General features: G+C 46.3%; 1 protein-coding gene and 1 long non-coding RNA gene across 8 annotated transcripts; one reads left to right on the top strand and one right to left on the bottom strand.

Annotated features, from left to right (window-relative positions):
- Positions 1-2,970: 2,970 nt before the first annotated feature.
- LOC138847187 (uncharacterized) lies at positions 2,971-3,788 on the bottom strand. Its single transcript, XR_011384837.2, has 2 exons — positions 3,652-3,788; positions 2,971-3,554 (listed from the first exon to the last, which is right to left on the bottom strand). It is a non-coding gene; the product is annotated as an uncharacterized LOC138847187 (long non-coding RNA).
- Positions 3,551-54,610, top strand: WDR89 (WD repeat domain 89). Of its 7 annotated transcripts, XM_070065062.2 has the most exons (4): positions 4,308-4,425; positions 14,258-14,322; positions 20,004-20,083; positions 52,626-54,610. In XM_070065062.2, the coding sequence occupies exon 4, from the start codon at positions 52,657-52,659 to the stop codon at positions 53,818-53,820; it is 1,164 nt and encodes a 387-aa protein (XP_069921163.2). In that variant the 5' UTR covers positions 4,308-4,425; positions 14,258-14,322; positions 20,004-20,083; positions 52,626-52,656; the 3' UTR covers positions 53,821-54,610. The 7 variants fall into 7 exon arrangements, 6 of the variants coding, with proteins under 6 accessions (XP_051682374.3, XP_069921163.2, XP_051682375.3 ...); XM_051826415.3 differs by lacking the exon at positions 20,004-20,083; XM_051826417.3 differs by lacking the exon at positions 14,258-14,322 and having other exon boundaries at positions 4,336-4,425.
- Positions 54,611-70,867: the final 16,257 nt, after the last annotated feature.

Here is a 70,867-nt window from a genome sequence, read left to right on the forward strand (position 1 = left end):
AGCTGGATCAAAAGTGGAGCAGCTGGGACTCGAACCGGCACCTAGGGTCACAGGTGGCTGCTTAACCCACTACGCCACAACGCCAGCCATTATGTCACTTTTTTTTTTTTTTTTTGACAGGCAGAGTGGACAGTGAGAGAGAGAGACAGAGAGAAAGGTCTTCCTTTGCCGTTGGTTCACCCTCCAATGGCCACCGCGGCTGGCGCGCTGCGGCCGGCGCACCGCGCTGATCCGATGGCAGGAGCCAGGAGCCAGGAGCCAGGTGCTTTTCCTGGTCTCCCATGGGGTGCAGGGCCCAAGCACTTGGGCCATCCTCCACTGCACTCCCTGGCCACAGCAGAGAGCTGGCCTGGAAGAGGGGCAACCGGGACAGAATCCGGCGCCCCAACCGGGACTAGAACCTGGTGTGCCGGCGCCGCAAGGCGGAGGATTAGCCTAGTGAGCCGTGTGCCGGCCTATGTCACTTTTTAAAAAGACTAAGGCAAGCACAGTAAACCATTCGAGGCATTTAGCAAAGAATTATTTAAGAATTGGAATATTCAAATTTTGCATTTTTTAAATTAAGGCTATCATTTTTAAAGTTTTGGGGTAGACATGTAACTGTTATTTCTCCTGAAATATATGGAGTCTTCCACTGAGAACCAATTTACCTATTATAAAAAATTACTGGGGGAAAAAAAAAGCCGTGGCTCACTTCTCTACTTGCGGTGCCGGCACCCTGGGTCGGGGCGCCGGATTCTGTCCTGGTTGCTCCTCTTCCAGTCCAGCTCTCTGCTGTGGCCCGGGAGTGCAGTGGAGGATGGCCCAAGTGCTTGGGCCCTGCACCGCATGGGAGACCAGGAGAAGCATCTGGCTCCTGGCTTTGGATCTGCGCAGCGCCGGCCGCAGCGTGCTGGCCGTAGCAGCCATGTTAGGGGGTGAACCAACGGCAAAGGAAGACCTTTCTCTCTGTCTCTCTCTCTCACTGTCCACTCTGCCTGTCAAAAAAAAAAAAAAAAAAATTACTGGGGCTGGCACTGTGGTGCAGGAGGTTAATCCACTGCCCGTGGCGCCGGCATCCCATATGGGTGCCGGTTCTAGTCCCGGCTGCTCCTTCCAATCCAGCTCTCTCCCGTAGCCCAGGAAAGCAGTGGAGGTTGGCCCAAGTGCTTGGGCCCCTGCACCCACATGGAAGACCAGCAGAAGCACCTGGCTCCTGGCTTTGGATCAGCACAGCTCCAGCCGTTGCAGCCATCTGGGGAGTGAACCAGCGGACAGAAGACATTTCTCTCTGTCTCTCCCTCTCACTATCTGTAACTCTACCTCTCAAATAAATAAATAACATATTTTAAAAATTACCTTTACATTTATATAAAAATTTATAGTTGCATATGCATTTTTTTTAATTTTAAAAATTGTAATGCAGTTCAAAGTGGTTTCTCTGGTCCACTTCAGCTCCTTCACTGCCAGGCCTTGGGGATGGGACTACTTCGGCTCCTCCGCCTTCTCCATCTTCGTGCATGATGACCAGTGTAGTGCTGGCGTAGAGGGTAAAGCTACGGCCTGCAGTGCCAGTATTCCATATGGGTGCCAGTTCGAGTCCTGGCTGCTCCCCTTCATATCCAGCTTTCTGCTGTGGCCTGTGAAAGCAGTGGAAGATGGCCCAAGTGCTTGGGCTCCTGTACCCATGTAGGAGACCGGAAGAAGCTCCTGGCTCCTGGCTTCGGATTGGCACAGCTCTGGCTCAAAGACTTGGGCCATCTTCCTCTGCTGCTTTCCCAGGCACATTAGTAGGGCGTGGGATCAGAAGTGGAACAGCCAGGGCTTGAAGTGGAGCCCATTTGGGATGATGGTATTGCAGCTCCAAGTAGATGGGTTTTTTCCAAAGTTTTCTTTTTTTTAGAGAGTGTGTGAGAGAGAGAGAGAAATACCTTCCCGAGGAAGAGACAGAGAGAAGGAGATCTGTTTCATCACTGGTTCAGTTCCCAAATGGCCACCACAGGAAGGTCTGGGCGGAGGAAAGCCAGAGCCAGGGACCGCACCGTGGTCTCTACATGGTGTCAGGGTGACCAAGTACCTGCACACGAGCAGGGAGCTCGCTCAGACCGGAGCAGCAGCCGCCACCTGCAGGGGAGGGGGACCTGCTGCACCACCACCCCGGTCCCCAGAGGGACCCTGATACTCACTCCTCTTCCTGCATCTCAGGGGTCCCCCCCAGCCGCTGCCCAGCGATGGGGACAGAGTGATTCAAGGGCTCACACTGCCAAAGGCAGCAACAGGGCCTGTTTCAATTCCTGTTTTTAAATTTTCACAAACAAAATACTTTTAAAATGGGACGCTTTGGGGGACTTTTCAGTCTGCTGAGTGAGTACTGGAAACAGCCAGAGGTGCCCACAGTTCTGTCACTCAGCAGGACGCGGTAATCACCGCAGGGGTTCTCAACGGCTTTTACTCTTAGCCATGTGACATCTGTAGGCCCGATGGGCTCCTGAATTGCAACGGGAGGGGAAAACACGGTGGCGAGAGGAAAATATTAAAATACTATCTAACAAGTGGCCGGCGCTGTGGCACAGCAGGTAAAGCCACCGCCTGCAGTGCCAGCATCCCATATGGGCGCCAGTCGAATCCCGGCTGCTCCAATTCCAATCCAGCTCTCTGCTATGGCCTGGGAAAGCAGTAGAAGATGGCCCAAGTGCTTGGGTCCCTGCACCCACATGGGAGACCCAGAGGAAGCTCCTGACTCCTGGTTTCAGATCAGAGCAGCTCCAGCTGTTGTGGCCATCTGGGGAGTGAACCAACGGATGGAAGCCTCTCTCTCTCTCTTTCTCTCTCTCTGCCTCTCCTCTTTCTGTGTAACTCTGACTTTCAAATAAAAAAAAAGCTATCTAGCAAAGCATTGAAACCTGCATCTTTGGCTCGGGGCGGTCTTTGCCGTATCCACTCATTTCACTTAGTACAAGATAAATAATATTAAAAGTCAAGATACAGTGGTGAGTACACTAATTGCAGTTTTCATTTACTGGAAGCAAATCCGCCACGTGCCACTCACAAACAACAAGAAGCCTTTCATCACCGAGAAACAAGACACTCAAATCACCGAAAAAAATGAATTTTTAAAACAAAAACTGCAATAATTTCAAACATCAGTCACAAAAGCAGTTTTTGCTGAGCTTCAATCCTGCAAGGTGTGGTTTTCGGTATGCAAATGGAGAACTATTCTATATCCCAAATCAGGCTTTTTCCCTACACTTTGTAACTACCTGTTGAGCAGGAAAATAATTAAAATTTGTCAAAAGAGAAAAGTCTACTCAGAAAGTCTCGGGTATCTGTAAGTTGAGTTTTAGTTCCCGTAGACACAAAAACCGATGAAATGTTCCTGCGTGGGCTCATGGAAGTCACAGGAGCTCGCGATTCAACACAAGGCGCGGGCGCTCTGCACACCGTCCACGCCGCGTTGTACACGGCGCGCTCCCCGTGCACCTGCTGGGACGGGAGCCAGTTCTTCAGGCACTGCCCCAGGCGGTTCCACCCGCCCACGGGCGCGGCCCAGGCCGTCGCGTGGAGCCAGCCAGCTCCTTAGAAACAGAATGTTAGGAAAAAAAAAAAAAAAACTTTAGTTCACGGCCGCAGTGAGAACACCCGGCGAAGCCAGCGGCGAACACCAACACTAACCCTGCGTGAACAGAAGCGAAATCCTCCCATTTTCCCTGCTTCTGTCTTTAACGGCGCCGATGAGCGAAAGCACAAGCAGAACGGAACACATCAAGCGCAGAACGAACCGTCAGTGTGGGTTACAGTGAGGAGGAAGGCCGCCGCCGCTCCACCGACAGCCAGAGCAGTACAGCGTCCGGACTACAACTCCCAGAGTGCCCTGGGGCTGAGGCGGCGATACCTTCCAATTGATTACTTTTCATCCAATGACAGTCACAGAACTGACAAGCCACTTCCGGTCACCGCAGGGAGGGGTGGAGGACGAGTCCCATCGTGTTTCCAACCCAGCATTCGTAGTTGTTGTATGCCTGGTTCTTTGGCATTACCGTCACCCTCACAATCCTCTACTCCGCGCCAGCGCTGGCTTCTATAACCGCCTTAGGTAGTCAAGCGGCGCAGGCGCGGGACCAGGTTTCTTCCTGCTCTCTTATTGGCCGCGCTCCAGATGGCTTAAGTCTTCGCAACAAATAGGATGGTTGAAACTCGTTACGTCACGTAGGAGGCGGTGCGGTGTGGCGTAGGCGTAGGCGCAGGCCAGCGGCGGGCAATTTCCTAGCGGCCCGCCTCTATCGCTTCTTCCGGGTATGGCCCGCCTCTCTGCTGCCGACCAATCCTCTGTAGCTTCCTTTGCGCGTCTACCCAATCAGAGCGACAGGGGGCGGAGTTCCGGTCGTCGGCTGTAACCCCGAGCGGATCTCGCGTTTCTCCAGCTCCGAGTGGGAGCTTGCTGCTGAGGTACATTCTGCTGGGCCGGGCCGGGCTGGGCGACGTTTCCGGGGTGGGCAGCTCCGTCTCCGGCGTCCGTGTGGGTCGAGTCCGGAAGGCGGGAACCGGAGGCGCCGGGAGGAGCGGGCGCGCGGTGCGGCGGGGTCGGAGCTCCCGCGGTTCCCGCGTGGCGGGCGGGTTGGTGCGGGGTTCCCGCGCGGCCCGCAGACGCGGCGGGAGGCGGGCTTTCCCGTGGGTTACGGGCGGGACGCCCAGCGGGAGAGGGTGTGGAGGGCAGCCGCCCCTGTGGCGACAGCGTTTCGTGCAGCGGCGGTCGCGGCCACCGTGGACTCGCGGCGGGTTCGGGCGCTGCCCCTTCAGTTCGCCGCGCACTGCTTCGACCGAGGTGAAATTAAAAGTTGGCAACTTGTAAAACGCTGCTCGCGGCTTCTTTCCTGACCCGACGTTGTTTAGAGCACCCATGCGCGCCGTCTGGAAGTGAATTAATTCACTTAGCGAGGTAGGCTGACCTCCTAGACACATCCGAGTTAAGAAGCGAGTTGTTCAGCCTCCACTGAAGTGGAGACCACACCAAAGTTGATTACTTGGCGGATCCAGGGAGGTAATAGCTATAAAATGTGGCTACGCGTGAACCCCATACGGCCGTTTCTGCTTCTTAAATATTTTTTTTTCTTATTTACTTGAAAGGCAGACGGGCAGGTCTTCAGTCTGCAGGTTCACGGCCCCGATGGCCAGGGCTGGGCCAGACGGAAGCCAGGATCTGCATCCGGGTCTCCCACGTGGGTGCAGAGGCCCAAGCACTTGGGCCATCTTCTGCTGCTTTCCCAGGCCACAGCAGAGAGCTGGATCGGAAGTGGAGCAGCCGGGACTCGAACCGGCGCCCGGCTGTGATGCCAGCACTGCAGGCCAGGGCGTTAACCTGCTGCGCCACAGCGCCGGCCTCTGCTCTTCAAATTCTTTTCCTAAACTATCATTTGAACTCACTCCACAGAATAAAACTCAAAAGGAGCCTAGTACCGCTTAGATGAAATACAGTCGGGCCTCTGCATTGTTTGGTTCTGTGTCCATGGCGTCCAACAATTATTTAAGAAGGAAAACCCTTGTCTGTACTAAGCGTGTGCGGATTTGTTTTCTTGTCTTTGTTCCTTGAGCAGTATCGGGTAAGATAACATTTCCGTGGTATTGGATATGGGAAGAGTGAGGTATGCGGGGGGATGTGCTTAGGCTCCGTGCAGATACACAGTTAGTGTAAGGGATTTGAGCATCTGTGCAGTTTGGTAGGGGAGGTGTGGTTTTTTTTTTTTTTTTTTTTTTTTTTTAAGATTTATTATTCAAGAGTTAAGAGAGGGAGAGATCGTCCATCTTCTCGTTTACTCCCCAGAAGGCCATGAGGCCCAGGACTGGGCAGACAGGAGCCAGGAGCTTCATGTGGGAGGTCTCCTGTGTGAGTGGCAGGGGCCTAAGCACTCAGGGTGTCTTCCACTCCTTCTCCCAGGCCATTAGCAGGGAGCTGGATCAAAGTGGAGCAGCCGGGACACGGACAGGTGCCCACATGGGGTGCTGGCATTGCAGGCGGTGACTTTACCTGCTACGCCACAGTGCCAGTCCTGTGGTGAGATTTTTTTTAAAGCAGTCCCCATGAGTTTGTAGGACTGGACAACTGAGGCCTCTGGTGCCTGTGTCTGCTTGCCCGAGATTCAGGACAGCATTCCCTGTGAGTGCAGAAGTGTTTGATTACTAAATCTGTAGCAGACTAATTTTTCAGATGTTAATTTTGTGTGGCCCGGGAATGATGTTATAAATATCCACACAGCCCTTGGCAGTAAGAAGGTTCCGCACGCTGCCTGGGGAGAGAGACCACTGTTTATTCGGGGGCTTCCTGTAATTCCCCTTCATGTGGTCATGGGTGCTGTTTAAGCATGACCTCGGGTGATGGGAGCTGATTGTAAGGAAACCATTCAGACATTCACAGACCAGGTCCCTTTGCTCCTGAGGACACAGTGCAGGCGTCACAGGGAGCTGTGCTGATGGTCCCGCCTCACTGGGAATGTGAGTGCTAGTCCCCTCCAGGCCCCTGCGACTGCAGTTTCTCGTCATGTCTTCTGAAGCAGACCACCATCCCTGTCTCACCCTGGCTGGCTGGCGTCATTTCCGGGAGACGGGACCTGGCTGAGCTGGGTTTGTCGCCAGCTGCAACAGTACAGATATGTTGGATAAGATAATGTATGAAAAAGATCCCAGTGCCAGCTCGGCATCCGACTCTGATCTAATCGGTACTGCTCTGTGTGGTTTTAGCTGTAGGAAGGGCCAGCATGGAGGACATCTCAGTGGCCGGGTGTGGCAGTGACTGTCCTTACCTACCTCACATTCCACGTCTCACGTCCCCACGCAGTCAGCCTCACGCCCAGTGGGTGATCTGGTGTGCTCGCAGTCTGCTGTCACTGACGGATCTAGCCCGCTGCTTAACAATGTGCCCTCAGCGCTTCGTTTGCAGCCACTCTCCACCATCATCCAGATGTCTCTCAGCACAGCCCTAGTAAACAAACTTATTTTCACGCTGGCTGCAGACCTGAGCCGTTACCAGGTTCGCAGGAAAAGCCTCACATCCCTTACCCTGATGGAGCCTGGGTGCACTGGCTGTAAATAGTGCAGTGACTCCAGTCTTACTATATTTGAGCAGGTAGCCAGCCATGACTTTAGACTTTGACCATGGGTCCTGCATGAACAGAGTTACAGGGGACCAAGTTATTCTCATGCATGGCAAAGTGGAGACAGCAAAAACAATGAAACAAAAAATCCATGATATTTCCAGAAACAAACTTTTTCCTTATAACTAAAAATTTACGGAGGGACAAAGAGAGCGTCCATCTATTGATTCACTCCCCAAATGCCTGCAGAGCCAGGGCTGGGGCAGCTAAAGCTGGGAGCCAGGATCTGCATCCGAGTCTCCCATGTGGGTGGCAGCAGCTCTGTTTCTTGAGCCAAAACCTACTGCCTTCCAGGGTCTGCATTAGCAGGAAGGTGGAGTCAGGAGTCAGATTTAGGCTTCAGATTCCCAGGTGCTTCTACGTGGGACATTAGGGAATCCTTCATAAACACCTCGAAAAGGAAAAATAAAAAATTTAAACCTCTTTACTCTGGTGCTTTTATTCCCACAGAATGGGTGTCCAGTTAACTACAAAACTAGTTTGGGTTTGTCTCGTTGGCAAGCCCAGTGTGAGCAGTCTGCCACCTAACTGGGATGAGGATGTGGTATGGAATTTATCGGCCACAACAATTTTATTTTTTGTGTGTATAGCGGGGCTTATTAGGAGTTTTCTTTTTTCTTTCTTTCTTTCTGTCTGTCTGTCTTTCTTTTTTTTTGACAGGCAGAGTTAGACAGTGAGAGAGAGAGACAGAGAGAAAGGTCTTCCTTCCGTTGGTTCACCCCCCAAATGGCCACTATGGCTGGCGTGCCGATTCGAAGCCAGGAGCCAGGTGCTTCCTCCTGGTCTCCCATGCGGGTGCAGGGCCCAAGGACCTGGGCCATCCTCCACTGCCCTTCCAGGCTACAGCAGAGAGCTGGACTGGAAGAGGAGCAACCGGGACAGAATCTGGGGTGCCGGTGCCACAGGCGGAGGATTAGCCTAGTGAGCCGCAGTGCCGACCAGGAGTTTTCTTGATCTTTTAATTTTTCCTTTTTAATCATCTCCAGTAACCCAGATGTAAGTTAGTTTACTTAAATGTTCACATTGAATTCACTAGTCAAGTTGCCTAGTTTAGTTTTAAAATAAACTTTAGTGATTGACAGGCATGATATAGAAGTGATTTTTAAAAAATACTTATTTATTTGAAAGGCAGAATGGGACAGAGATCTCCTATCTGCTGGTTCACTCCCCAGATGCTGGCAACAGTCAGAGCTAGGCCAGGCCAAATCCAGGAGACCGTACCTTACTCTGGCATTCCCATGTGGATAGCAGGGACCCAAGTACTTGAGCCTCCAGGGTTCACACTAGCAGGGAGCTGGACCAGAAACAGGAGCCAGGACTCAAGTCAGGCATTGGGGTATGGGGGATGTGGGCATCCCAAGCAGTGTCTTAACCACTGTGCCAAACATCCACCCCAGAAATGATCTTATTTAACTCTCTTAAATTTTTATTATGTTTTAAAGATTTTATTTTATTTATTTGAAAGGTAGAGCCACAGAGAATGGGAGAGACAGAGATCTTCCTTCTGGTTCACTGCTCAGATGGCTGTAACAGCTGGAACTGGGCCAACTGGAGCCAGGAGCCAGGAGCTTCATCCAGTCCAAGCACTTGGGCCATCCTCTGGTGCCCTTCCGAGGCCATTAGCAGGGAGCTGGGTCAGAAATGGAGCAGCCAGGACCTGAATCAGTACCCATAGGGGATGCCGGGGTTGCAGGCTTCGGCTTTACCCACTGCACCACAGCGCCAGACCTGATTTTTTTTTTTAAGATTTATTTATTTATTTATTTGAAAGGTAGAGTTACAGAGAGGCAGAGAGAGAGAGGTAGAGAGAGGTCTTCCATCTGCTGGTTCACTCCCCAGATAACTGCAGTGGCTGGAGCTGCGTCGATCTGAAGCCAGGAGCCAGGAGCTTCTTCCGGGTCTCCCACATGGCTGCAGGGGCCCAAGGACTTGGACCATCTTCTACTGCTTTCCCAGGCCGTAGCTGAGGGTTGGATTGGAAGTGGAGCAGCTGGATCAAACCATTGCTCATATTGGATACTGGAATCTAAGACTGAGGCTTAACCTGCTATACTATAATGCTGGCCCCATGCTTACACATTAAAATTGGATTCACTTAACCTTCAATATAGGTTTTCCTGAGCTGCAGGCTCATTTTGGCAAGCTTACTGGTTCATCATTCTAGCTAGATAAATTGTATAGTGCATGATAATTAGTGATACTCAGTGTTTTAAAGATCATGATACCCCATTATATGTTCCACTGTATTATTTTCAGATTTTATTGACTAGGCATTAGTCATCAAGAAGCAATTTGAAAAGAAAGCATAAAACTGTTCAGCATGATGTGATACAGTGCGTGGAGGAGTCGGGGCGGGGGTTGTTGGGGCCAGCTATATTTTTTTTTTTTTAAGATTTTAGAAAAATATTTGAAAGGCAGAGTTAGAATGAGGTTGAGAGATCTTCCATCTGCTGGTTAACTCCCAAAATGGCTACAACAGCTGGGGCTGGACCAAGCTGAAACCAGGGGTCTGGAACACCATCTGGATTTCACGTGTGGGTAGCAGGAACCCAAGTACTTGGGGCATCTTCTGCTGCTTTCCCAGGTGGATTCACAGGGAGTTGGATCGGAAGTGGGACAGCTGGGACTCAAACTGGGTCCCATGGGATGCTGGGCGTTGAAGGCGATGCCACAACTGGTCCCATTAGGCCAGCTTGTAAAGCACTGCTTGCAATGCGCTCAACAGGCATCAGTATCTGGTTCAAGTCCTGGCTTGACGTTCAAGGTCAAGCTTTCCATCCGGCTTCCTGCTAATGTGCCTGGGAGGCAGAGGATGATGGTACTTGGGTTCCTGCCACCCATGTTGGAAATCTGGATAGAGCTACTGGCTCCTGGCTTTGGCCTGCCTCGTCCAGGCACCTGGGGAGTAAACCAGTGGGTGGAAGATCTCTCCCTGGAGTCAGATTTATACAGACCATACAAAATATTTAACTTCTAACCTTTAGGGTCTTTATTTGTGAAATAATAGTAAGTATTTGTCCTACTTAAATCAGAGTTAGATGGCCTATTGAGCCGCGGCACCGGCACACCGGGTTCTAGTCCCGGTTGGGGTGCCAGATTCTGTCCCGGTTGCCCCTCTTCCAGGCCAGCTCTCTGCTGTGGCCAGGGAGTGCAGTGGAGGATGGCCCAAGTGCTTGGGCCCTGCACCCCATGGGAGACCAGGAGAAGCACCTGGCTCTTGGCTTCAGATCAGCGCGGTGGGCCGGCTGCAGTGCGCCGGCCGCGGCGGCCATTGGAGGATGAACGAACGGCAAAAGGAAGACCTTTCTCTCTGTCTCTCTCTCTCTCTCTCACTGTCCACTCTGCCTGTAAAAAAAAAATCAGAGTTAGAGTCAGGAAAAAATGAAAAATACTCTAGTCTTTGGCAAAATGTGAAATTGCTTTATAAACAAAATATAAGGTTCTTTATTGACTTTAAAATGGTTCAGAATTAGCATCCATTCTGCTGTGGACGCACGAGTACATGTGGTTTTTGTTTTTAAGCTCTGGTAGTTTTGCCTCTTGACACGTTGACTGGATGTTTGCATCAAGGTGCTGCCTGGGACGCTTGCATCGCATAGCTGAGTGTCTGGGTTTGAGACCTGGCTCTGTTCCCTATCTCAGCTTCCTGCTAAATCCCAGCCTCAGGCTCTCGCCTCTCAGGTGAGACCTGGGTTAAGTTTGCGGCTCCTAGTCTGGGCTTTGGGAGTGAAGGGGGGGGGGGGGGGATGGGAGATTCCCCCCACCCACCGTGTGTCTGTGTGCGCACCCATATGTGTCTACCCTTGAGATAAATGAAATTCTAAAAGGTCCTGTCAAAGCTTTTGAGCCAATAGTAGCATTCCTTCAAATTTCACTTTGCTTTTCCGTCACCAGCAGAGCATAGACAATTAAAAGAAACGTTTCCCAGAGTGGTCCGCTTAGTGTGCTGTCATGACTAAAGATACTTGCCTGCTCATTTAGATGTATTATGTTAGTTAGGACACTACTTTTCACATATTTCTTAGTGTTAGTATGAATATATTAAAGTCTTTGTGGAATATATTAAAGTCTTTGTGGAATTTTTCCTGGTCAGTATTCCTTTTCATTTTTTTAAAAGATTTATTTATTAGAGGCAGAGTTACACAGAGGCAGAGAGAGAGAGAGAGAGAGAGAGAGAGAGAGAGAGAGAGGTCTTCCATCCACTGGTTTACTCCTCAAATGGCTGCAACAGCCAGAGCTGCGCTGATCAGAAGCCAGGAGCCAGGAGTTTCCTTTGGGTGCAGGGGCCTGAGGACTTGGGCCATCTTCCACTGCTTTCCCAGGCCGTAGCAGGGAGATGGATCGGAAGTGGAGCAGCTGGGTCTTGAACCGGTGCCCATATGGGATGCTGGCACTGCAAGTGGCAGCTTTACTTACTACGCCACAGCACTGGCCCCATTCGTTGGCTTTTTTCAAAAGAATTTCACCATTCCTTGAATTGCAGCAGAGCTAATAAGAGTGCCAATTCTTAAAAAACCAAACCAAAACGAACCAAAAAGATTTATTTATTTAAAAGGCAGAAAGAGAGAGAGAAAGAGAGAGACCAATCATCCATCTGCTTGTTCACTCTCCAAAATGGCCACAATAGCCAGGTCTGGACCAAGCTAAAAAAAGACTTATATGTTTGAAAGGCAGAGTTAGAGAGAGAGAGAGGGAGATCTTCTATCTGCTGGTTCACTCCCCAGACAGCCGAAATGGCCAGGGCTTGGCCAGGCCAAAGCCAGGAGCCAGGAGCTTCATCCAGGTCTCCCACATGGGTGGCGGGGGCCCAGGTGCTTGGGCCATCTTCCACTGCTTTTTCCAGGCCATCAGCAGAGAGCTGGATAGGAAGTAGAGCAATCAAGACATGATCCAGTGTCCATATGGGATGCCAGCATCGCAGGCAGCACTAGGTCACAACGTCTGTCCCAGGAATCTGTTTTCAAAAAAAAGGGCTGGATAGTTATTGAGGCTAAAATTTTCACAATGATTGATTAATATTTTCTCTTTGATTCCATTAACCTATCAATAATTTATATGGGAGGTAGCACTGAATTATTCTTGAAGGTATTCTTTCTATATTTTGTCCCTGTTTTTTCCCTGAGATTATAAAATCAAATTAAGGTTTTCCTTAGGAATGACGCAATCCCCTGTGCCATTTCATTTTTCTTATTTTTGATTTTTTAAAGATGTATTTATTTATTTGAAAGAGTTAAAGAGAGAGAGGGAAAGAGATCTACCATCTGCTGGTTCAGACCCCAGATGGCTGCAACAGCCAGGGCTGGGTCTAGCCAAAGCCAGGAGCCAGCAGCTTTATTTGGGTCTCCCAAGGGTGGCAGGGGCTCAGACACTTGGGCCATCTTCCACTGCTTTTCCCAAGCCATTAGCAGAGTTGGATCGGACATGGAGCAGCTGAGACACGAACTGGTGCCCATATGGGATGCTGATGTTGCAGGTGGTGGGTTAGCCTGTTACACCACAACGCTGGACCCCCTGAGCCACTTAAAAAAATAGGAATAAGCAATTCATGAATCATTAGGTCAATTTTTAAAATTTTGAGTGATTTAGATGTAGATGATGCTGGGTTTGTGGCGTAGTGGGTTAAAGCCCTGCCTGCAGGACTGGCGTCCCATCTGGGCACCAGTTTTAGTCCTGACTACTCCACTTCCTATCCAGCGTTTTACTAAAGTGCTTTGGAAAGCAGCGGAGGATGGCTCAAGTGCTTGGGCCCCTGTACCCACGTGGGAGACCTGGAAGAAGCTCCTGGCTCCTGGCGTCTGATCGGCTCACCTCTGGCTGTTGCAGCCATTTGGGTAGTGAACCAGTGGATGGAAGATCTCTCTCTCTCTGTAATTCTTTAAAAAAAAATGTTGGTGTATTTTTGACATCAAAACCTATTTGCGCCGGCGCCGCGGCTCACTAGGCTAATCCTCCGCCTTGCGGCGCCGGCACACCGGGTTCTAGTCCCAGTCGGGGCGCCGGATTCTGTCCCGGTGGCCCCTCTTCCAGGCCAGCTCTCTGCTGTGGCCTGGGAGTGCAGTGGAGGATGGCCCAGGTGCTTGGGCCCTGCACCCCATGGGAGACCAGGATAAGTAACTGGCTCCTGCCATCGGATCAGCGCGGAACGCCGGCCGCAGTGCACCGGCTGCGGCGGCCATTGGAGGGTGAACCAATGGCAAAGGAAGACCTTTCTCTCTGTCTCTCTCTCTCACTGTCAACTCTGCTTGTCCAAAAAAAAAAAAAAAAAAAAAAAAAAACAAAACTATTTGCATCATATCAACAGTACAAAGTACTTAATACAATTGAATGCTATAAAGTGTCTTGTGTAGTAAGAGTAGCATGTCAAACCAGTTGTTTAGTTCAGGTTTCTGGGGCTGTCTGTTAAGTGACATCCAAGCCATCAGATGCCTATGGAAAGCTTTATGGTTGCAGGCTACTCTGTAAGACTAAGGGGGTGTTTCCAAATCCTCACTGTTTCCTTTCTTCCATTAGGCCTTCATGGGCTTTCTGAGGCTTTGAGAGGTTGGGGCGAACTGACCTCAAAGCTGTGGATGTTTTATCAATATTGTATTACTCGGTGGGTTTCTTAATGTAGGAACCGTGACTATCATCCACCCCCCTTGCAAAAAAAGATAGCTGCCTCTGAGACTTGAGGATTGTTTTCATGTCCTTTCCTACTCAGACTGTCATTGTTTTACGTACATTTGTAGTTCTTTATCTTTGCTTCCTCGTGTTCCTTGACTGTCCCAAGTGTGTTTTGTCTTTGTATTTCCATGTGCCTCCCGCAGGAGCAGTGGGGTAGGCTATTCCGTAAGCATCAGGCTGGTTGAAGACAGATGTTCAGAGTTTGCCAACGTGCTCCCTGTCCTGAAGAAGCAAACACTGTCAGTGGGGAAAAGAACCAGATACAGATAATCCAACACATAGATCCCTTCAACACGTTCAAAACTTGCTCTTTGCCATGTGAGTGACAAGAGTGTTTTGGCATTCAGAGAAAGTACACACTCGTTTAGGCTGGGTTAGGGAAGCTTGAGGTGGGTGTGCATTACTGAGGTACTAATGAGTTTGTGAAATATGGTGAGTAATTTGCCTGTTCGAAATTATATCATCTGCAGCTCATGCCGCAAGAACACTCGGATGTACAGCAACTTCAAAAAGTTCATGTAGCATGAAATTAAAAGTAAGTTTATTTCGGTGCGGAAACTTTTTCAAGTTCATGCATTTTTTTATTACTATGCATTTTCCACAAACTTTTTGGGGTATTACAGTATTATGATATTTTATGAAAAAATTATTTAGTTCTGTTTACTTAAGATATGTTTGTGAAATCATTTGTTTGCTTTGACTTCCCAGATAGTGTTATACTGAATTTCAATATTTTTTTAGTAGTTTTTATTTATTTATTAGAGAGAACACGCTTCCGTCTGCTGACTCACTCGCAATGGTCAGGTCTTGGCTGTGCCCGAAGCCGGAAGCTGAGATCTTAATCCAGGTCTCCCACGGGGGTGACCTCTTCCTTGCGTGTTTGTGCAGTTAGATGGTGAATGAAGTGTTTCCTGTGCTAGTCTGTGTCAGGAGTGTGGGTGGTGTTGCAGCTGTAGATGAGAGGTAATGAGAAACTGAGAGGCTGGTAGCAGAGCTGACAGGCAGGAGATGGATATGAAGGGTTATTTTCATTTTTTTAAAGATTTATTTTATTTATTTGAAAGGCAGAGTGACAGGGAGAGACAGAGAGATCTTCCATCTTCTAGTTCACTCTCCAAATGGCTACATCAGCCAGGACTGGGGCTGGGGCTGAGGCTGGGCCAGATGGAAGCCAGGAGCCTGGAACTCCATCCTGGTCTCCCACATGGGTGGCAGGGGCTCAGGTACTTGGACCATCATCCACTGCTTTCCTGGGCTCATTAGCAGGGAGCTGGATCGGAAATGGAGCAGTTGGAACTCAAACTGGTTAACCTGCTGCACCACAACACCAGCCCCTGAAGGGTGATTTTCTTTCTTTTTTAAATTTATTGTGAAAGTCACAGAGTTACAGAGAGCAAGGGAGGGACAGAGCGGGTTGGGGGAAAGAGAGATTGGTATTCCATCCTCTGGTTCACTCCCCAGATGGCTGCAATGGTCAGCGCTAGGCCAGGCTGAAGCAAGGAATTCAGAACTCCTTCTGGGTCTCCCATGTGGATGCCAGGGGCCTAAGTACTTAGACTGTTTTCCGCTGCTTTTCCAGGGCGTCAGTGGGAAACTGGATTAGAAGTGGAGCAGCTATACACAAACTGGCACCATATAAGGGTACCAGCATTGCAGGTGGAGGTGTTACTTGCTACACCACAGTGCTAGCCCTTGAAGGGTGATTTTCAAAGTAGAGTTTATTACCTAGTTATTTTCTGTCCCTTACCTGCATTTAGTCATAGATGTTCTAATTTTGACACTAGATGACTGAGACAACTGTGCAGATGACAGAATTTAAATATGAGTTATTTTGGATTTCTGTTTTTTAAACTTAAAAAAAATTATTTATTTGAGGGGGCCGGTGCTGTGGTGCAGTGGGTTAAAGCCCTGGCCTGCAGTGCAGGCATCCCATATGGGTGCTGGTTCGTGTCCCGGCTGCTCCACTTCCAGTCCAGCTCTCTGCTATGGCCTGGGAAAGCAGTGGGGAGGATGGCTCAAGTCCTTGGGCCCCTGCACCTGCATGGGAGACCTGGAGGAGGCCCCTGGCTCCTGGCTTCGGATTGGTGTGGCTCTGGCAGTTACAGCCATCTGGGGAGTGAACCAGCGGATGGAAGACCTCTCTCTCTCTCTCTGTCTCTACCTCTCTCTGTAACTCTGCCTTTCAAAAAAATAAAAAAAACTTTTTAAAAAATTATGTATTTGAAAAGCATAGAGACAAAGAGACAGATATCTCCCATCTGAATTTGCTCTCAAGATACCTGCCGCAGCAGGGCTGGGCCAGGCCAAAGCCAGGAGCCAAGAATGTACTTCCGGTCTCCCATGTGGATGGCAGGGACCCAAGTACTTGAGCCATCACCTGCTGCTTTCCAGGGTACACATTAGCAGGAAGCTGGGACGGGGAGCAGAAGCGGGACTCAAACCCAGGCGCTCTGATAGGGGGTGTGGACTTCCCCACTGTGATGTAATCACTGTGCCAATTGCCTGGCCCTTGGAGGATTTTTTTTTTTTTTTTTAAAGATTTATTTATTTGAAAGGCAGAGTTAGAGAGAGATCTTCTGTCTACTGGCTCTCTCCCCAAAAGGCCACAATGGCCAGAGATGGTCCAGTCTGAAGCCAGGAGCCAGGAGTTTCTTCTGGTCTTCATGTGGCTGCAGGGGCCCAAGCACTTGGGACATCTGCTGCTTCCCCAAGCCATAGCAGGGAGCTGGATTTCGAACCCGTGCCCTTATGGGATGCCAGCACTGCAGGCGGCGGCTTTACCCGCTGTGCCACAGCACTGGCCCCCACCTTGGATGTATTTAAGTTGAAAGTTTAGGCCACACATCAGGTATAGGGACTAGTCTAGACATTAGGAAAGCAGGATTGTAGTTTTGGAGAGAGATCAGGGCAGAGTCTGCATGGAGATGATAATTTGTATTGCCACGGAGAGAAGAACTTCTAAGAAAAATTCAGATCACTTTGGTTACCATGGTTAACAGCAAAAATTTAAATAATTAACATGTTAAAGCATCTTTCTGTTGGGAGGCTGGAGTGGGATCCTGAGAGTTTCTAGTTTTCCTATTTTGGGACCTGCTGCTAGATGGCAGTAGTGATCAATGCCGAGAGCAAGGAAGGCAAGTGTACAAACAGTTCGATAGCTTAAGTCTAGTTCATGTGCTTAGCAAAGTTACAACCAACAGTGCATTATTTTCAGTCATTTTTATCCGTCACATCAGCTCTCTAAGTGTATTCTTTTTTTCCCTCTTAATATCCGGGTTTTGCAGGATGGTCCAAGAATTATCCCTTTTGTTGGTTGTTTCTTTTGAAGTCAGGGTCGTTTACTGTGTTCAGAAAAGAGGAAATGAACGTGGCAGATTCTGATGTCCCCATGATATGCACCAAAAATGGCTAAAAGGGCTGACACCGCTGTATGTTTACAAGCTATAAATATTTATATTTAAGGGTTTCACCCTTTGATTTCTATTCCAACATACTCATTTAGAGATTCTAATTTGGAGTAGTAAATAGTGAACGCACTTCAAAATGTGAAGAAGAGCTGTCGGTTTACAAATGTGTATAAAATACTGCCTTCTGTAGGATGAGAGACGAGGTAACACGGTCATAGTGTCAGAAAGCTTCTTCCGGGCCTAATCTATAGTGGGTCTTTAAAGAATCATTAGTACATTAAAGTATCTTTCTGTTTGGCAACTTACGGAACACTCACTTGCGTACCGTGCACCTACTTCAGCAGTACCTACCTACGCGGTATACTGTCTGTGCCACACAGTGGTGTTTTGATCTGTGGCAGACCGTGTGTACCAGGGCAGGCCCATAAGATCACATTGTCTAGGGATGTTGTAGCCCTCATGGTTTGTGTGAGTTCACTCTGTGATATTTAAATGATGCAGACTTTGCCCCATGATGCATTTCTCCGAATGGATCCCTGTAGTCAAGCTATACTTGATGGTGTATACTTTTATATACACATGCATTTGTTTATCAGTACATAAAAGAAGTGGAAATCATATCTTATAGTTCTGTAAGTTTTTAAAAATATTTATTTATTTATATGAAAGGCAGAGACAGAGAAGGAGAAAGAGGGATCCTCCATTCTCTAGTTCCTTCCCAAATGGCTGCAATGACTGCGGCTGGACCAGGCCGAAGTCAGGAGCCGGTAGCTTCATCCAGGTCTCCCCCGTGGCTGCAGGGGCCCAAGCACTTGGGTCATCCTCTGCTGCTTTCCCAGGCACAATAGCAGGCAGCTGGGTTGGAAGTGGAGCTCTGGAACTCAAACTGGAGCCCATATGGGATGTTGGTGTTGCAGGTGGAGGCTTTACCTGCTCTGCCACATCGCCGGTCCCCCACTCTCCCCTTTTTAAAGAATAGGAACCTGACACCTAGAGCCAGGAGAGCCAGGATTTGAACCCTTGCAGTCTGTTATATGCCCATTTGCTCAACCAGTATGTGGTACCTGTCTCTTTAAACCTCAGATTCTTCATGTTCTTTTAAACTAATAGTAATAATAATGATAATACCTCTCTTTTAGGCTCATTGAGAGGGTTAAATGGAACAATGCACGTGAAGAGGCTGACACAGTCACCAGGACTGTTAATGATAACTGTTGCATGGCTGCTTATCTGATTTGGTTTTGGTTCTTTCTTTTTTTAATTATTTATTTTGAAAGTCAGAAGTACACAGAAATTTTCCATCCAGTGGTTTACTCTCCACGTAGTTTCAAGGGCTCAAACACTTGGGCTATCTTCTGCCTTCCCAGGCCGTTAAGAAGGCCATCAGAAGTGGAAAAGTTGGGGCACAAACTGGCACCCATGTGGGATGCGGTGTTGCAGGTGGTAACAATACCAGCTTCCCCTTCCCACCCCCTTTTAAGATTTGTTTATTCGTTTGAAAGGCAGGGTTAGAGAGAGAGAGAGAGAGAGAGACAAACACGGAGAGAACTTCCATCTGCTGGTTCACTCCATAAATGGCTTCAACAGCCAGGGCTGGGCCAGGCTGAAGCCAGGAGCTTCTGCCTGGTCGCCCACACAGGTGCAGGGGCCCAGGCACTCGAGCCGTCTTCCAGTGCTTTCCCAGGTACATTAGCAGGGAGCTGGATTGGAAGCAGGCCAGCTGGGACTGTAACCAGCACTCATAAGGGATGGTGGTGCAGCAGGCAGTGGCTTAACCTGCTGTGCTACAACACTGGCCCCAAGTTCTTTTTTTCCGGCCTCCATTTAGTCTTGCTTTTTTTCTTCTTCTATCTGTCCTTTCAGCAGCGGTTTGTGGGGCTCTGTTGTCGGCCTACTGTTGGCTCTTCCTGTGTAATTCCCCTTCACGACTTCCTGGAGTCCCAGGGCTGAATCCCGGTAGCACATTGGCCCTTAGCCACCTTCACAAGCTCTTGATCTTTAATTTGGGTAAAACCAGAGGCACGTCTGTGTTTCTTGATTTGGGGATTCCATTTGTGACTCAACTCCCCGCAGTCATCTGGCCCAGGAATCAGCCTAGATTCTTCCCCTACTCCTCTGTTTCTTCCTCCCTCTCACTTGCAAGTCCAGGCAGTGCCAGGGTTCCCTAATTTTGCCTCCTCAATGTTTTTCAGGTTGGCTTGTCTTCACCCCCATATGGCCCATGATCTCTTGTTTGGACTTCTTCACATTCTCATAACCTCCCAGCATCCAGCCTTGCATTTCCCCCTTAACTCCATTTTCTGCATTTTTTTAAAGATTTATTTATTTATTTATTTAAAAGGCAGAGTTAAGAGTTACAGAGGCAGAGAGAGAGAGAGATCTGCCATTCTGTTCGTTCACTCCCCCAATGGCTGCAATGGCCGGAGTTGAGCCTGTCTGAAGTCAGGAGCTTCTTCCAGGTCTCCCACACGGGTGCAGGAGCCCAAGGACTTAGGCCATCTTCTGCTGTTTTCCCAGGCCATAGCAGAGAGCTGGATCAGAAGTGGAACAGCCAGGACTTGAACCATATGTGATGCCAGCACTGCAGGCAGCTGCTTTACCCACTACGCCACAGTGCCAGACTCCCATTTTCTGCATTATTAATGTGGGTGCTGTGTGTGTGGCTCTCTGTAATTTTCTTCTTTAGGACCTGATGTAATCCATTTGTTCCAACTGTTTAATATGGCTATGCAGCATAAAAGTTAAACATTACTTAAGTGATGCCCGTAAGCGGCCAAGTTAAACTGGAGCTCTTCTCATTTGCCTACAGGGACCTCTGTGACCTGGGCCTGCCTCTCAGCTTTGCCTCTGCCCATGTATCCTCACACAGGATCCAGCAGGATCAAACAGGTCTCCCCTTCCCTTGCCCCCAGTCCCTTTCCATGCCCATTTTCCCTCATATCCAGTGTATTCAGAAGTCCAGTGAGCAGAATGCACCACCCTGAATGCTAAGCCAAGAAATGTAAGCCACTGGGAAGGGAGGAAAGAACCACTGATTATCATTTTGCTGTCGTGGAAATCAGGAGCACAGATTGAGCAGAGAAGCTAATGAAGTGCATTTTATATCCTCTGAATTTTAAGTCCTGTTGGTGTATGTAGACATTTAGCAACATGAAACTGAAGGTTAAGAAAGAGATTGTTTGGAGATAAGAATCTGGAAGTGGTTACTCGAAGCTTTTGGTATATGCAAAGTGAATGTCTCAAAATGGAAAGAGAGATTTTCTGCTTCAACCATTATCCCTTTAAGGGCAGAGCCACATTTTAGTTTCACTGTCTCGCTAGCACAGAAGAGTGCCTGGGGGTGGGCTTTTGCCCTAGTGATTAAGACCCCGGTTGGGACACCGCATCCTGTATCCGAGTGTCTGTGCTTGAGTCCTGACTCCACTCCTAGTTACGGTTTCCTGCTGATGCAGACCTTGGGAGGCAGCCTGTGGTGGCTCAAGTGGTTGAGTCCCCGACACTGTATGGGAGACTTGAATCCAGGTCCCAACTGCTGGTTTTGGCTTCGGTCCATCTCCCGCTGTTGAAGTCATGTAGTGAAGTCGCAGATGGGAGCTCTTATGTCTGCCTCCCAAATAAATAAATAAGTAATTAAAAAAAAAGATTTGTTTACTTATTTGAAAGAGTTACAGAGAGGTGGAGGGAGAGGGGGAGAGGGGGAGAGAGAGAAGTCTTCCATCTGCTGGTTCACTCCCCAAATGCCTGCAAGAGTCAGGGCTGAGCCAGGCCGCAGCCAAGAGCCAGGAACTACATCTGGGTCTCCCACATGAGTGGCAAGGGACCAAGCACTTGGATCGTCTTTTGCTGCTTCCAGGTACATTAGTAGGAAGCTGGATTTGAAGCAGAGGAGGGACTGGTGCGGTTCAAGTCCTGCCTCCTCCACTTCTGATCCAGCTCTCTGCTGTGGCCTGGGAAAGCAGTAGAAGATGGCCCAAGTCCTTGAGCCTCTGCACCTGCATAGGAGATCCGAAAGAAGCTCCTGGCTTCGGATCAGCCCAGCTCCGGCTGTTGCAGCCATTCAGGGAGGGGTTCGAACCTGCAGATGGAAGACTTCTCTCTCTCTTTCTGCCTCTGCCTCTACTTCTGCCTCTCTGTAACTCTTTGCCTTTCAAATAAAACAATAAATCATAATTTTTTTTTTATTTTTTTGACAGACAGAGTGGACAGTGAGAGAGAGAGACAGAGAGAAAGGTCTTCCTTTGCCGTTGGTTCACCCTCCAATGGCCGCCGCAGCCAGTGCGCTGCAGCCCGTGCACCGCGTTGATCCGAAGGCAGGAGCCAGGTACTTTTCCTGGTCTCCCATGGGGTGCAGGGCCCAAGCACTTGGGCCATCCTCCACTGCACTCCCGGGCCACAGCAGAGAGCTGGCCTGGAAGAGGGGCAACCAGGACAGAATCCAGCGCCCCGACCGGGACTAGAACCCAGTGTGCTGGCGCCGCAAGGCAGAGGATTAGCCTAGTGAGCCGCGGCGCCGGCCTATAAATCATAAATCTTTTTTTTTGTAAGTATTTTTATGAGCATTCTTTTTTAAATATTTATTTATTTGAAAGTCAGAGTTACACAGAGAGAGGTAGAGACAGAGAGAGAGGAAGAGAGAGAGTCTTCCATCCGTTGGTTCACTCCCCAGTTGGGCACAATGGCTGGAGCTGCGCCTATCCGAAGCCAGGGGCTTCCTCTGGGTCTCCCACGTGGGTGCAGGGGCCCAAGCATGCGGGCCATCTTCCACTGCTTTCCCAGGCCATACAGAGAGCTGGATTGAAATGGAGCAGCTGGGTCTTGAACTAGCGCCCATATGGGATGCTGGTGCTTCAGGCCAGGGCATTAACCCGCTGCGCCACAGTGCCAGCCCCTAAATCATAAATCTTAAAAAAAAAAAATGAAGCAGGAGCCAGGACTCAAACTGGCACTCTGATATGGGATGTAGATGTCCCAAGCTATGGTTTAACCTGCTGCACCACAATGCCTGAACCAGGAACTCATATCATTAGATATGAAGGGACACTTTCAGCAAGAGTTGAAAAAGGTAGCACCTAGGGCAGGTGTTTGGCACAGTGATTAAGACACTTAGATACGCACAGAAACTGGCACAGAAATATTTACAGCAGCTTTCCTTCTGATTGCCAAAAAATTGGAAACAAGTCCTGTCTTTCAGTAGGTGAACAAACTGTAGTACATCCATGCAGTGGAATTTAATCCAGTGACTCAGATATGTTTAAAAAGTTGAACTTTCAAGACAAAAACCGATATGGAGGAACATTAATTGCTTATTGCTTGGTCAAAGAAGCCAGTCAGAACAGGCTACATTCAGTTTGACTATTTGCCATTCTGGGAAAGGCAGTACCATAGAGACAGTTAAAAGTCAGCGATTGGCATGAGTCCATGAGATAGGGGGAGTGCGGGTAGGTGGAACATGGGATTTTTGAAGTGGTAGAATTATACCATAATAATGAATACATAATATGAATTTGTTAAAACTTGTAGTATTGCACAACACAAATAGCAAACCCTGATATACACTATGAATTTTCGCTAACTTTAAGAAGCAGCTCCTTAGTATTATGTTATATGGAAATATTCTGATTCAAACATTTGCCAACTGATAACTGATTGTTAGGGTTTTTGGTTCTGCAGTACTACAGTAAATAAATATCCTTTACAAATATTCTCTCTCTCTCTTTTTTTTTTTTTTTGGACAGGCAATTAGTGAGAGAGAGAGAGACAGAGAGAAAAGTCTTCTTTTTCTGTTGGTTCACCCCCTAAATGGCTGCCATGGCCGGTGTGCTGTGGCCGTTGCACTGCGCCGATCCAAAGCCAAGAGCCAGGTGCCCCCTCCCGGTCTCCTGTGCGGGTGCAGGGCCCGAGGACTTGGGCCATCCTCCACCGCCCACCCGGGCCACAGCAGAGAGCTGGACTGGAAGAGGAGTGACCGGGACAGAATCCGGCACCCCAACTGGGACCAGAACGCGGGGTACCAGTGCCGCAGGTGGAAGATTAGCCAAGTGAGCCACGGCACTGGCCTACAAATATTCTTGAACACATACGATACATGCACACATACTTGGTTTTTGATAGATTTCTTCTATATATGAGATTGTTGGATTCAGGAAGACATCCAATTCTTGTATTTTCATGTAACATGAGAATAGTTGCTTTAAGAATTTATACCTCCAATTAAAACGTTTAAAAAAGTTTATTTCATCACATCCATGCCAGCTTTGATATTAATGTTTAAAATTTTTGCCAATCTGATAAGTGAAAAATAGTATCCTATTTTGTTTCTTGAACTACAAATAACATCAAATCTCTATTTGTTTTTATTGTCCGTTTAAATTTGCCCTTTTATGACTTGACTGCTTCCTTCAGTCATCTGTTTGGATTGTTCCTTTTCATATTAAGGGTATTGGCTCCTTAACGTTTCATGTATTATAAACTTTTCTGCCAATCTCACTTTTCTTTCAGTGGGCTTTTCAACATGTGGGCTCTTTGCTTTTGTGTAATCAGACCTTTCACATTTTTCCTTTATGAAATGTGGTTTTGCTTTAAGAGTCCTCTTCTAATCCAGGATTTTATTTTCTGCTTGTTTTATCTGTGTTAACAATGTGGATCTTCCACGTTTCTCTGCAATGAGCAGTTAGAAAAAGCAGGACTTTTTATTTACATTTACGTCTTTGTTAATACACACATAGTGTAAGGTCTACAGCTCTAGGGTGCAGCTCAGTGAACTTTCATAGACAGAACACATCCGTGCCTCCACCGCTGTGGTCACTGGGGAGTCCCCTCTCACTCATCCCTACTAAAGTTGACCACCCTTGTTTGCCTATGTCTTTTTTAAGTTTTGATAGCCTCTGGGGATGTGAGGCCAAGTTTGTTGAAGTTTAGTTCATATTCAGATTCACCCTTTATTAAGCAATGGTGAAGTCTGATGAGTTGACAGATGTACGTATGGGACTGCACAGGGCTGTGCAACCACCAGCTGGATTAAGAAGTAGAGCACTGGGACTTCGGTCGTGGTGCAGTGGGTTAAGTGCCATCCACGGCACCAGCATCCCATATGGACACCGGTTCTAGTCCCGGCTGCTCCACTTCCGATCCAGCTCTCTGCTGTGGCCTGGGAAAGCAGTAGAAGATGGCCCAGGTCATTGGGTTCCTGCACCTACATGGGAGACCCAGATGAGGCTCCCGGCTTTGACCTGGCTCAGCCCTGGCTGTTGCGGCCATTTCGGGAGTGAACTCTCTCTCTCTCTTTGCCTCTCTGTAACTCTTTCAAATAAAAAGATAAATCTTTGGAAAAAAAAGAAGTGGAATGTTTCCATCACCCCATGACGTTTCCTGTACCCCTTCACAGTGCCTTCCTCCTAACTTCAGCCCCTGGCAATCGCTGCTCTGATTCCAAGTCCCTATCACTCTGCCTTTTCGAGCATGTCAAAGAATTTTATATATATACATATACACATAAATATGTATAAAATATGTTGCCTTGAATGCTGCATATTTCACTGATTGTTCCTTGTGTATTGCTGAGTCAGATTTCCATAATGTGAATAGACCACAGTTTGTCTGTTCATCAGACTGCAGGTATTTATGTTTCCATTTGCTGTTATGCATAAAGTGGTGATGAACTTTGTGTATAGGTCTTTGTGTTACATATGATTTTAATTCTCTTGAGCAAATATGTAAAAATAGGATTTCTGGGTGTGCATTTTACTTCATAAGAAACTATCAAATTGCTTTCCAAAGTGGCTGTACCTTTTATTTATTTTTTTTTAAGATTTTATTTATATGGGAGGTAGAGTTACAGACAGAAAGAGGAACAGAGAAAAGTCTTTCAGCTGCTGGTTCACTCCCCAAATGGCCACAACAGCCAGAGCTGAGGCGATTTGAAGCTAGGAGCCAGGAGCTTTTTCCGGATCTCCCGTGCAGGTGCAGGGACCCAAGCAATTGGGCCATCTTCCACTGCTTTCCCAGGCCATAAGCTGGGTCGGAAGAGGAGCAGCTGGGACATGAACTAGCACCCATATGCGATGCCAGCACTGCTGGCGGAGGCTTAACCCACTATGCCACAACACTGGCCCCGCCTGTACCATTTTACCATCAATGTATGACAGCCGCTGTTGGTTTGCATTCTTGCTTGCACTTGGAATTATCAGTCATTTTAAGTGGTAGTCAGGTTAGTAGATGTGCAGTATTATCCTATTGTATGTGTATGTTTAGAGATTTCATTATTTATTTGACAGAGAGAGAGAGAAGGAAAGGCAGAAAGATCTTCCGTTTGTGGTTTACTCCCTAAATGGCTGCAGCTTCCAGGGGTAGGCCAAGCCAAAGTCAGGAGCTCCAGCCTGGCCTCCTACACAGGTGCTGGGGTCCAAACACTTGGGCCATCTTCCACCGCTCTCCCACGCACATTTGCAGGCAGCTGGATCAGAGGTGGAGTCAGGTCTGGAAGTGGTACTCTGATATAAGATACTGGCATCTCAAGCAGTAGCTTAACCTGCTGCACTACAATACCTGCACTTTTATTGTGCTTTTAATTTGCATATCCCTGAGGACTGAAGGCTGTCGCTCCCCGTCTTCGTGGAGGAACGACACAGGACCCTGCGCTGTTCTTTCGTCTGCTCGGCCCTCCCCGGGTTTGCTGCTGGTTCTTCCCGGGTTGGCTACCATCCCTTCCACCTCCGTGGAAGGGCGGTTCCCCCTGCCACATTCCCCACTTCTGCGGGGGAGCGGCACACCGCCGGCCGGCTCTCTCGGGGGCTGCACAGGTGTTCCCCTTAGATGTTCCTGGTGCATGTTGTCTCTCTCCTCCTTTATAGTCCTCTTCCACCAATCCCAACTCTGCTACCCACACGCCGAGTACGCTGCTCTCCTCCAATCAGGAGCAGGTCCCACAGTTTATTGGTTGAACTGGAGGCAGCTGTGTAGAAGCTGTTTCCCTTCTCAGCGCCATATTGTGGGAGAGCAGATGCATAGAATAAGTCTTAATTCCAGTAACTTAGTCTAGTCCGAGTTGCTCCCAGTTGCTCCCCACAGAAGGCGCTGAGTTTCTTTCCATGTGCTGTTTGTCATCCATATGCTTTTTCTTGATGAAGTCTGTTAAAATATTTTACCACTTTAATTGGGTAATTTTTGTCTCATTGGCTACAAGACTTCTTTGTATATTCTTGATACAAGTTCTTTCTCAGGTATGTGCTTTGCAAGTGTGTTCTCCCAATCTAGTTTGCAAATTTGTTTTTTAACTGTTTTTGAAAAAGCAGAAGTTCTAAATTTTAATTGTCAAAATTTTCTTTCGTGGTTTATGCTCTTTATTTTTTTTTAAAGATTTTATTTATTTATTTGAGAGGTAGAATTACAGACAGTGAGAGAGAGAGACAGAGAGAAAGGTCTTTCATTCGTTGGTTCACTCCCTAAATGGCCGCAACAGCAGGGGCTGGGCTGATCCAAAGCCAGGAGGCAGGAGATTCTTTCAGGTCTCCCACACGGGGTCAGGGGCCCAAGGACTTGGGCCATCTTCTGTTGCTTTCCCAAGCCATAGCAGAGAGCTGGAATCGGAAGTAGAGGAGCTGGGACTCAAACCAGTATCCATATGGGATGCCAGTGCCATAGGCGGAGGATTAACCTACAGCGCTGCAGCACCGACCCCCTTTATGTTCTAGTGATATTTACCTAACCAAAGAACAGTTTTTTCCTAGAAGTTTTGTAATTCTTACATTTAGGTCTATTTTGAGTTAATACTCATTTTGATTTTCCCTTTGTCTGATATTAGTAAGTCACTGCAGCTTTCTTCTTATTTGCATGTATATCTTTTTCCATATACTTTTAACCTATTTGTGCCTTTTGTAATTATTGATATGGGATTCAGATCTACAGATTATTTCTGTATTTTCTGTTTTTCTCATCAATTCCAGATTCCTTTTTCTTTTCTTTTCTTTTCTTTTCTTTGTCTTTGTCTGTTTCTTTTTCTTTTTCTTTTTCTTTTTTTGACAGTCAGAGTTAGACAGTGAGAGAGACAGAGGGAAAGGTCTTCCTTCTGTTGGTTCACTCCCCAAATGGCTGCTATGGCTGGCGCACCGCGCTGATCCGAAGCCAGGAGCCAGGTGCTTCCTCCTGGTCTCCCATGGGGTGCAGGGCCCAAGCACTTGGGCCATCCTCCACTGCCCTTCCAGGCCGCAGCAGAGAGCTGGACTGGAAGAGGAGCAACCGGGACAGAAACGGCGCCCCAACCGGGGCTAGAACCCGGTGTGCCGGCACCACAGGTGGAGGATTAGCCTAGTGAGCCGTGGCACCGGCCTCCTGCCTTCTTTTTGATTGAGCATTTTTTTATTATTCCATTTTATTTCCATAGTTGGTTTGTGAGTTGTTTTTCTAGTGGTTGGTCTAGGGTTTGCAATAAGAGCCTTAACTTGTTCAATGCTCCCTTGAAATAGTACACCGTTTTATGTTTTAAGAACCTGAAAGTATTATGCTTCTATTTCCCCCTTTCTGTTCTCTATTGCTGTTACAGATTTCACTTTATGGATGCTATAAATTCCTCAGCATGTTATTAATAGTTTTTGCTTTAGATACTTTTAAGGAAAATTAAGAAAGGAAAAAAGTCTTACATTTACATTGTTTTTACAATTTCCAGTGTATTTTATTTCTTTGTATCAGTCCAGATTTCCATCTAGTATTCTGGTTGAACAACATTTCTAGTTTTGCAGATATGCTAGCAATGAATCTTCTCTTTGAATGTTTTTCTGTAATCCTCGGTTTTGGAAAAGGGATTTGGCTTCCCAATTTACACAGACAGTTAAATCCCAAATCACAAGTTGATGGTATTGAGAATGGACACTTGGTTCAACTAGGGAGTCTAAAAGCAGAGCCTTTGGTAAGTGCTTGGATTGGGTGTGTTACCACAGTGGCTGTGTTAGGGGCGCTCACAGAGACGTGGACACGAACATGCTCCCTGTCTGCTCCCTGGCTCACCACATGGCCTCTCCCACCATGGTCAGTGCTCCCCGGCTCACCACATGGCCTCTCCCACTGTCATCCGTGCTCCCTGTCTGCTCCCTGGCTCACCACATGGCCTCTCCCACCATGGTCAGTGCTCCCTGGCTCACCACATGGCCTCTCCCACTATCATCAGTGCTCCATGTCTGCTCCCTGGCTCACCACATGACCTCCTCCCACCGTCGTCAGGCCATGCTGACTGGCCAGGTCAGTAAGGCCGCCCTATCTTGGACTGTGAACCTCCAAACATGAGCAAAAATAAACCTTCCTCAGATGTTTGTTATAGTGATGAAAATTGAATACAGGGATTTTTGTTGAATACAGAGCTTTGTGTTGACAGGTTATTTTTTTCCCCAATGCTTTTAAAGTGTCATTCCTTTGTTCTCCGGCTTGCATAGTTTTGGATGAGAAGTCCCATCCACTGATTCTACTGTGGATCAAAAATATTATTTTAAAAAAGGTATCCATTAAATGTGTACAGACTTTGCTTTCTTGTCATTACTTCCCAGATAGTACAGTTTAATAACAATTTACATAGCATTTACATTGTTCAACTTTTTTTAAGAAACATTTATTTATAAGAAATATTTATTTATTTGAAAGGCAGAGTTTGATAAATATATACATGTATATATAAATATATATATATATAGAGAGAGAGAGAGAGAAAGAGAGAGGGAGCGAGGGAGAGAGAGAGAGAGAGAGCGTCCACTTGCGGGATTCACTCCCCAGATGCCTGCAATGGTTGGAGCTGGGCCAGTCTGAAGCCAGGAGCCCGGAGCTTCCTCCGAGTCTCCCACGTGGTGCAGTGGCCCAAGGATTTGGGCCATCTCTCACTGCTCTCCCAGGATATAGCAGAGAGCTGGATTGGAAGTGGAACAGCTTGGACTTGAACTGCGCCCATATGGGATTGTGCTGCAGGCAGCAGCTTAACCTGCTACGCCCCAGTGCCAGCCCCCGTTGTTAGGTACTACAAGTAACCTAGAGATGACTTAAGTACTGCTTGCAAATATTATGCCCGTTACACGGGACGTGCACAGCAACAGATCTCCGTGTCGGTGGGTTCTGGAGCCAGCCCCCGCGTGGACACAGAGGTGACTGAAAGGCTGACCTTTGCTCCTTTGGCTCAGTGCTGCTTTTCTCTTTGTTTTTGCTTCTCAGAAGTTTGACGGTGGATCCGGGAATGTCTGCCTGTCTGTCTCTGTCTCACTGTGTGTGTGTGTGTCTGAGTCTGTCTGTCCGTCCTTATCCTGAGCTGCCTGGATCTGTGTTTTGGCCAGTGTCTCGTAGATGTTTCTTTAGTCTTTTTGGCACTTGATTTATATGTACGTTGGACTGTGTGATGTTCCATAACTCAGGGATGCTCTGTGTGGGTTTTTTCCCCAACTCACTTGCATTTCCTTTGGTATTCAGTTTGGATCATTCAAAAAAAAATTCTTGTAAAGGCTTTATTAATTTATTTGAAAGGCAAAGCAACAGAAAGAGAGAAGAAGCATGAGCAAGAGAGAACGATACCTTCTCTCCACTGGTTCACTCCCCAGATGGCCAGGAGCCAGCAGCCCCATGCTGCTCTCCCACACAGGTGACAAGGGCCCGAGCACCTGGGCCGTCTTTCCAGGCATTAGCAAGAATCAGAAGCAGACAGCACGAGTGCCGGTATGAGGTGCCAGCATTGGTAAGCACCGGGTTAAGCTGCCGCACCAAGCGCTGGCCCCAGTTTGGATCGTCTTCGTGACCGTAATCAAGTTTACTGATTCTTCCTCCAGCTGCTTTGAGACTACTGATAAGCCCTTTGAAAGAATTCTTCATCTTTTATATGGTGTTTATTTTAATTCTTATTTTCATCTCTCTACTGAAAGAGAAACTCCATCTGTTCATAGTTTTTGTCCACTTGATCTCTTAATCATAGTTTTTTGTTTTTTTTTTTTTCAATTTAAAAATTGAAGAATAACTTGTGTAACATTGACCATTTTAGGCTGTGAGACTCTAGGGAGCCTTCCCCTGCTAGTTCAGGTGCTCACGTCGCACTCTGGCGTGCCCGGGTTCCGCACGCAGGTCTGGCACTGACTGCAGCTGCTTGTTGCTGTGAACCCGGGGAGGCAGCAGGGAGGCCCGGGTAATTAGGTTCCTGCCACCTTCGCGGGAGGCCTGGGTCGGGATCCCAGCTCTTGGCTTCTGCCTGCCCCAGCTCCAGCTGTTGTGGATAATTGCGGAGACCATCAGTGAATGAAAGTTCCGTCTTTTCTCTTCCCCTGTCTGCCTCTTGAATAAATACATTTTTACAAAATTAAAAGGAAAGAATTAAAGTGTATAACTGCATGGTTTTTAGTGTGATCATAGTGTTGTGTAGCCATTACTACTGTATAATTCCAGAAGATTTTTACCACCTAAAAAATAGAAATTCCATATTCCCAATTTCCCCCTCCATCTGTTTCTGTTCAATTTCCTATCATCGATATTTCATCTAAATAGAATCCTGTGGTCTTTGTGTCTTTCACATAACATAAGATTTTCAAGAATCATCCTGGTTGAAGCATGTATCAATATTTCAGTCATTTTTAGGGCCAAATAATATTCCATTATATGGCTGCATGTACCACATTTTGTTCATTCATTAGTTGATGGACATTTGACTTATTTCCATTTCTTAGCTATTGTGGATAATACTACTCAACATTCATGCATGAACATATGGTTAATTTTTTTTTTTTTTTATTAGGGAGAGTTAGAGAAAGACAGAGAGAAAGGTCTTCCTTCCGATGGTTCACCCCCCAAATGGCCGCTACGGCCAGCACGGCACCGATCTGAAGCCAGGAGCCAGGTGCTTCCTCCTGGTCTCCCATGGGGTGCAGAGCCCAAGCACTTGGGCCATCCTCCACTGCCTTCCCGGGCAGGGAGCTGGATTGGAAGAGGAGCAACCGGGACTAGAACCCGGTGCCCATATGGGATGCCGGCACCGCAGGTGGAGGATTAACCAAGTGAGCCACGGCACCGGCCCCTAACATATGGTTAACTTTATGAGAAATTGCTAGCCTAGACATTGGTAAATTCTGTATTCCCACCAGCAGTGTGTAAGGGGTCTAATTTCTTCATTTCCTTCTTTAAAACGCTGTATTTGCTTATTAATTTAAAAGGCAGAGCAATGGAGAGAGAGAGACAGAGAGATCTTCCACCTGCTAGTTCACTCCCCAGATGGTTATAATAGCTAGATCTGGGCCAGGCCAGAGCCAGGAGCCAGAAACTCCATCCAGGTCTCCCACATAGGGCCCAAATACTTGGGCCATTTTCCGCTGCCTTTCCAGGAGCATTAGCAGGAAGCTGGGTCAGAAGCAGACATCAGGGGCTGGTGCTGTGGCGCAGTGGGTTAAAGCCCCCGCCCACAGTGCTGGTAAACCATATGGGCACCGGTTCTAGTCCCGGCTGCTCCACTTCCGATCCAGTTCTCTGCTATGGCCTGGGAAAGCAGTAGAAGATGGTCCAACTCTTTGGCCTCCTGTACCCACATGGGAGACTCGGACGAAGCTCCTGGCTTTGTATCAGCTCAGCTGTGGCCATTGCGGTCACTTGGAGAGTGAACCAGCAGAATGGACTACCTCTCTCTCTCTGGTTCTATCCCTCCCTGTAACTCTGTCTTTCAAAATAAATAAATCTTTAAAAATAATAATAATAAAAAAGCAGATGTCAGGACTCAAACCTGTACTCTGATACAGCTTAACCTGCTGCACTGAATGCCAGCTCCCACTTTCTTTCTTTCTTTAAGATTTGTTTTATTTATTTGAAAGGCAGAGTTACAGGGAGGAGAGAGAGGGAAGGAGGGAGGGAGGGAGGGAGAGAGGTCTTCCATCCGCTGGTTCACTCCCCCATGGCTGCCACGGCCGAGTTTAACCGAACCTCAGCTTCTTAACTGCTAGGCTGAACACCCACTCCCGGTTGCCTCGTTTCTTGACAATCTGTTGGTTTCTTTTAGACCATGTCTTTGTCTCTTTAAGGCTGGATTCTGGACATGATACATGGAACAGTAGAGACTGAGATAAACACTGTTGACCTGTGGAATGGACACCTCCACGCTTTTGCCCCGCCCTGAGTGTTGGGGCTTGAACAGTCTGATCGGCTAGGGTTTTGTTGTTGCTATAGTCACTTGAACTCACTTCCGCTGGGCCTGGGATGCTGGAGAGTTTCTCTTGAGCTTGCTGCACTCTGTTTCAGCTGGTGCCGCTTCCCTGTGCCGGGCAGGGGCTTCTCTCTGCTCTGGTTCCTCTTCCCCAGCGATAGTGAACATTCTTTACTCGATGTGATGAGTGTTCTTCGTACATAGTGGGAGCAGGGAGTCATTCTCCTGGATGTGTTTTTGTTTTGGGATTTTTTTTCAAATTTGTAAAATATTCTATATCTACATTTATTCTATATCTACATTGTTAACTTGACTAGCTAAGAAAATTCTAGGTTAGAAATAATTTTCAGGCCGGCACCGCAGCTCACTAGGCTAATCCTCCGCCTGTGGCGCCTGCACCGTGGGTTCTAGTCCCGGTTGGGGCACCGGATTCTGTCCCGGTTGCCCCTCTTCCAGGCCAGCTCTCTGCTATGGCCAGGGAGTGCAGTGGAGGAAGGCCCAAGTGCTTGGGCCCTGCACCCCATGGGAGACCAGGATAAGCACCTGGCTCCTGGCTTCGGATCAGTGTGGTGTGCCGGCCATAGCGGCCATTTGTGGGGTGAACCAATGGAAGGAAGACCTTTCTGTCTCTCCCTCTCACTGTCTAACTCTGCCTGTCAAAAAAAAAAAAAAAAAAAAAAAGGAAAGAAAGAAAAGAAAGAAAGAATGAATGAATTTTCATCCAGCACTTTGAAGGTATTATGCCGCATTTGCCCTGTAGGTGCTGTTGAGATTCCATTGTGATTCTTCAGTTTGGGTGACCTCTTTTTTCTGTGGATGCTTTCACCTTTTTATTTTCCCTTTATCTCCATATTCTGAAATTTTAAGATATATGCACATTGAGACAGGTCTTTTAAAATGTTAATTGGTATCCTCTTTGCTAGACACTTTTTTCCTCCTTATTCTCTCCTTTTGGACTTAATATTTTAGGGTATTTGTTTTTCTACATTGCGCAAGTCCTTTGATTCTCTTTCTTATTTTCCTTCTCTCTCTCTCTCTCTTTAAACTATAACTACTTTATTTATTTGAAAGGTGGAGTGACAGAGAAAGAGATCTTCCATCTGCTGGCTCACTCACCAAATACCCACCACCACGAGGCCTGGGCCAGACTGAAGCTAGGAACCAGCATCTTCATCTGGGTCTCCCTTATGAGTGGCAGGAACCCAGTACTCGGGCCTTCATCCACTACCTGCTCAGCACATTAGCAGGAAGCTGGGTCAGAATTGGAAGCAGGAGTGGATCTCAGGCACACTGATCTGGGGTGCAGGTGTCCTGAGCGGTGGTTTAACCCACTGCACCACAATGCCTGCCTCCTTGTCTTTTCCATTCCTCAGCTGCATCTTTCAGCTCTTCTATAGATTTCTCTATTTTTGCTATCTTATTTTTAATTTTCAGGAACTCTTTCTTATTCTCTGAATGTTCTTACTGTTTGTTGAAATGTGAGATACAATAAAAAGCTTGGTGAATTTCCTGTCGTGCCTGTATAGGCGCCATGCTAATCTTCCCTGTCATGCCAGTTTCCGAATGTTTGCTGCTGAAGCCAGCATCATGATGTGTTTTGAGATCTTTGGGGGCCGGTGCTATGGCGCAGTGGGCTAAGCCTCCACCTGCAGCACTGGCATCCCATATGGGTGCTGGTTGGTATCCTGGCTGCTTCTCTTCTGATCCAGCTTTCAGCTATGGCCTGGGAAGGCAATAGAAGATGGCCCGAGTGCTTGGACCCCTGCACCCACGTGGGAGACCCAAAGCTCTTGGCTCCTTGCTTTGGATTGCCTCCACTCCGGCTGTTGTGGCAATTTGGGGAGTGATCCAGCGGATGGAAGACCTCTCTCTGTAACTCTCAAATAAATAAATAAAATCTTTTTTTAAAAAAGAAAAAGATTTCCAAATGTATACTTCTGTGTATAATCACCATCCAGAAAATTCCCTCGTTGTATTTCCTTGTCTGTACCCCTCAAAAACTAACTAGTATTCTGACTTCTACTGTTATAGATTTGTTTTGCCTGTTCTTGTTTTTCTCTTAAAAATTTCATTTACTTATTTTCATTGTATTTGAAAGACAGAAAGAGACAGAGAGTTCTCCCATCCGCTGGTTAATCCCCCAGATGCCTGCAGCAGCCAGAGCTGAGCCAGCTGGGAGCAAAGAGCCCGTAACTTTCATCTGGGTCTCCCACCTGGGTGGCGGGGACCCAACAGTTTGAGCCATCACCTGCTGCCTGGCAGGGTGCACACTGACAGGAAGCTGTGTTCATAACTGGCACTTGGGCCCGGCCCCGCTGAGCTGGGATGTGGGCGTCCCGAGCAGCATCTTCACCACTATGCGGAACACCAGCTCCTGTTGTGCCTGGTCTTAACTGTATACATGAATCGTACTGCACTCTCTGTGTTAGACTTCCTTCAGCAGCGGTTCTGAGATTACCCATATTGTGGGGTGAAACAGTTTGTCTCTTTGCTGTGTAGGATTTCATTGTGTTAATCTATCTCGATTTATCGGTAAAGCCTCAACAATTGGATAATTATCTAATTAATCATATAATTAACTTAAAAGCTTTGAATTATCCTAAAAGTGGACTGACAACGTTATACTTGCTTGTTGCTTAGGACAGATACCTCAGTAGCATTTCTGAGGCCTCTGCTCATACATTCTTTCTAGGAAATTCTGTTTGCTGTTCTCTGATTGTTGTGACCTGAATCCAGCCATGTCCCCTCACCACCATAGCTCTTGCCCAGAATTTTGCACACAAAACTCTTCCCTTTTTTTGAAATAAAAAAATATTAATTTTAATTTTGAAAGTCATAGTTACAGTTTTGAAAATCACAGTTACATAGTTACGAGAGGAGGAAAGAGAGATCTTTCATCTACTGGTTCACTCCCCAGATGCAGCCAAACCTGGGCCAGGCTAAAATCAAAAGCCAGGAGCTTCTTCCAGGTCTCCCACATGGGTAGCAGAGGCCCAAGCAACAACTTGGACCATCTTCTGCTACTTTTCCCAGGCCATTAGCAGGGAGTTGGATTGGAAGTGGAGTGGCCGGAACACTGTCCAGCACCTTTATAGGATGCAGGCATTGTGGCAGGGGGTTACACACTACGCCACAGCCCCGGCCCCTGTCACTCTTACTGCAAAGTCTGTTCTCCAGACAGCAACCAGACACAGATGGGTCACAGAGTCTGCCTGCAGGGCTTGCTTTCTCACAGGTGAGTGAGGTCTAGCATTCTCAGCGCCCTCCACAAAGCTCTTAGCTGGCTCTAGTTAGCTCTTTAGCCTCCTTTCCTGCACGACTCACCCTTTCTGTGACTCGGCTAGAGCTCTGCTGGTTACTTGCTGTTTCTCTCTGCCCCGCATAACCAGTTCCTTGCTCCTCCTTTCACTCTGGTCTCATGGGAGGGGCTTTCCTTTAATGATGGAATCTAAAAAGCCCTTTCTGTCTCATTTTTCTTGGCTTGCTCTTCATTATCTTTTTGTAGCACTCATTGACAGATATATTTTATTATAATTAGCTGTTTGTCTTTTTATAAAAAAATTTATTACTTGAAAGAGTTATACAGAGAGAGAGAGAGAGAAAGAGAGAGAGAGATCAATATTCCATCCAGTGGTTCACTCCCCAGAAGGCTGCAGAGGCCAGGACTGGGCCAGGCTGAAACCAGGAGCCAGCAGTTTTTCTAGGTCTCCCACGAGGCTGGCAGGGGTCCAGACACTTTAGCCTCCTTCTGCTTTTCCCAGGCTAGTATCAGGTGGTGGATGGGAAGTGGAGCAGCCGGGATTTGAACTGATGTCCATATGGGATGCCGATGACACAGGCGGCAGCTTTACTGGCTATGTATTCTTCTGCCATCCTCCATGAAGACAGGACTTTGTGTTCTTTGTTGAATCTAGACCTGTCTCTCAAAACGCTTCATGTGGCACAGTGTGGGGGCTAAGCTGCCATCTGCAGTGCCGGCATCCCATAAGGGCGCTGGTTCAAGTCTCAGCTGCTCCACTCTGATCCAGCTCACTGCTGATGGCCTGGGAAAGCAGTGGAGGATGGCCCAAGTGCTTGGGCCCCTGCACCCATGTGGGAGACCCAGATGAAGCTTCTGGGTCCTGGCTTCAGCTTGGCCCAGCCCTGGCCGCTATAGCCATTTAAATAGTGAACTGGAGGATGGAAGATCTCTGTCTCTCTTTCTCTCTCCGTAATTCTGATTTTCAAATAAATAATAAATAAATAAATCTTTAAAAATTATCTCTGATATTTTAAATAGGGCAACTCTTTGGGACCTTTGAGTAGATTTAATGTTGGCATTTATCAGTTTCTGACTGTAACATGTACTATTCAAGTAGCTGGCTCTTTGGTAATGTTAACATCATCCTGTAATAGTGCATAGTTCTTTTTATATTTCCTCTTTTTGCAGTTCTTAAAAACAGCCTTTGATTTGCATATATATATGTATGTGTGTGTGTATATATATATATAAAGATCATTTATTTCAAGGGCAGAGTGACAGGGGGAGAGAGAGAGACAGAGACAGACAGACAGACAAGGAGATTTTCCTTCTGCTAATTGCCTCTTCCAGATGGCTTTTGACAGCCAGGGCTGGGCCAGGCTGAGGCTAAGAACTCCATCTGGGTCTCCCATACGGATGGCAGGGCCTCACGTACTTAGGTTATCTTTCTTTGCCTTCCCAGGTGCTTTAACAGGGAGCTGGATGGGAAGTAGAGCAGCCAGGCCTGGAATCATTCACTGGATATGGGACCTGGTATCACAGACAGCAATTTAACCCACTGTGCCACCAAATCAGCCTCTGCTTACTGCTTTTTGCCTTTTTTTTTTTTTTAACTTAAGTGGCAGAGAGAGAGAGAGAGAGCGAGCAAGCTTCCACCTGTCCGTTCACTCCCCAAATGTTTGCAGTGGCTGAACTTGGGAGCTGGGAATCCAACCCAGGCCTCCCATATGGGTGGCAGATACCCAACCACTTGAGCCATCACCTGCTTCCTCCTAGGGTGTGCCTTCCCAGGCAGCTAGAATCAGATCCAGAGCTAGGGTTGAACCCAGGCATTCCTGTGTGAGATAGGAGTGTCCCAATTGGGAGCCTAACCACTGGGCAAAACCACCACCCCTGCTTAATTTTTAAAGCTGCTTTTCAGAATTCAAGAAAGAAGAAATAGTAAACACATAGTACCAGTTCAAGAATTGGATTTCTCCACATTGCTTCTAACTGTTCCAAATTAAGGCATCTGGTGACTGGGGAAGTTGGGTTTTGTTCTGTTTGGTTAGCCAGCTGGTTGTTCTGGAAGGGGGAAGGCAGTGCATTGTTCTCATTGAAAGAAGCTGGTGTAAATGGTGACTTCTGGGTGGAAGATTGACTTGGAAAACTGGACATCTCAGGCTGTTAGGAAAAAATAATTGTTTAAAAATGCTTTGGGTGTTATATCTGGAATCTGAGGCATAATCTCACACTGTGTGAGAAGTGTGTGTCATTCCCTCCCCCTTTTCCTTGGTAACAGAGTCCTGCACTTTAAAAAATTGTTCTTTTCCTAAGAATTTTAGTGTATTTGATGCACGGGATGCCATATGTTGCTGCAACCGGTATCTTGAACATTCATGTGAATAAGAATAACATATTCAGACTCACTAAGCAAGGTTAATTTACATTAAATCTCAGTCATTAATGAGTATGAAATTTAAAATTATATTAGTTGTAGCAGATGTCAGTTTAGCATACCTTCTACTAAATATTCAGCCCTTCTTTCCAGTTTAAAACAAATGGTTCTTTGGCGAATTGTTTTAAAGACAATTCTGTGTTAGTTTGAAATATACACATGAATTTCTCTAGCTCCTTGCTATAAAAGTTTCCTGGGAAAGATGCTACTGAAATGAATGCAGTGTGTGCTTTTGAAATTTACTTGTTTATTTGATAGGCAGGGAAATAGAGCAGGAGGGACAAATAGAGGGCTCCCCAGAAGCCCCTGACAGCCAGGGCTGGGCAAGGTTCAAAAGCCAGCCGCTCAGTTCAGGTCACCCACGTGGGTGGCACGAACTCAAGTTACTTGAGCCATCACTGATCTGATTAGTGGGACCTGGAGTCAGGAGCCAGAGCTGGGTGTTGGTCCAGGTGTTCTGACGTGGGATACAGGCGTCTTAACCAGTCTTCACCAGGCTGAATGCCCATCCCCAGTGGGTGCTTTTTAGCCGAAGATACTGTTTCCTATTTGGGACATACTGGCGATGCATACGAGCAGTTCCCATTTCACTCTCTTCAGTTTCCCTGAAATGTTAGCAGCCAGAATCCTAAGCTTCCCTTGTGCAGTTTTGTTTCAGATAAGTCGACATGACTGGTAAAGAATAAGTCTTTTCATGTCCAGTATGGAATTTTTGTGAGTAGACTTTTCTGAGTTCCCCCTGGCTGTGCCACTGGTGCGTGGCATTAAACGTTTACACCTGCTGCTTCCAGGCACTCTGCTATTTCCCCTTCTAAAAAAGTTAACATGTGTGCTTATGTAGAGGTATGAAAGAGCATGACATCCAGGCACTGTAGAGGAGGTATAGTTACAGGAATTGACAGCGGAGCAAGAAGTGAACTTTACTGCTTATTAACTATACTTTTCTCATCAGTAAAACTGACTAAATAGCACTTACAGGAATGTTATAAGGTGACCATCATCATTAAAAATTACAACACGAGGGGCTGGTGCTGTGGCTTAGCAGGTTAAGCCGCCGCCTGGGATGCCAGCATCCCATATGGGTGCCTTTTTGTGTCTTGGCTGCTCCACTTCTGATCCTGCTCCCTGCTGATGGCCTGGGAAAGCAGCTGAAGGTGGCCCCAGTGCCTGGGCCCCTGCACCCACGTCATAAACCTGGAAGAAGCTCCCAGCTTCTGGCTTTGACCTGGCCCAGCCCTGGCCATTGCAGCCATTTGGGGAGTGAACCAGCAGATGGAAGACTTCTTCCCCTCTGTCTCTCTCTCTCCTCCTTTGTCTCTCTAACTCTCTGAATTTCAAATATAGTAAAATGAATCTTTAGAAAAAAACTTTATTACTGTAGACTAGTGTGTTATGCATTTTCTCTAAGTAGTATTACATTTAGTCTAACTTGAATTTCATACACAAAGTAAATGACAGAAAAGAGATTGCTAAAACTCAGATATTTAGTACAAGACATTCTAGATCTTGAAAATTGTTTAGTTTTTTTAAAGTCAATAGTCTTTAGAGACTGTAATCACTATACTTGGAATTTTTAGAATTATGTGCTTCAAGAGTGGGTGTTTGGCATGACAGTTAAGATGCTGCTTAGGAACCTGCATCCCATATCAGAGTGCCTGTTTCACATCCCATTTCTACTTCTAAGTGTTTTTTATTTATTATTATTATTATATTTATTTTCTTTATTTGAAAGAGCTCCAGAGGAGAGGCAGAGAGAGAGAGATGAGACCTTCCATTTGCTGATTCACTCCCCAGATGTCCACAACGGCCCGAGCTAGGCTGATCTGAAGCCAGGAGCCAGGAGCTCATTCTGGGTCTTTCACATGGGTACAGGGGCCCAAGTACTTGGGCTGTCTTCAGCTGCTTTCCCAGGCACATTAGCTAGGAGCTAGATCAGAAGTAGGGCAGCCAGGACTCAAATCAGCACCCATATAGGATGCCAGAGCCCCAGGTGACACCTCTACCAGCTACACCACAGTGCCATCCCCCGTTTCTACTTTTGATACAGCTTCTTGCTAATGTGTACCCTAGGAGGCATCAGGTGATGGTTCAGGTTCTTGGTTTCCTGCCTCTCACATGTAGGAGACCTGGACTGGGTTCTGGGCTCCTGTCTTTGGCCTGGCCCAGTCCCAGCTTTTCCTGATTTTTGAGGAGTGAACCAGCAGATGGAAGATTCTTTGTTGGTCTGGTTTTGTCTCTCTGCCTTTAAAATAAATGAAAATTAAAAAAAAAAAATTTAAACTATGTGCTTCAGATATGTTCACAGCTGATTGATATGGTGAAAATTAGGTTTGGGGCCGGCATGGATGGCATGGTGGCAGGGTACGTCACTACCTGCTATGCCAGCATCTCACATGGGTGATGGTTCATGTCCTATCACACCACTTCATATGCAGCTCCCTGCTAATGCGCCTGGAAAAGCAGTGGAGGATAGTCCAAGTGCTTGGGCGCCTGCACCCTTCGGGAAGACTCAGATGAACATTAACTTGAGACTTTTTTCAGCATAGGGACCTTCCTAGCTGAAAGGAATCTTTTTATGTCTAAAACCTACAGATATCTATCAGGGGTCAAGGGGGAGCCATTTAAAAATATTTATTTATCTATTATTTATTTCAAGGCAAATCAACAGAGAGGGAAAGAGCTTTTTGATTTTTAAAATTTTTGACTGACATGTAAAATGTGTACATTTTCATGGGGTACAGTATTTCCACTCTTATAAAAAGCATTGACAGGTAATTAGCATTTTTGAATACAAGAAGTCTGTGTGGGAGTATATGTAATATTTCTCCTCTTTTCCTTTTTATGTCTGGAGACTGCCAGTTCTTCATACAGTATATCATACGTTACTGAGAACCAGCTGCCCTACTGAACTGTGAAGCATTAAACTTACTGCTTCTGCTAACTGGGCATGGGCGCTCCTTGTCCAGCCTTCCTCTGTCTGCTCTCCTCTGTCCTGCCCAGCCTCTAGTAATCACAGCTCTGTGCTCAGGTCACATGCCATATTCATTGTTCTGTGTCTGGTTTATTTCACTAACACAGTGACCTCTGGTCCCATCCATTTTACTGCAGCTCACTCTTGCTCTAGGGCCCAGTGTTGTGGCATAGCGGGTAAAGCTGCTGCCTGCAGTGCTGGCATCCCATATGGGTGCTGGTTCGAGTCCCGGCTGCTCCACTTCCCATTCAGCTCTCTGCTATGGCCTGGGAAAGCAGTGGAAGATGGCCCAAGTACGTGGGCCCCTGCACCCACATGGGAGACCCGGTGGAAGCTCCTGGCTCCTGGCTTTGCAGCTCTGGTCATTGCAGCCACTTGGGGAGTGAATCAGTAGATGGAAGACCTCTCTTTCTCTGCCTCTGTAACTCTGTCTTTCAAATAAATAAATACTCTTTTTTTTTTTTTTATTTCTTTATTTGGAAGAGTTACAGAGAAAGAAGGAGAGACAGAGAGATCTTCATGTGCTGGTCCTCTCCCCAAATGGCCACAACAGCCAGGGCTGGGCTGGGCTGAAACCAGCAGCCAGGAGTGTCTTCCGAGGCTCCCACGTGGGTAGCAGGGGCCCAAGCACTTGGGCCATCTTCCACTGCTTTCCCAGGCACATTGGCAGGGAGCTGGATCGGATTTGGAGCAGCCGGATCTCAAACCACTGCCCATTTGGGGTGCTGGTGCTGTGGTCCATGACTTTAACCTGCTGCGTCACAGCGCCAGCCCCTCCCAGTTTTTTTTATGACTGAAACTTCTGGCGTGGTACTTACCCAGTATCACTCAGTTTGGGTTTGTCTGTTGTTTTGTTTTGTTTTGTTTTGTTTTTTTTTTTTTTTTTTTTTTTTTTTTTTTTTTTTTTTTTTTTTTTTTTTTTGTGATTAGACTGGGCTGTTGGTGTTTTGGGGAGAATACCACAGAGGTGAAATGTCCATCATCCAGCACATCACACCAGGAAGATGTGATGGTAACATGACCGGTGACTTGGTCAGTGATGTCTCTCTGGTTTCTCTACAGAGAAGTTACTGTCTGTTCTTTCCTTACTCTGTTGTCGGAAGCAGGTAACCTAAGTCCAGACCACACTCAAGGAGAGGAGCACACTCCACCTCCGTGGACAGGGTCTATTTGCAGGTATTATTTGGAATTATTATTTTTCCCCCTATATATATATATATATATATATATATATATATAGGGGGAAAATATATATATTTTTTGCCAGGCAGAGTTAGAGAGTGAGAGAGAGAGAGACAGAGAGAGAGTTATAGACAGTGAGAGAGAGACAGAGAGAAAGGTCTTCCTTCCGTTGGTTTACTCCCCTAATGGCTGCTACAGCCGGCTCTGTGCCGATCCAAAGCCAGGAGCCGGGTACTAACTCCCGGTCTCCCATGCGGATGCAGGGACCCAAGCACTTGGGCCATCTTCCACTGCCTTCCCGGGCCACAGCAGAGAGCTGGACTGGAAGAGGAGCAACCGGGATTAGTACCCGGTGCCCCAACCGGGGCTAGAACCCGGGGTGCTGAGGCTGTAGGCAGAAGATTAGCCAAGGGAGCCACAGTGCAGGCCCCAGTATATATAATTTGAAAGAAAGCAATCTTCTGTTCTCCTGGTTCACTTCCCAAATGCCTGCAACAGCCAGCATTGAAGGCAGGAACCCAGCACTCATTCTAGGCCTCAGTTCAAGTACTTGAGCCCACACCTGCTGCCTCCCAGGTGTGCGTTAGCGGTAAGCTGGAATTGAAAGCAGAGCTGGGATTTGGACCCAGGCTCTCTGTTATGCGATGTGCACATCCAATCCTAAGTCTTAATACTGTCCCCCCGTGCCTGTGCCTGCCCCTTAAAATTCTGCAGGGAAGATTTGTCCCTCTCCTTTATTTACTTACCTATTCATTAAAAAAAAAAAAGTTTATTTGAAAGGCAAAGTGAGAGATAAAGGTAGAGAAAGAGAGATCTTCCATCCATTTATTAGCTCCCCAGAAGGCTGCAGCAGCTGGGCTGGGCCAGACTGAAGCCAGGAGCCAGGAACTCCATCTGGTCTTCCACTTTGGTGTCAGGGGCCCAAGTACCTGGGCCATCTTCCGCCGCCTTCCCAAGTATATTACCAGGAAGCTGGATCAGAAGTGGAGTAGCCAGGACTTGAACGGACACACCTATATGGATGGGACGCTAGCATCACAAGTGCAGTTTAACCTGCTGTACCACAGCGTTGGCTCCTCTTTGTCCTCTAGTATGTAGAATGAACGAACAATTTCTCCTCCCAAATTAATTCCTTTAGTTAAGAAATAATAAACAGATTCTTCGTTAAAGAATACAGTCGACCTTTATGGTTACATAAAAGAACAATAACCTGATATTACAATGAACAAAGGTTCACAAGTTTTGTGAACTTTCAAACCCAGCTTTCCCAGTATGCTTGCTTAATAGCTGTGAAAACATGGGAAAGTTAGTGTCTTTGAGCTTCAGTTTGTTCTGTAAAATGATCATAATACCTGTTTCTCATTGTTAAATGATAAGGATTTTAAGATGGGCTGTAACGGTTGGACGTTTGGCACAGTGGTTAAATTGCTGCTTGGGACACCGCGTACCATTGCAGAGTGCCTTGTTTGAGTTCCTGCTGCTCTGCGTCCGATTCAGCTGCCTGCTAATGTGAAGTGGGCACCAGCTGATGTCTCAAGTTCTTGGTCCTTGCCACCTCTGAGGAAGACCTGGTTTGAGTTTCAGGCTCCTCTTTAACCTGGCCCAACCCTGGCTGTTGCAGGCATTTGGGGAGAAAATCAGCAGATGGAGGATCTTACTCTGTCTCTTTCTGTCTTTCTGACTTTCAAATGAAATGAAAATAAATTTTAAAACTTTTTTTTTAAGTTAAAAAAAAAAACCGTGTTTTAAGTTTTTAGCACATAGCCTACCACTCATTGAATGCCAGTCATGTTTACTTTCTTCTCTGAGGATTAATTATACTTTAAAAAAAAATTGTTTTATCTGAAAGAGTGACATAGAGAAAGTGAGAGAGGGGCCAGGCTGAAGCCAGGAGCCCGAAACTCCATCTGGGTCTCCCACGTGAGTGCCAGGGGCCCAAGCACTTGGGCCGTCTCCTGCAGCTTCCCCGGGTGCATTAGCGGGGAGCTGGATGGGAAGTGGTGCTCTGATGTGGGATGCCGATGTTAACCTCCCCACACTTGGGGCCCTTGCTGTATTCTTACTGTCTTAATCATCGCAGCTGGTTCTTTATGGTGCAGTGAGCAATATTACGTTCTAGCTGTGGGGATTAAGATTTTCTGACCCACAGCTGATACTTCGTTTCAGAAGAAAATTAGTCATTTATCCAACATATACTTCAAATGTGCTGTTACTCTCCGATATTAAAAATGTAACAGTAAATGGTGCTTATCCTGTCAGGTCTTTGAATTATAACGAACATTCATGCCTGAAAATAGAAATACATCTACTTCTAAGGATACTGCTCATTTTTTATTTCATACAAAAGTAATGTGCTGAAGACTTTCAGTACCATACCTTTTGTAATCAGTAGTTTCTCAATAGGTATAATAAATTTTTTGTACCTGTTTTAAAAAAATCCTACTTCTTCTCCTATGGGATTATTTAAGCTGGGCTCTCCTTGGAATTTCATATTCAGGCTGAGCCAGTTGAGACGTAAGTAATGCTAAGTGGCTGCTCCCTGCAATTACGATGTCCTTTGTATAAAAGGAAGAACATTCTATTGGGTTTATTTTAACAGGAGATAAAATGAAATAAGCCTTGATTGGGAAAGAAATAATTTAATTATTACTAAAGTAAAAACTACAAGAGGGGTTCAGACTGAGACGTAGTGATTTTGTTCCAAGCAGTGAACCAGTTAGGACTGATGGTTGATGGGAGATGAGTCAGCGTTTCTCATCCTGCTGTGGTGCTGCAGGCTGGCGGCTGATCGGGAAGTGGAGGTTTGACCTCACTTGTAGTCCCCCCCACCCCCACCCCCGGGTGTGCACGGTGGTGTCTTTCTGAGCGTCTTCCAGCAAGTGCACCGCATTCAGACAGGAGACTTCTGTGTCCCTTTACGTTGTGGCCCAGGGCCAGGGCACTGCTGGGGTTCAGCTGACTGTCCACGTGAACCAGGTGGCTGGCTTTCTGATGGTAATGATTGTTACGAAGGTAGTGAAGGTAGACACACCTGTGGATATTGGTTATGGTTGCCTGCTCCATCCTCTGACTCAAGGGCAAGCAGTTTATTTTTAATGAAGAAAAATTCTTTTTAGCCAAGCAGACAGTCTCGGTTTTAGACTGTGCTAACCTTTCTCTTAATCTGATCTCTCCTTCACATCTCACTTCAGTGACAGGAAGGCTAAGGGCTCGGGGCTTCAGCTGTGTGTGACTGGAAAGGCAGTTTCCTTCCTCTTAGCCTTCCTGGTTGTTTGTTTGTTTTTAAAGATTTATTTTATTTATTTGAAAGGCAGAGTTAGAGAGAGAAAGAGAGATCTTCCACCTGTTGGCTCACTCCCCAGATGACTGCAATGGCCAGGGCTGAGCCAGGCCAAAGCCATGAACTTTATCTGGGTCTCGCACATGGGTGCAGGGGCCCAAGGACTGGGGACCATCTTCTTTCCCAGGCACCTCAGCGGGGAGCTGCATTGGAAGTGGAGCAGCCACTCCAACGCCCATTTGGAGTGGTGGCATTGCAGTTGGTGGCTTGACCTGTTGTGCCACAATGTCAGCCCCTAACTAATCATTCTTTTATGCATTTAACAGAAACTGAAAAAAAAATGTTTAATCTTATTTTTCTCTTCATATGTTTTTGTTAGGTTGAACCATATGAAATTATCAATATAATTTTAATCTATGGAAGTAGGTTTAACATAATACTTCTAAGGAGCCTGTAGCCCAAATGGGGGAATTGGAGATTTGAATGGATGAGTAGCCTGTGTGTGAGAGGGTTTCTGCCTTGGGTAGCCAGGTACCATTGACTAAAGTGGAGAAAATCGGGAAGTATAAGTTTTTGTTTGTTTGTTTGTTTGTTTGTTTTTTTACAGGCAGAGTTAAGACAGTGAGAGAGAGAGAGACAGAGAGAAAGGTCTTCCTTCCGTTGGTTCACTCCCCAAATGGCCGCTACGGCCGGCACGCTGCGCTGATCCGAAGCCAAGAGCCAGGTGCTTCCTCCTGGTCTCCCAGGCGGGTGCAGGGCCCAAGCACTTGGGCCATCCTCCACTGCACTCCCGGGGCAGAGCAGAGAGCTGGACTGGAGGAGGAGCAACCGGGACAGAACCAGCGCCCCAACCGGGACTAGAACCTGGGGTGCCGGCACCTCAGGCGGAGGATTAGCCTAGTGAGCCGCGGTGCCGGCCTTTGTTTTTGTTTTTTAAGGGGAAGGTTCTGGGGAGAGGGGGACATAAAATGATCAGTTTTATTTTGGATAGAGGAGAGTGGCCAGCAGACAGGTGGAACTGTGAATTTGTAGATACAGAGATGGGATCATTGACTGATAGATGTCACTTGAGAACATGAACATGATTGAGGTCAGCTGTAAGAGTGTGGTGGGAGGAGAGACCCTGGGTGGGCATTAGGCACAGCCGTTTAGTCACCACTTGGGACACCTGCAGCCACAACAGGAGTACTTGGGTTTGAGCTCCAGCTCCACTCTGTTTTCCAGCTTCCTGCTGATGCACACCCTGGGAGGCAGCAGGTGATGGCTGAAGAAGCTGAGTCCCTGCCACTGGCATGGGCGGTCTGGATTGAGTTCCTGGGTCCTGACTTCAGCCTAACCTGGCCCAGTCCCCACTGTTTTGGGCATTTATGGAGTAAACAAATAGAAAAGAGATGTCTGTCTCTCTGTGTTTGAAATGGAATAAAATTTTGCTCAGCCCTAAATGTTGCAGGCATGTCGCTCCCCCTCTTCGTGGAGGAACGACACAGGACCCTGCGCTGTTCTCTTGTCTGCTCGGCCCTCCCCGGGTTTGCTGCTGGTTCTTCCCGGGTTGGCTACCGTCCCTTCCACCTCCGTGGAAGGGCGGTTCCCCCTGCCACTTTCCCCACTTCCGTGGGGGAGCGGCACACCGCCGGCCGGATCTCTCGGGGGCTGCTCAGGTGTTCCCCTTAGATGTTCCTGGTGCATGTTGTCTCTCTCCTCCTTTATAGTCCTCTTCCACCAGTCCCAACTCTGCTACCCACACGCCGAGTACGCTGCTCTCCTCCAATCAGGAGCAAGTCCTGCTGTTTATTGGTTGAACTGGAGGCAGCTGTGTAGAAGCTGTTTCCTCCTCTCCCAGCACCATATTGTGGGAGAGCAGATGCATAGAATAAGTCTTAATTCGAGTAACAGTCTAGTCTGAGTTGCTCCCCACACAGGCATTTGGAAAATGAATCAGCAAATGAGAGATCTCAATCTCTGTCTTTTGGCCTTTCAAATAATTAATAGATAAGTAGAATTTGAAGACTATAAAATGAATCGATAGAAGGCTATATTTCAAGCAGGACTCACTTGCATAATTATGAAAACACAGGTTGAGGATTTTCATAGTTCCTCTTAAGAAATTAAGCTGTCTTACTATTTGTGGACAAATATAAATTCTGTGGTTTGAAAGGATTGTGAGATACACCTAATTTATCTCTGATATCTCTCCTCCTCCTTTTTCTTCTTTTAGAAGTGTTCCTATGTTGATTTTGTTTTTTGAAGGACATTGCATATAAACAGAGTGCCATGTGGCCAGCCTTTGGTTGTGGTAGTCACTTAGTTCTGAAGTGTTAGTTTGCTATAAGGATCCATCTGGGACACACTCCGCCTGCCTCCCCACCCAGGCCCCAGAACTGAAGCTTTGCAGGAGAGTGTTCCGCTGGGAGCTGGGAGCCAGGCTGTCCAGCCAGCACACAGGGAAGAGGGCACTGCTGCTCTCCTGCTTGGGCGCAGCAGTCCTGTAAGTCACTGGTGGCTTAAAAGCCACATCAGGCTTTAGAGGTTTGGCATCAGTCAGACCTCTCGTATGCAGAGATCAGTATGGAGTAGTAGTGAAGACTTGTTTCTTTTGTGGTTATTCAAAATGTTTATTTTCAGCTGCTTTAAAGGCAGAGAGAAGAGAGAGAATCTTCCATCCACTGGTTCACTCCCCAGATGCCAACAACAGCCATGCTGGGCCAGTTCAAAGTCAGAAGCCAGGAGCTGCATACAGGTCTCCCATGTCAGTAGCAGGGACCCATGCACTTGAACCATCATCTGCTGCCTCTCAGGATGCATTATTATCTCTCTCTCTCTTTTTTAAAAAAAGATTTATTTATTTATTTGAAAGTCAGAGTTACACACAGAGAGAGAAAGAGAGGCAGAGAGAGAGAGAGAAAGGTCTTCCATCTGCTAGTTCACTTCCCAATTGGCCACAACGGCAGGAGCTGCGCTGATCCGAACCCAGGAGCTTCCTCCAGCCAGGTCTCCCACGTGGGTGCAGGGGCCCAAGGACTTAGGCCATCTTCTGCTTTTCCAGGCCATGGCAGAGAGCTGGATGGCAAAGTGGAGCAGCCAGGACTTGAACTGGCGCCCACATGGGATGCCGGCACTGCAGGCAGCAGCTTTACCTGCTGTGCCACAGTGGCGGAGCTACATTATTATCTCGGAATGCAATCTGGAATCTGGACTGGAAGCAGAAGTGCTAGGAATTGAACCAGTCACTGGGCCTCCGAGGTTGTGGCTTAGCCTGCTGCCAGTGTCTGCCCCTAGACCTGTTTCTTTTATAGTGGCATGTGCATACTTGACCTAGTGCAGGAGAACAGGCAGTTGTTTCATCTGGGATTTGAGAGGTGTCTTCCTTCCAGTATATAGGCAGCACATTTTAAGCTAAATACACATTTTAGGATATATTTGAATAGCTTGTGGCAAAAGATTATTTTAAATGTTTTCTTCACAAATACATTTGTTTCACTATTTCCTTCGTGTGCTTTAAGATACTATTAGAGAGAGGGCCTTTATTAATGTCCATGGCAGAAGGCCCTGCAGACACACAGACACGCGCCATGTCCTTCTGGATCTGTTTTGTTTTCTCCTACAGCCGTTCAGCTTTTGATATGAAAGTTGAGTCAATTATGTATTCATTTATTCAACAGCCATTTATTAATAACAAGAAAGAGGTAATAAGTTTAACAGAATAGGGATTTCCAAAAATTGCACGGAGTGAAAAGAACAAATTGCAAAATGATACATATCAATGTGATGACATTTTATAAATGCTTAATCTCACAGGAGTAAAGTTTTGGTTGTAATGTTTACTTCTTTAAATTAAAAAACTGAAGCAAATGTGGTAAAATGTTAGCATCTGTCAAATCTGGGTGGTACATATTTGGGTGTCTGCATACAGTCTTCCACACCTCTTTGTACATTTAAAGTGTTTCATAGTTAAATATTTTTAATTTTTGGAAGTACCACTTTTAGACTTATTTGGTTCTTTCAGAGGGATTTTCTGTGTAGGGCTTACAGGTTAATGCAGTGATATCAAAAGGAAATAGAAACTGGCTTGCAGTGTTACTCAGTGACCAAGTTGGGAAAATTTGAACATCAAAAAGAACTAAGTGGCCGGCGCCGTGGCTCACTAGGCTAATCCTCCACCTTGCGGCGCCGGCACACCAGGTTCTAGTCCCGGTTGGGGCGCCGGATTCTGTCCCGGTTGCCCCTCTTGCAGGCCAGCTCTCTGCTATGGCCCGGGAGTGCAGTGGAGGATGGCCCAAGTGCTTGGGCCCTGCACCCGCCTGGGAGACCAGGAGAAGCACCTGGCTCCTGGCTTCGAATCAGCGCAGTGGGCAGCGCACCGGCCGCGGCGGCCATTGGAGGGTGAACCAACGGCAAAAGGAAGACCTTTCTCTCTGTATCTCTCTCTCTCACTGTCCACTCTGCCTGTCAAAAAAAAAAAAAAAAAAAAGTGATGGATTATAACACAGTTTTTTTTAAAATACTTAATTGTTTTTTTGAAATAACATTTTAAACTTATGTTACAGTCAAAGGCTTGTTGGCTCCATTAAATAAAGAGTTCAACAAACAAAAAGTATAAAGAACATTAGTCCGGCAGGGAAATAGGCACCATAACACTACTTTTTTTTTTAATTTTTAAAGATTTGTGTTTTTGAGAGTTGAGTTACAGACAGTGAGAGTGAGAGACAGAGAGAAAGGTCTTCATCAGCTGGTTCATTCCCCAAATGGCTTCAATGGCTAGAGCTGAGCTGATCTGAAGCCAGAGGCCAGGAGCCAGGAGCCAGGAACCTCTTCTAGGTCTCCCACGCTGGTACAGGGGCCCAAGCATTTGATTCATCTTCTACTGGTTTTCCAGATTATATCAGAGAGCTGGATTGCAAGAGGAGCAGCCAAGATTAGAACTGGTGCCTGTATGGGACGTTGACGCCGCAGGTGGAGGTTTAACCTGCTGTGCCACAGAAATGGCCCCCATTACACAGTTTTTAAAAATCTTGATTCCTTAATGATATCCAAAGAAAGAAAAGACTTTTTTTTTTAATACAAGAATAGAGTGTGGCTAAATAGACATTTCTTAAAAGAAGAAATAAATTTAAAGAAATTTTTTAAAAGGAAACTTCTGATTTCTAAAAAAAGAATATGTTCAAAATCACTAATCATCTGGGAAAACTAAATCAAAACCCAGATGAAATATCATTTCACTGCAGTTAGAATGGTTACCATCAAAAAGCCAAAACATGGGGCCAGCACTGTGGCATAGTGGGTAAAGCTGCCGCCTGCAGTGCTGGCATCCCATATGGGTGCTGGTTCGAGTCCCCGCTGCTCCACTTCCAATCCAGCTCTCTGCTGTGGCCTGGGAAAGCAGTAGAAGATGGCCCAAGTCCTTGGGCTCCTGCACCCATATGGGAGACCCAGAAGAAGCTCCTGGCTCCTGGCTTCAGATCATTCCAGCTCTGAACATTGCAGCCATTTGGGGAGTGAACCAGCGGATGGAAGACTTCCTCTCTCTCTCTCTCTCTCTCTTCTCTGCCTTTTAAATAAATAAATAAATCTTTAAAAAAAGAAAACGTGATTTCACTGGTGAAAAGCACAATAGAAAAACTTGTGATGATGTCACTAGGGAGGCGTATTTCCCTGGCATTGAACCCACCATGAAGACGCAGTCCCTGAAGCCAGAATACCTAGGTTCAAGTCCCAGCTCGACCTTCTGCAAGCAGTTCCTGCATGAGAAGCACTTCTCCAGGATTCTGTACTGAAAACCTTCATGTTTTCAGTTTCCTGTTGTCTTAGTAACAAATTGCCACCAGTTTAGTAGCTTGAAACTGCAGGCGTTTGTTATCTTTCAGTTATGGAGGTCAGAACGTCCAATATGACCGTCCAATATGGGCTCAGTTTAAGGTATCCCCAGGGCTGCTTGGCCATTTGGAGGCTCTGAAGGAGGTTGCCTTTCCTTTCCCAGTTTCTGAAGGCCACCTGGATTTCTTGGTTTATGACTCTCATCTTGAAAACTAGCAGCACTGTGGCTCCCTGTGCCTACCTTTCACAGTAACATCTCCCTCTGTCCCTCTTCTGCCTCCCTCTTCTACTTTTAAAAACATTTGTGATTACAGTGGACCTACCCAGATAATCTGGAGGATAATCCCCCTATTTTAAGGTCAGCCTTAAATAAGGCTGATTAGCAACCTTAATTCCATCTGCAACCTCAATTCCCCCTTGCCACGTGACTTGCCATATTCACAGGTTCCAGGGATTAAGGCATGGGCATCTTTGGGGAAGTATTTTTTGGCCTACACATCCATGATTAAATTCTAAAGCTGTATAAGGCAGCTGGGGCCCAGATCTGGGAGGCGATTCTGAGTCCTTGTCAGTGCCTGTGGTTAGTACCAGGGCCTGGGTTTGAGCTAAAGGAAGCACTAAATGGTATATGTACAAAGGTACCTCAGGAAGTACATGGAAAATGGAATTAAAGGATAGATTTCTTGTGGTGCAAAAAAATTGTTAAATCCATGCATACAGGGTCCAATGGGGAGAAGAAAACTGCATGGATTTCAAAACTTTTTGCAGAAAAATAAATTTATCTTTTAGTTACATTTTCTATAAACTTTTAAAGGTACTCATATATGTTATCTAATTCTCGTACTAGCATAGAATATATATGGTAAATTCAACATTAAAAAGTGGCTGAATTAGAAGACAAGTGAATTTTAGTTACACCGTGGTAGGGAAATTACTAAAATACTAAGTTCTATTTCTGTTCTTCTGTGCTAGCCCTCAAAGGAAATTAAGTTTATTTTTTAGTTTACTTGTAAGGCAGAGCGGCACAGAGAAAGAGATGTTCCATTCACTGATTTCATTCCCTAAAGGGCTGCGACAGGCAGCCAGACAAGCTGGGAGTCCTGAACTTCCTCCAGGCCTCTCACCTGGCTGGCGGTAACCAGCAGCTTGAGCCATCACCTGCTGCCTCCCCAGGACCGCGTTAATAGGAGGCTGTATCTAAAGCAGAGTAGCCTGGACTTGAACCAGGGTCTCTGATATGTGAGTAGGGACTGTGCCAGGTGGTGGCTTAACCCGCTACGCCACCATACCCACCCCCAAAGAAAGTAAATCATGATTGAATTGCAGTTTTGGTGAAGGAGGCATAAGTTTAATTAAAATGTTTGTATTTTTATTAGAGTTTTGTTACCCTGGGATGCTGCTGCTGATATGGAGAAGATTGAGGAGCAGCTTGCCAATCTACGCATTGTTAAACGTTCCTCAGAAACTGAAGAGCCCACCTACCTGCTTGGCGTGGACACGTCGAAGACCGTCCATGCAGAAGAGGGAAGCTTGGTTGCTGTTTTGTGTTCCAGTGGATCAATCAGAATATATGACAAAGAAAGGTTAAATGTACTACGAGAATTTAGTGGCTATCCCGGACTTCTTAATGGAGTCAAATTTGCAAATTCCTGTAATAGTGTGTATTCATCATGTACTGATGGCACTGTAAAGTGCTGGGATGCTCGCCTAGCCAGTGAGAAACCTGTTCAACTGTTCAAGGGTTACCCTTCCAATGTTTTCATCAGTTTTGACGTCAGCTGCGATGATCATGTCATTTGTGCTGGCACAGAGAAAGTCGATGATGATGCTTTGTTGGTCTTTTGGGATGCGAGGATTAGTCCTCAAGACTTGTCTACCACTAAAGACCCACTGGGTGCATATTCAGAGACACACAGTGACGACATCACTCAGGTCTGCTTCCACCCCAGCAACCCCCACCTAGTAGTCTCAGGTTCAACTGATGGCCTGGTAAATGTATTTGATATCAGTGTTGATAATGAAGAGGATGCCCTGGTCGCAACCTGCAACTCAGTTTCATCAGTAAGCTCTATTGGTTGGTCGGGGAGAGACTACAAACAGATTTACTGCATGACACATGATGAAGGGTTTTGCTGGTGGGACCTTAATCATTTGGAGACTGATGAACCCATTACACGTTTGAGCATCCAGGATGTCAGAGAGAACATTGACATCAAAGAAGGTAGCTTGGACTACTTGATTGGTGGCCTCTATCATGAAAAGATGGACAGATTGTTTGTTGTCGGAGGAACGAACACAGGCAGGATTCACTTGATGAGCTGCACCACGTCAGGACTGACACATGTGTCCACTCTCCAGGGAGGGCATGCGGCCACAGTCCGATCTTTTTGCTGGAGTGTGCATGATGACTCCTTGCTGACTGGGGGAGAAGATGCACAGTTGTTACTCTGGAAACCTGCAGCTGTAGAGAAGACCCTTGCGAAGAAAGACAGCCTGAAAATCGCGTCTTCTGTGCACCAGCGAGTGCGCGTTCACAGTAGCGATTCTTACAAGAGAAGGAAAAAGCAGTGACACTGAGAGTTCACGTGGTAGGTCTTGTAGTGTCAAGTGATTCCTTTGGCTTACTTCCTCTAGAAGACGTGTTAAGGCTCATCTGTAAAAATAAGCCAGTTACCAAACAGTCCTGGACACATGTTAAGAATGGTTTAATTCAGGTGTTCTCCTATTCTAAAAAAATTTTAAAGCCACCAATTGAGTAAAAAAAATCAGGTTAAATGAAATGACATTCTTCATTTTTAAAACCATCAATTGAGTTAGTAAATGTTAAAAAAGACATAACTCCGACAAGGATATTTCAGAAGCAGGTAGCTAGTGAAAATAAAACAGATAGTTTGGGCATTTTTTAAGCTCATTTTTTTACATTTTAAATTACTGTCATTGCTTATAAAACCAAATGTTAATTTGAACAACTTCTAATTGCTTAATACATGTAATATATTATGTTGGAGTATTTAAATGTAAATATTCTAATGAATTTAAATAGCCTTAATCTTTTAAAGAAAATGGTAGACATCTAAAATGAGAAAAATATAGTTGATAAAATGTTTTCATCTTTACTTTGAGCAGTAAGTGTTTTGCTGATGAAAAGGAAATTATCTTATAAAATTCATTTTGAGACGAAAAATAAAAGGCAATAATAAATATACTAGCAAAAGATTATTTTTGTTACAAAATATTCTTTTAATAATTTGTGATAAAATTTTCTTCCATAATTTTAAACTTGAACTTGTTTATTGCTAATTTTTTCATCCTTCAAAAAATATCTGTAAAGAATCTTAATAAAAGAGTTGATCTCTTTAAAGTTTGATATCTTTTCTTACTGTTGAAGATAAAAAGATATTTTTGTAGATATTAGAAATATTGTTGTAACACCATAAATGTTTCTTTAGAATCTCTTACATTTTTCTTTAAATGTTAAGCAATGAATTATCCTTGAGACTGATCTGGAGGGAAAAATTTATTTTTCTGCTTGACATTTAGACTATGGCAAAGCTTAACTCAGATGGTATAGTAGGTAACTCACTCTTTAACATATTCAAAATACATAATTCCTCTTTGAAGAAATTCAACTATTCTTGCCATTATCCAAAACATAAACCTGAGGATAATTCTGGACTTTGCTCCTCTCTTTTCTCTTACCCAGTCGTTCCTGAGCCCTGTGCATTCCACCTCCTCAGGTCCGTCAGCTGCTCTGCCTTGGCCCCACTGCTGCCTTAGAGCAGACTCATCATCTCTCATCTTGTTGGGAGACTTGGGCTCTTGTCCGCTTCCACCCTTCTTTCCTGCTGCTTCTGGGCTGAACGTTGGAAACACAGATCTGAGGATGCCTCTGACTGCTTAAAGCTCTTGGCATATTTGCATGTTTTGTGGAGCACTGTATTAACATTAAAAAATCATGTTTTTCTTTTAAAAAAAAAAGGATTTATTTATTTGAAAGGCAGTTGAGAGAGAGAGAGACATCTTCAGTCTGCTGGTTCACTCCCCAAATGGCCGCAACAACTAGGCTGGGCCAGGCCAGAGCCAGGAGCCAGGAGCTTCTTCCAGGTCAAGCACTTGGGCCATCTTCTGCTTCTTTTCTCAGGCCATTAGCAGGGAGGGAGCTGGATCGGAAGTCCCGCTGCCAGGACTGGAAGCAGCACCCATAAAGGATGCTAGCACTGCAGGTGCAGGTTTAACTTGCTGTGCCACAGCACTGGCCCCCAAAATTGTGCTTTTCGAGATCGTTAGGATGTGGCACATGCTGAACAAAACTAATTAAGAAGATTTCTCAAGAAATTGCATTCATAAAACAATAGATGAAATTGGAGTTATTGAGACAATAGAGCTTTTAAAAGTTGAAAATATTAAATAGTAAAAATGATTTAATATGGTTGGAAGTACCAGTGAGGTAATATCCCTAAGAGTAGGGCTTGAATGAAACAGAGAAAAACAAAAGCCACAGAAGATACAGGAAACCAAATAATAGACTAACAGTTCTAGAAAGTGAAAAAAGTCAGAACAGTGGGAGAGTGGATTATTGAAAGTAATTAATAGAAAAGGCTATTCCATAGCTTCAACCTTTGGATCACAAGGCCCTAGTGTCAAGTGTGATGAATGAAAAAGACCCACGCCTAGGCACAGGGGAGAGAACGGTCACTCGAACAAGACCAGTATGAGCCTTAGATTTCTTACCGAGTCTGGATGACCAGAGGTGGTGGATTAGTGCTTTCAGGCTCTGAGGACCCTTCCTGACCTTCCAAAATCACTCCCTCCAAACAGGAAGCTAATAGATTGCGACTAGTTTTTTGAGATAGCCCTCACCAAATGTACATTGCCTTGTTGCATTACTAACTAAACGCTCACTAGCTAAACCCAGGAAGTAAACAGACTTGGGTTTTAAGAGATACTTGCTTTTCTGATCTGTACTTATTAGTGTCCAGAAACTGTATTCAAGTGAGAAGGTAAAAACATTTGCAGACACGCAAGATCTCAATCTTGACTTTCCATACCACTGTTTTCAAAGGCTCCTGGAAGATGTGCTCCACAAAATTGAGGAGGTAAATTAAGGAAGACAAGAGATACCAGAAATAAGCACACCATCCCAGCTCGGTAGCAAGGTAGCAGCTTTGCCGAGCAACCACGGAATATTGAGTTCAGAACAAGACAGGATATCAGGAGGGAATTGTCCAGAGAAAAAGATAAACTGATAAGTTACCCAATTCATTTGGCCATAGATGAAACTAGCCAATTAAAACAGACGTTCATATACACTTTTTTTAAGTTCAAATAAAACTGTATTCACTTAGGGAGTTAAAAACATAAAAGGAACGGGGCTGGCATTGTGGCATAGTGGGTAAAGCAGCTACCTGCAACACCAGCATCCCAAATGGGTGCCAATTCGAGTCTTCGTTGCTCCATTTCTGATCCAGCTCCCTGCTAATGGCCTGGGAAAACAACAGAAGACGGCCCAAGTGGTTGGGCTTCTGCACCCACGTATGCGACCCGGAAGAAGCTCCTGGCTTCAGTCTGGCCCAGCCCCAGCTGTTACGGCCATTTGAGTGAGTGAACCAACAGATCGACAATTCTCCCTCTCCTTCTCTTCCTCTCTCTCTGTAATTATGCCTTTCAAATAAAAAAGAAAATCTTAAATAAAAATGGGCTGGCGCTATGGCTCATTAGGCTAATCCACCGCCTGTGGCGTCGGCACCCCAGGTTCTAGTCCCGGTTGGGGCGCCGGTCCTGTTCCGGTTGCTCCTCCTCCAGTCTAGCTCTCTTCTGTGGCCTGGGAGTGTAGTGGAGGATGGCCCAAGTGCTTGGGCCCTGCACCTGCATGGGAGACCAGGAGGAAGCACCTGGCTCCTGGCTTTGGATCAGCGTGGTGCGCCGGCCACAGCGGCCATTTTGGGGGTGAACCAACAAAAAAGGAAGACCTTTCTCTCTGTCTCTCTCTTTCACTGTCTAACTCTGCCTGTCAAAAACAAACAAACAAAAAAACTGCAGTGAGAGACTGCTTCATACCCACTAGGATGGCTGTTATCCACAAGGTGAGGGTTGACAGAGAGTTGGATAAATCAGCCTTCACAGCTGCTGATGGAAAAGTAAAATGGTGCTGCAGCTTTGGGGAACAGACTGGCAGTCCCCGTTAAACAGTTGTCATGAGACCCGGCAATGCCACTCCTGTACCCATGAATGTTCATAGCAGCATTACCCATCATAGCCCAGCGGTGGACGTGATCCAGCTGTTCACCAGTAGAAGAATGAATAAACAAAACGTGGTGTATCCATTTCGTGGAGTAGTCTTCAGCCATAGAACGGAATGTACTGCAGATACCTGCTGCAACGTGGAGGGCTCTTGGAAGCCTGCTGAGTGGAGGACCACATATTGTATGATCCCATTCCTATGAAACGGCCAGAAAGCCAAATCTGTAGGGAAAAAACATACTAGTGGCTGCCCAGGCTTGGGGGTACAGCTACAGTGTACAGGTTTTCTTGTGGCGGTGATAGAGGGGGTCTAAAATTGAGGGTTGTGCAGTTCTGAGTATACTAGGAAACACTGAATTGTGTGCTTCAAGGGGATGATTTACATGATCTGTGAATTATATCAGAGCTGTTACCAAGCTAACAAAATGGACCGACAGAGCCAAGGTGGCTATATTAATAACTCACAAAATGAAATAAAAATGTAAGGTAATTTTGATTCCAAAACAGATAAGAAAAAGTCCATTTTTCTTTTCTTTTTTTTTTTTTTAATTTGAGAAGCAGAATTAGAGAGAGGGAGGGAGACAGATCTTCCATCCGCTGGTTCACTCTCCAAATGGCTACAATGGCCAAAGCTGGGCCGATCTGAAGTCAAGAGCTGGGAGTTTCTTCCAGGTCTCCCACATGGGTGGAGGGACCCAAGTACGTGGGCCATTTTCCACTGCTTCCCCAGGTTGTTAGCAAGGAGCTGAGTTGGAAGTGGAGCAGCTGGGACTCGAACTACAAGCAAAGGCTTAACCTACTACACCATTGCACTGGCTCTTCCATTTTTCTTAAGCTTGTATTTTTATAGTTAAAGATAGAATGCTGTGTTTTTTGCATTTTTAAGATTTATTTATTTCTTTTAAATAGTTAGAGAAGTCTTTTTTTAAAAAATATTTTATTTATTTACTTAAGTCAGAGTTACACAGAGAGAGAAGGAGAGGCAGAGAGACAGAGAGAAAGGTCTTTCATCCTCTGGCTCACTCCCCAAATGGCACAATGGCCAGAGCTGCATTGATCCGAAGCCTGGAGCCCGGAGCTTCTTCCGGGTCTGCTACGTCGGTGCAGGGGCCCAAGGACTTGGGCCATCTTCTACTGCTTTCCCGGGCCATAGCAGAGACCTGGATTGGGAGTGGAGCAGCCAGGACTCGAACCAGCGCCCATATGGGATGCCAGCATTGCAGGTGGTGGCTTTACCCGTTTTGCCACAGTGCCAGCCCCAAAGAGAGATCTTTCAACAGCTGGTTCACTCCCCATTCCTGGCCCTGGATGGCCACAATGGCAGGGCCTGAAACTTCATCTCCCATGTGGGTGCCAGGGCCCGAACACTTGGGCCATGTTCTGCTGCTTTGCCAGGCCATGAGCAGGAAGCTGGATTGGAAGTGGAGGAGCTGAGACTCCAACCATTACCCGTGTGGTATGCTGGCATTGCAGGCAGCAGCTTTTCCTGCTCCACAATAATGTTGGTCCCCAGTGGTGTGTTTTTAAGAACGTGATCAGGGGCCAGCTCTGTGATGTAGCAGGTAAAGCCACCGCCTGCAGTGCCGGCTGCTCCTCTTCCGATCCAGCTCTCTACTATGGCCTGGGAAAGCAGTAGAAGATGGCCCAAGTGCTTGGGCCACTGTCCCCGTGTGGGAGACCTGGAAGAAGCTCCTGGTTCCTGTATTGGGATTGGCCCAGCTCCAGCCTTCGCAGACACTTGGGAAGTGAATCAAGGGACAGAAGACCTCTCTCTCTCTCTCTCTCTCTCTCTCTCTCTGCCTCTGCTTTCTCTCCAACTCTGCCTTTTAAATAAATTATAAAAAAAAAATGACCAAATGAAGTTTACCTGAGGAATCTCAGAATGACTCAACATCAGAAAATCTATGACAGTGATAGATAAAAGTGGGAAAAAAAGTCACAGTGGTCTCAATTGGTGTAGAAAAATATGTGGACAAGTTTCCTATTTGTGAAAAAGAAAAATATCAAACTAGTAATAGAATACTTCAGCCCAGTGACGGTTCATACAGAAGAGCCTGCAGTAGCGTATTTCGTGGAAAATGGTTAGATTAAATGCATTCCTTCTATGACCAAAGCTCAGTGAGGAGGTAACTGTAACAGTGCAAGAAAAGAGGTGGGGTCTTTGTCGCACATGACACCTACCTGGACATCCAGCGATCAGTAAACTCCTCTATTAAAAGGAGGGGCCGCCGCTGTGGTGTAGCAGATAAAACCGCTGCCTGCAGTGCTGGCATCCCATGTGGGCACCAGTTCGAGTCTCGGCTGCTCCACTTCCAATCCAGCTCTCTGCTGTGGCCTGGGAAAGCAGTTCTTGGACCCCTGAACCCACGTGGGAGACCCGGAGGAAGCTCCTGGCTCCTGGCTTCGGATTGGCACAGTTCCAGCCATTGCGGCCAATTGGGGAATGAACAAGTGGACGGAAGACTCTCTGCCTCTTCCTCCCCCCACCCCCTCTCTCTCCTTCTTCTCTATGTGTAACCCTGACTTTAAAATAAATAAATAAATCTTTAAAAGAAAAAAAAACGGTACAGGAGTGAGAATGTGGCACAGCAGCTAAGTTGCCAGTTGGGACACCCCCATCCCAAATTGGAGTGTCTGGTTTCAGTCGCAGCTACTCTGCTTCTGATCTCACTTCCTGCTAATGCACACCTTGGTAAGCAGCAGGTGATGGTTCAAGTTCTTGGGTCCCTGCCATCTGGGGGGGCGGGGGGGGGACCTGAATTAGATTCTCGGCCTCTGGCCTCTGCCTGTCCCAGCCCTGGCAGGCATTTGGAGAGTAACCAGCAAATGGAAGATTGCTCTTCCGTCTCTCTTTAAAATAAAATGAAAGTAAATAAATGAAAAAAGGGAAGTTATGTTTTAAAAGAAATTAATTATTTTAAAAATGTAATAAAGAGAGTTGGCAAGGTTGCCAGTATAAGATCAGCCTGTGCAAATCCAAAATGTATCATTTCCAAAAAACTGCAACATTATAAACTTATCAAAGAATTAACCAAAACATGAGGAAATGTGTAGAAATTCATTGAAAATGGAATTAAAAGTAAGTTTATTTTGGTGCAAAAACTATTGTAATCCATGCATATCATGTCTTCAGTGAAAAATATGTATTATGAAGTAACTATGCATGGATTTTGAACATGTTTTGCACCAGAATAAGCTTATCATTTAATTCCATTTTCCATGAATTTTTGGAAATACCCTTGTATTCCCATTTGGAGAAAACATCCGAATGTTAAAAAAGGCATAGGAAATTATCTAAGAAGCATACCATACCTCCAATGAGATGACATGTTCTAAAAGTGAAATTTCTCAGTGTAATCTGGAAGCCAGGTGATCCCAATCAAAATCCAGTTTGATTTTTTGAGTAGCTCAAACTTCAGTGTTTGTATAGAAGAGTAAAGGTTCACAAACAACAAACAAACCTAAAAAAGAAAAGAGGGTTTCCCTACCAAATATTAGGATATTCTACAAAATTGTAGTGGTAAAAACTGATGCAGCCTAAGATCAATGCAACGAGGAGGGCGTTCGGAGAAAGACTAGGGATATTTGGCAGCTCAATATTTTTAAAGAAGAAACAAGGCAAAAAAGAGTTTATTCAGTGCTGTTAAGGACAGTTGTTTGTGGAAGAAAAATAAAACTAGACCCCTGCTTGTGCAGGTGTACTCCAGAAGTGTTAGACTTAACTGATGGAAGGCTAAAGCCATACATGTAATACAAGGACGTGTTGGAACGTTGCCTCTGTAACCCAGAGGTAGAAAAAGCCTTCTTGAAAAATATATAAAATTTAAGGCAAAACCAAAACAAACTGGATTACATCAAAGGTAAGCATTTCTGGGGCCAGTGTTATGGTGCAGCAGATTCAGCCGCAGCCTGCAACACCGGAATCCCATACTGAAACCCCAGTCTGAGTCCCGGCTGCTGCACTTCCAATCCAGCTCCTTTGCTAATCCTCACGGGGAAGCAGCAGATGGTGGCTCAGGAACGTGGACTCCTGCCACCTATGTGGGCGACCTGGATGGAATGCTTGGTTCCTGGCAATGGCCCTGCCCTAGCCATTGCGGCCCTGGGGGAATAAACCAGCAGATGGAGGATCTCCTCTCTGTCTTTCCTCTCACACTGCCTTTCACATACATAAAATAATTTTTAGAAGATTTATTTATTCCTTGAAAGAGTTACAGAGAGGAGAGAGAGAGAGAATCTTCTGTCCACTGGTTGTTCACTCCCCAAATGGCTGCAACGGCCAGGGCTGTGCCGTACCACAGTCAGGAGCCAGGAGCATCTTGTGTATCCCATGTGCTTGCGGGGACTCAGGGACTCGGACCATTTGCTGCTTTCCCAGGTGCATTAGCAGGGAGCTGGATCAGATGTAGAGCATCCGGGACTCAAACTGGAACCCATACGGGATGCCGGCACTACAGGCCACGGCTTAACCGGCTGTACCACAGCACTGGCTCCAAAATAAGTATTTTGAAAAAATTAAGCATTTCTGCTCATAAAAGATCTATAGACAAAGTTAACAAGACAATGACAAAATGAGAGGAAGATTTTGAAATATCTAAGACCAAAGGTGATTAATTATAAACTGTAGGTGGGGGCATTTGTCTTAGTGATTAAAATGCCAGTATCTCACATCTGAGTGCCTGAGTTTGATTCCTGACTCTGGCTCCTGACTCCAGCTCCCTGCTAATGCGGATCCTGGGAGGCAGCAGGGACAGGTTCCTGCCACCCATGTGGGAGACCTGGGTTGAGTTCTTGGCTCCTAGATTCTCTTCTGGTCAGCTAGGGGCTGTTGGCAGGCATTGGGTGAGTGAACCAGCAGATTGGAACATTGTGTGTGTGTGTTTCTATCTCCTTTCTTCTTTCTCAAAGAAATTAAAATAGACCAGCGCCATGGCTCACTAGGATAATCCTCCGCCTGTGGCGCTGGCACTCTGGGTTCTAGTCCTGGTTGGGGCGCCGGTCCTGTCCTGGTTGCTCCTCCTCCAGTCCAGCTCTCTGCTGTGGCCCAGGAAGGCAGTGGAGGATGGCCCAAGTGCTTGGGCCCTGCACCCACATGGGAGACCAGGAGAAGTACCTGGATCCTGGTTTTGGATCAGCACAGCGCGCCGGCTGTAGCAGCCATTTTGGGGGTGAACCAACAGAAGGAAGACCTTTCTCTCTGTCTCTGTCTCTCTCTCTCTCTCACTGTCTAACTCTGCCTGTCCAAAAAAAAAAAAATAATAATAAAAGAAAGAAAGAAAGAAAGAAACTCAAATGTATAATATAAAAGGAGCTCTTGCAAATCAATAAGAAAAAGCCAGAGTGGGCATTTGTCCTAGTGGCTAAGTTACTGCTTGGGACACCTACAACCGAAATCAAAGTGGGTGGGCCCGAGTCCTGGCTCTCCTGCTTCCTGTTCACGTGCGTTCTGGGAGGCAGCGTGTGACTGCTCAGGTAACTGGTTCCCTGCCACCCACGTGGGACACGGAGACTGAGTCCAAGCTCCTGACAGCCTGAGCAAGCCCCTGTGGTTGCGGTTCTTTGGGGAGTGAACTGGCAGATGGGAGACGTTTGTTTGTCTTTTTATTTTTTTCTCTGCCTTTCAAATAAATTTTAAAAAGTAAGCAAAAGCAACCCCAATGGAAAAGTGAACAGAGAATGAGGAAAGGCAAATTTCAGAAGAAACTAAAAAAGGTACTCAAATTCCCTAAACATGGAAATCAAATGTAAAAGTATCACTTTGTACCATTGACAGTTACAAAATGATACCACATGTGAGCGTGTAGCAACACTCATGCATTGCGCAGGAGCGAAGGAGCAGACTGATGTTACCTGTCCTGCTCTACCTTAGAATTGCCCTTTCTGGGGCTGGCGCTGTGGTGTAGTAGGTTAAAGCTGCAACCTCTGTCTCCGGCATCCCATATGGGCACCAGTTTGAGTCCCGTCTGCTCCAGCTCCCTGCAAATGTGCCTGGGAAAGCAGCAGAAGATGGCCCTAGTGCTTGAGCCCCTGCACCTTTGTAGGAGACCTGAGGAAGCTCCCGGCTCCCAACCTCAGATCAGCCCAGCTCTGGCTGTTGGCAGCCATTTGAGGAGTGAACCAGCAGATGGAAGATAGCTTTCACTCTTGGTCTCTTCTTCTCTCTCTGCAACTGCCTTTTAAATAAATAAATCTTAAAAAAAAAGAATTGTACTTCTTGATGTAATATTCCAAAGATGTTTTCATTCAGATCTATAATATAATATATTATATTATTTTTGATGCCACGGAGTTGGAGACAACCTGCGTATGCATCCCTGGGAGACAGGAAAGGTAAGACATGAGAATATACACAGTGAAGTAGCAACAGTGACAAGCCGCACGACAGATGTACACTGAGCCATATGGCTTAATCATTGACTGTGTTGCCTGGCACACGTATTTGGCCTAACAGTGAAACGCCTGTTGAGGCACTTGCATCCCATATCCGAATGCCTAGGTTTTCTCCACTCTGGCTCTGGATTCTAGTTTCCTGCTGATGCAGACCCTGGAGGGTGAGAAGTAATGGATCAAACAGTTGTGTCCCTTCCATACCCCTGGGAGATCTGGACTGAGTTCCCGGCACCTGGTGCTAGCCCCAGCGCCAGCCCAGCTCTAAGCATCTGGGGAGGGAACCAACAGATGGGAGCCGTCTCTGTCTACCTGTATCTGTTTCTGCATCTCAAATAGAAAGAAAGTAAAGTGAAAGTAGTACTCCATGAAAACAGGAAAAAGCAAAAATGAGTGTAAGTTAAAGATACACAAAACCAGTAGTTTACTTTCTGCAAGAACACATACACTTTTACATATAAAGCACCATGAACTGGTTACCTTGTGTGGCAGGAGAAGGGGATGGGAGTGGGTATAGAAATGAAACAGAAGGGAGGAAAATGGGGAGGAGTGACAAAAACTATTTAAAAAGAAAACAATCACTTTGGAAGGATATTACAACAAGATTTTGAGAGATAATACTAACAGAAAACCAGGCAAATGAAAGAGGATGGAGGATAATTTTTTAAAGGTTTATTTTATCTTTTTCTTTCTGTAAGTTTGACTTTCAAATACATAAAAAAAAAATGGAGTCAATGTTGTGGTGTTGTGGGTAAAGCTGCTGCCTGTGATGCCGGCATCCCATATGGGTGCCAGTTCAAGTCCTGGCTGCTCTCTTTTCCACTCAGTCCCCTGATAATGGCCTGGAAAGGCAGTGGGAGATGGCCAGAGTCTCTGGGTCCCTGCCACCCAGGTGGGAAACCTAAAAGATGCTCCTGGCTCCTGGCTTCTGCCTGACCCTGCCCTGGCCATTGCAGCCATCTGGGGAGTGAACCAGCAGATGGAAGACCTCTCTCTCTCTCTTCTCTCTCCCTCTCTTCTCTCTCTCTCTCTCTCTGTCACTCCGTCTTTCAAATAAATAAAATAAACCATGTGGGAGACCCAGAAGAAGCTCCTGGCTTTGGATCAGCCCAGCTCTGGCAGCTGCAGCCAATTGGGGAGTGAACCAGTGGATGGAAGAGTCTCTCTCTCTCTCTCTCTCTGCCTCACCTTCTCTCTCTCTGCAACTCTGACTTTCAAATAAATAAATCAATCTTTAAAAAGAAAAAAAAGAAGTGGAGCGGCCGAGACTTAAACTGGCATTCACATGGGGAAGCCAGCATTGCAGGCAGCAGCTTAACCTGTTGTGTCACGACGCTCACTCCTCTGACTCACTTTCAACACTGCATTGATCTACACTGAGCTTTTTAGTGAGACCGGTTGGTCTGAAAGGACCCCAGAAACTCATCTCCTTCCCTAATTTGTCCACCTGTATTTCTGTATGCACACCCACAGGCCACTGCTCCCTTCTTCCTCAAGTGATCAAAAATCAAAAAGAAGCAGAAAACAAGGTCTACAAAAATAGCAGAAATTGGGGCCTACATTGTGGCATAACGGGTTAATCTGCCACCTACAATGCTGACATCCCACATGGATGCCAGCTGTTCCACTTCCGATCCAGCTCCCTGCTAATGCACATGGGAAAGCAGTGGAGGATGGCCCAAGTGTTGGGCCCCTGAACCCACATGGGAGACCCAGATGTAGCTCTTGGCTTTGGCTTGGCCTAGCCCATGCCATTGTAGCCATTTGGGTAATGAACCAGCAGACAGAAGGTTTCTCTCTATATCTCTCCCTCTCTGTCTCTGTAACTCTGCCTTCAAATAAATTAAGTAATACTTTTAAAAATAGCAAGAATTGAAAGTACCTTGAACGTAAATAACAGCATTTTAACCTGTTGGATTAGATTACATTTCCTGCCATATGAAGCCATCTTTTATTTATATCTGGTGTTTTTTCACTCACATGAAATTTGCCTCTTTTCTTCTTCCTTAATATTGCTTCTGTGAGTCTGTATACTCTTACTGTCCTGTCTTTTTTAAAGGTCTGATCCGTGGGAAAATCTGATCTTCCTTTCAAAAATGGGGAGTCCAGCCATTGCTCTACACATAGTGCGTTCATCCACTCTGTTAGGTCAGTCTCTGTACGTTGTTGAAGGCAACTGGGTGTTAGTTGGCCCACAGTCACTTCATTATTGCACTGGCCTGCTGAGCCATTTAAAAACAGAAACAAGAAATAAGAAGGCTCTTCAAAAATTTCATGGAAAATGTGTACAATGAAAAATACATCTGTGGATTTCAGGTTTTTTTTCCACCAAGATAAACATCTATTCATTCCATTTTCCACACATTTTTAAAAATATCCTGGTACATGTTACATACTTATTTGCTTTCAACTACTTTAAAGAAAAAGATTTATTTCTTTCAAAGGCAGAATTACAGAGAGGCAGAGAGAGAGAAAAAGGTCTTCCACCCACTGGTTTACTCTCCAGATGGCTGCAATGGCCAGAGCTTCGCCAATCTGAAACCAGGAGCCAGGAGCTTCTTCTGGGTCTCCCACGCGGGTGCAGGGGCCCAAGGACTCAGTCCATCTTCTACTGCTTTCCCAGGCCATAGCAGAGAGCTGGATCAGAAGGTGGAGCTTCCGGGACTCGAACCGACACCTGAAATGGCACCCATATGGGATGCCAGCACTGTAGGAAGCAGCCTTACTCGCTACACCGCAGCGGCGGCCCCTCAACTACGTCTTATCAGATGGATTACAGAGTGCCCAACACAAGGGAAGTCTCAAGAAAAAGTTGTATCAAATGTAATTCCATATAAGACATTTTTAGTTTGGAGTTTGATATTCTAGTTGAATTACACTAACAGATCAGTCGGATTGCAGGCTTTTTAAAATTTTATATTTTGACATGTTTTCTGTGATGAGATGCTGAGGAGAAAGTTGTAGCCTTAAATCTGACCTCACCGAATGCCTGCCTTGTTGTGCTGGCTGGCTTGTTGTCGACCTGGTATCACAGACACCCCAGTGTGAGGATTCCTCTGCATCGCCGAGGACTGAGCAACAGCGTTTCTGAGGGTCTGCTTCCCTATCCAGTTCAGTCTGGCAGACCTAAGAGGCATCCATAGGAGTCTTGAAAGAAGAAAGAGAAATGAAGGCCGGCGCCGCGGCTCACTAGGCTAATCCTCCGCCTTGTGGCGCCGGCACACCGGGTTCTAGTCCTGGTTGGGGCGCCGGATTCTGTCCCGGTTGCCCCTCTTCCAGGCCAGCTCTCTGCTGTGGCCTGGGAGTGCAGTGGAGGATGGCCCAGGTGCTTGGGCCCTGCACCCCATGGGAGACCAGGAGAAGCACCTGGCTCCTGCCTTTGGATCAGCGCGGCACGCCGGCAGCAGCGCACCGGCCACAGCGGCCATTGGAGGGTGAACCAATGGCAAAAGGAAGACCTTTCTCTCTGTCTCTTTCTCTCACTGTCCATTCTGTCAAAAATAAATAAATAAATAAAATTAAAAAAAAAAGCACTGAAGTCATTATTATGTAGAGATGGATACAGGCAGAGGAATGGTACGTGAGAATTTAAGACAGTTCCTGTTGAGCTTCCAGAGAACAGTGTTTTATGCTGCTGCAGACTCTGAGTTCACAGAAGTCTATCATTTACCACGAATTCAGCTGAAGCGCTTAAGAATTTAAGAAGCTCTGTCTTTCCCTCTCTGTAACTCTGCCTTTCCAATAAATAAATAAATCTTAAAAAAAAAAAAAAAAAGGCAGGGGGTGTGACACGGTGGCATAGTTAAGCTGCTGCCTGCTGCACCAGCATCACATACTGCTTTCCCAGGCCACAGCAGAGAGCGGGATTGGAAGAGGAGCAGCCGGGACTTGAACCGGTGCCCATATGGGATGCCGGCACTGCAGACGGTGGCTGTACCCGCTACGCCACAGCGCCAGCCCCCTTGATGTACTCTTATGTAACTGATAATTTAGAGTAGAAAAAATAGACAATAAAAGCAGATCCAGGTATTAGCATTGGCAAAGAATTATTGGTAATTTAAAAATAGATGAAAATGTGGGTAACTTCAGCAGCAAACCACACAGAATTCCAATGGACATTGTGTCCCTAGAAAACTCAATGAAACTGGAAATCACATCTAATGTAGCAGAGGGCTGTAGTAGTAAATGGAAGGTAGGACAATTAGAAAAAGGCAAAATGAAGTACAGAGACGAAATAATGGGGCGGGGGGCAACCAGAACACTTACAAGACAAAGCCCAATATGTGTGTGGCTGGAGCTGCAGAAGGTGCAGAGAGAGAGAGAAAATGAAGCAAATTCAATATATGAGGAGATAATGGCCATGAATTTTCCCAAAATTATGAGAGCATTGACACACAGCAGCAGATGATGACCCTAGTACTTGGGTCCCTGCTGCCTACGTGGGAGACCCAGAAGGAGTTTCCAGCTCCTGGCTTTGTCCTGGACCAGCTCTGGCTGTTGCAGCCATTTGGGGACTCTACCAGCAAGTGGAATCTCTCTCTCCCTCTCTCCCTCTCTCCCTCTCTCCCTCTCTCCCTCTCTCCCTCTCTCCCTCTCTCCCTCTCTCCCTCTCTCCCTCTCTCCCTCTCTCCCTCTCTCCCTCTCTCCCTCTCTCCCTCTCTCCTTCTCTCCTTCCCTCCCTCCCTTCCTCCCTCTCTCTGTCAATATGCCTTTCAAGCAAAAATAAAATAAATAATATATTATTCATAAAGTAAAAATTATAAATACTAGGGGGACTTTTTCTGTGAAAGAGAAATAACTCTGGAACAGGTGCTGTGGCCTAGCGGATTAAGCCTCTGCCCGCAGCACTGGCTTCTCACTTGCCAGCTGCTCCACTTCCGATGCAGCTCCCTGACAATGGCCAGGGGCCAAGTGCTCGGGCCCCTGCACCCATGTGAGAGAGTTGGAAGAAGCTCCTGGCTCCCGACTTTGGGCTGCTCAGCCCAGGCCATTGTGGCCATCCGGAGATGGAACCAATAGATGGAAGATCTCTCTCTCTCTCTCTCTCTCTCTCTCTCTCTCTTGCTTTGTCTCCCCCTCAACTCTACCTTTCAAATAAATAAATAAATATTAAAAAAAGAAAAATTCCAGACAGAAACCTAAAAATAAAAATAAGGAACTCCAACCCAAATGGTTTATGTGTGTGTGCTAATATCGACTGTACAAAGCAATACTAGTAAGGTCTTGTGGAATTAAAAATATATGAGAGGAATTCAAAAGTTCATGGAAAGTGGAATTAAAAGATGTTTATTCTGGTGCAACAATTTTTGAAAATCATGCCTACCAAAAAGTTCATGGAAAATACTTTTTATGAAAAAGCCATGCATGGTTTTCAGAATTTTTTTTGCTTCAAAGTAAGCTTATCTTTTTTTTATTTTTTTATTTTTTATTTTTTTTTTGACAGGCAGAGTGGACAGTGAGAGAGAGAGACAGAGAGAAAGGTCTTCCTTTTGCCGTTGGTTCACCCTCTAATGGCCGCTGCGGCCGGTGCACCGCGCTGATCCGAAGGCAGGAGCCAGGTGCTTCTCCTGGTCTCCCATGGGGTGCAGGGCCCAAGCACTTGGGCCATCCTCCACTGCACTCCCGGGCCACAGCAGAGGGCTGGCCTGGAAGAGGGGCAACCGGGACAGAATCCGGCGCCCCGACCGGGACTAGAACCCGGTGTGCCGGCGCCGCAAGGCGGAGGATTAGCCTAGTGAGCCGCGGCGCCGGCCTATTTTATTTATTTGAAAGACAGAGTCACAGAGAAAGGTAGAGATGAAGAGAGGGAGGTCTTCCATCGTTTGGTTCACTCCCCAAATGGCTGCAGTGGCCAGAACTGAACCAATCTGAAGCCAGGAGCCAGGAGCTTCTTCCAGGTCTCCCACCTGATACAGGAGCCCAAGAACCTGAGCCATCCTCTGCTGCTTTTCCAGGCACAAAAGCGGGGGACTGGATGGGAAGTGGAGCAGGCGGGACTCGAACTGGTGCTTGTATGGTATGCCAGCGCTGCAGGCCAGGGCTTAACATACTGTGCCACAGCGCCAGCCCCAATACAATTATCTTTTAATTCCATTTTTCCACACCTTTTCTGAAGTATCCTGGGCTGTAGAATGAAAGATGCATAAAAGCAGTGGAAAAGGCAGGGAGGGAAGAAATGGAAGTAAGTGTTGACAGGTTCTAGGGTTATGAAACAGTAGTAAAAGTGCTGATTTATTTTAGGCTGCACTAAGTTAAGGGTTCATGTTGTAATTTCTACGTCAACCATTAAAAGAATGTATAACAACTTAATAGAAAAGAAGATGTAATGATAAGCAACATTTGATTAATTTCTTTAAAAGGCAAGAAAGGATAAAAAAAAAAAGGGAGTATAAACCACCCGGGTAAAACAAAAAAGAAATAGCAGCATTGTACATGTGAACTTTGGCAGCTTCCTGGGAAACTTTGCAGAGGCTTCTAAAACGGAGATGAAGTTCGCAGTGAGACCTGAAGGGGAAGAGGGAACCGGTCATGCGAAGAGTGGAAGGCAGCACCTGCTTGGCAGGGGAAGCAGTGAATGTACAACCTGCAGTCGAGTTGAAAAAAACCTGGATATATTCCTGGAAGATGACTTAATCACCCACCCTCAGATTTCTTTGAGAGGCAAAGCAAAGTAGCATAGCAAATGAGCTGTATTTTGATTTGCATTATTATCCAGAAGCCACCCTTTGGAGTCATTTGCCGTTCCAGCACCCTGAACATTCCCTTCCTACCAGTGATCACAGTATACACTTCGCTAACACGATGGGGTCTTTGGAGGCAATGCTCATTGCTGTACCCCCTAGCCAACCTTGACACATAGTATTTGTAGGTTGAATCCTTTTTTGCTTTTTAAACTTTTCTTTTTAAAGATTTATTTATTTATTTGAAAGGTAGAATTATAGAGAGAGAGGAAGAAACAGACAGGGAGAGAGATCTTCTATCCACTGGTTCA

This window comes from Oryctolagus cuniculus, chromosome 20 (genome assembly GCF_051225735.1).
Source record: "Oryctolagus cuniculus isolate XC-2025 breed Fujian yellow rabbit chromosome 20, ASM5122573v1, whole genome shotgun sequence".
Classification (NCBI taxonomy): domain Eukaryota; kingdom Metazoa; phylum Chordata; class Mammalia; order Lagomorpha; family Leporidae; genus Oryctolagus; species Oryctolagus cuniculus.

What these genes read in the sequence shown, in the direction of transcription:
- WDR89 (XM_089322679.1), top strand. Translation starts at nt 44,898, where the DNA reads ATGAGTCAGCGTTTCTCATCCTGCTGTGGTGCTGCAGGCTGGCGGCTG. An exon ending in CGGCTGATCGGGAAGTGGAG is followed by an intron (nt 44,960 to 52,625) that starts GTTTGACCTCAC and finishes TATTTTTATTAG; the next exon opens with AGTTTTGTTACCCTGGGATG.